Here is a 72,089-nt window from a genome sequence, read left to right as displayed (position 1 = left end):
CACAATATACAAGTATACAATATACTTTTATAAAGTCCTGTATCATCATCATGAGAAGTGATTTTATATATGAATCTTGCTTTTCCGGTGTAATGGTGTGTCCAGGACTTGCTATGGTGGGAGAATTGGGTTCTGATGATGGCAAGTGACCTTGGTTTGTGTTGTTTATTTTCTTACGCTTGCCCCCTGGCAACTGGTAACTCTAGTGCTACCTGCCCTTGCTAATTCTGACTGGAGCCTGTCCTTCCTGTGATCCTGGTTGTGTCAGAACTCCTCAGAATCAAGCTGACCCTGTGATCCTGTGATTCTGGGATCCTGGGATCCTGGGCTTGTTATATCACCTGGGAGTGTGGCTTTCTCTGTGAGTTGTGAGACTGGCTACAGAGCTTGTGCCCAAGGTCTGCTCAGAACACTAACCCAGACAAACCGGAAGGAACTGGAGTCACTGGGCTGGTGGAGTTCCTGTGTGCCTGGTCCCCCTGGTCCCAGTTACTCCCAGTGTTGGAGCAGATGTTGGTTCCTGCACACCTCTGATCCTGGGTGTGTCAGAGCGCCTGGGAGTGGAGCTTCCTCTGGGTGTTGTCTCTTTCTATTCTTTTAAGGCAGCAAATTTGCTGTCCTTCCCTTTCCACTCCTTACCTTGCCTAAGCCCCACTAGATTACCTGATTGTGGTCATCAAGCCACTCTAGCTTCTGCAGTTTATTGTGCCCTTGGGACATACACAGCTAACATTGTAGCTGCCTAATCCCAAGTATCCTTGGACTTATGAACAAATGTTCGCTGCTGAATAACCAGAGATGGTTTTGGGTGTATCATTCACTTTGAAGTATAGGTGACTGACAACTATTGGGCTTTCTCTTCATAGGCTGCCTGACCAGATACCTGGTACCTCTCCTCAGATCTTTGCTATCTATCAGCCACAGTGAAATGAAGAACATAGGACACAGTTCTATTTATTACATTAATCAAGGTGTCTGAAGTAGCATGGTTGGTATCTTTGAATTCATATGAAATAGCAAATCATGAGTTTGGGACTTACACTCATTTGCTATGTCATGATTGTGTGAGGATATTAAAGACAAACTATGATCCTTCAGGTTGTCTGTACAATGGGCACAGTATTAGCCACCCAGTCAACTTCCAGTATGTTTTATATATTTTTAAATTTAATTTTGGAGAATGGTTTCATGATCCAGCTGTTAAAAGCACTACCTATTTTTCTGTAGGACCCAGATTTGATTCCCAGCACCCACATAGTAGCCCACGACATTCTGAATCTCCAGTTCTAAGGGATTTGATGCACTCTTCTGGTTTCACAGGCACCATATATGCAAGTGGTACACAGACCTGCATTCAGGCAAAGTCTTATACACTGATGATGGTGATGGTGATGGTGATGGTGATGATGATGATGATAACTGATTGAATGATTGATAAGGTTTATGCACCTGTGCCTTTGGGGTGGAGTATGTGAACATGATTGCAAGTGCCCATGAAAGCCAAGTCATTGGATCCCTTGGAGCTGGTGTTATAGGCAGGTGTGAGCTGCCTGACATGGGTTCTGGAAACCAAACTCAGGTTCTTTGTAAGAGCAATACATGTTCTCAGCCCCTGATCCATCTCTCTAGTACCCAGAAGAATATTTTAAGGTTTAATTAAAAGAAAAAGACAAAGGAAGAAGGAGAAGGAGATACAGGGAGGTTGTCAAATTATGAAATACTAGTAGAGTTTTATCTTTTGGGGCTTATATATTGTTAATGTCTCAGTGAATGTGCATGAAAGTCCTATTTTTATACAGCAATCCAAGTCTGTATGAGCCCCATAGTCATGAGGTGTTATGGTAGCCAATAGGATGCTCTGTTACCAGGGAAATTATGACTCTGCATGTTTGAGAGTTTATCATTCAATGAGGGTTATCCAGGATTTGGCTAAGACTGTCTTGGGTAGGTTCTGGTCTGGTTGATCCAGCTTCTCCTGGAGCCAGTTGGGACCCTGACTTAGTGCCTATTATCCTCACTGTTGGCCATGTTCAACACCAGGGACCTCATGATGCTGGCTGTGACAACATCTGAAACCTTTCCAAATTTAGAATAATGGGAAAGTTGTCTTCTGCATTTCTCATAGGCTATTTTGATATAGCCTCTGTCTTTTTGCCCTTGTTTTGTTCCCCATTTGAACAAGTATTGTGCTCTTTTCATGGGGAGCTGTTTGGTCCCTTTGACTCCACGGCCCCTTGTTTATGAAAAACAGCAAGTTAACCATGACAAATGGCCAGCAGCAATCTTGCCTCTGAAGTACAGAGACTTGTTTCTTCCCCTGATTTTGCTTGGAAAATATGAAATCTGGCTTTCCTTTGGTGGGGAGAATCTTACCATTTGAAGGTACAAAGTGTAGAGAAAAGCTTTGGAGGCAGGGGACCCAGGTTCAACTCGCAGGTTGGATGAGTTATATAATCTCTATGGCTCCTCAGTGACAAATGGCCTAATTCTGTCTCTCTGAAGAGAGACCCCAGCAGGAAGAATACACAGGCTTTTTCCCTCTGAGGTTCTAATTTAATAATTTTTTTTAAAAAAAATTAAATATAAATGTGTCTGATCTGAAATAAGAAAACACAACAAAACATGTTGTAGACCTCCCTGTTTGCTTCAGAAGGATGTAGTCCTTTTACAGTCTAGCCTGTTCCTGATCAGGGCCCTCTCAGAGCCAAGGAGCCTCTGAGGAAGTAGAAGCTAGTCTCTGGGCCATGCCCTTGGGAGTAAAGTCTAACTGTGGGCTATGCCCCAAGCTTTTCTGTCTCCTGTTCTTTCCTCTACTCAGATCTCAGACTGGCTGTCAACTAAGAGAGTTATACATGATAACTCTCCTTTGCTTGACAGTGAAGCCTAATGCATCTACTTCAAGGCCAGATGTGGAAATCCTAACCTTGCTATGACTGGAATTCCTTGGGTCTTCCAAGATTTGGGTCATTCTAAACTATCAACAACAGTAAGCATTATTATTTTAATTTATGTGAAATCATCTTTCAATTTTCTCCTTTATAGAGTGCTATAAAAGTGTAAACAAAACAGCAAAACACACCCAAAAGAACAGATGATCTTTTATCACCGAGATGTTTGACGGGCATCTTCGCCTCAGTACACCCGGGCATTGTATCATAACATGTGCTGTGGCAGAGCAGACACTTGTCAAGCAGATTGTATTTACTTCTAAGAACAATGTTATAACTGAGAAGCTTAGGCAATAAGGACTGAGTATCCCACAAGTCATGGTTAAGACCCCCATGTCTCATGACACCCAGCAAAGGCAGAAGAAGGCCTCCAGAATGCTGTGTATAAGCAAATCCATGTTAGAAAGATGAGTAGCCCTGGAGGGAACATTAGAGAACTCTGCTCCAAGCCCTTGTGTTCTAAAGACCAGAAACACGAGGCCCAGGGGAAGGGGGCAGAGTGCTCTCAGCTCACTGGTGCTGAGGTTATACTGTAGTAGCTATGCAGTGCTCCGTTAGCTTTGCTGTCCTTGGGTTCATGTTCTATAATCACACATTGGAATGCTATTGGCCCATGCTAGAATCCCAGCTCTGTCAGGTACTGTGTGAGCTGAGTCAGGTTATCTCATGTCTGTGAGCCTCAGTGTCCCTATCATGGGCTGAATTGTATCATCTATACATTTATAGGAATCCCTAATCCCAGTACCTAAGACTGAAACTATTTAGAAGTGTTGCCTTGCTAGGGCTTTGATCTTGAGAGTCCTACAAAGTCGTACATGTTGAAAATTTGGTTCCCAGGGTGACACTATTAGGGAAGTCTCGCTAAGGGAGGTCTCCAGGTAATTGGGAAGATGCCTGTGAAAGAAGCTGTGGGTCAGATCCCAGCTTACTCTTCAGTCTTTTTGGCATCTATGAGGTAAGCAGTTTTATTCTACCATAGCACTCTTGTCACAATGTTCTGTCTTAATATGGGTCCCAAGTAATGAGAACAGTCCATGTAGCATAAACCTCTAGCACTGTGAGCCAATATAAATGTTTTCTTCTTCATACATGATACACACGAACACACACACACACTCACACACTCACACACATACTCACACACACACACACAGAGCTGAGTGGTAGAGCACTCGGAACGGTATGACTAAAGCCCTGGAGTCAATCCTCAGAATTACTGCCTTCCCAGGCAAAAATTAAATTTGGACACAAGAAAGGACAATAGAGATGGGCATGCGTTCATGCATGGCGAGATCACATGGGAACACACTGATGGGGAAGGATACCTCAGAAGACACCAGACCTGCCACCAGCTTAATTTTTGACTTCTAGCACACCTCTACAACCATGAGACAAAAATATTCATTTCTGGGGGTGAAGCCACTTCATTTATGGCAGTTTCCTACAGTAGTCTTAAAAGGTGGATATAACCCCTTCCCATGGAGGTTGTTGTCAAAATCAAATGAGATATTCAACCTAAGAAAAAGACTTAACCATAGGCCAGGACAGCAAGTAGCAGTGATTTGGTTATGTAAAGGGCCAGTAGAATAGACATAAATCTCTCCACTGTAATGTCAACTTGGCCTAACTAAAATGAACTTGCCTGTAATTGTGGACTAAACTCCTCGTTTTCTCATGCTTTAGTTTGCCTTCTATTGGTCCTTGAAAGAACTGTAGAGACAGTCCTTTGTCTTTTAAATGCAGACCAGAGAAACTGAAATCCAACTCCTCATTTTATCCTGATAACTTTCTCAGCCGTAATTAGTCATATCGGAGTCTCTTCACAAGACTGAGAAGTCTACTTAACATTCAGATTGTTCTTTTAAAAATAGACGTAGGTGAATGCACATTGTTCTGAGCCCTCTCTGACAAGGTTTCAGACTCTGCAGGATTCTGAGCAAAGGTCACTCTCCCAAGCTATTGCTTTTGCTGGCTTTTTAAGCCATCCCCCTCCCCACTTGAAGCTACTGTGAACCCACTGAGATAAAATAAAGAAACACCGCACCCCAAGAGTCTAGAAATAAGGAAGGGCGCACTACCTGGAAGCATCAGGGAATGAAAAAATCCAGAATGTCTCAGTGGTGATTATGAAGTCATCACCTCCATGTACTGTCCCCTCAAGTGTCCCTTGCACTTCCTCCAGGATTGTTCAGGGTTGGAAACCATCCTAGGCTGACAGCTCCAGATGGGTGGGCACGTGGGCTCTTGAATTAAGTATATGGATGGATCCGAACAGTCCAAGGCCAAGCTCGGAAATGCTTGTGTAGGGTGAGAAGGAGCAGCTGGATCCTCTTCAATTCTCTTCCCTGAGTGTGTATTGGCAAGAGCCATGGCAGGCGGTATAACCTGCCCATTTTGAATTTCACCCAAATCCCAGAGAGAATAATTCACACAAGGGCATCTGAATGTAGGCAGAGGTTTCTCCTCTGTGCCACCCAGCTTTTTGCAAATCCTGTCTCTTGATCCTGGCCACTCTGCTCAGAGGCGGGGCAGCACAGAGTTTCTGTTTTGCTTCTAAAGAAACCAAGGCATAGGGACTTACCAGGAGACTTAAGCGAGCAGGTGTGGGTAAGCTGACTCTGTGCTTAAGAGCTTCTATGCCCCGAGGTAGCATTTTGTGGGCATTGTTCATAAATATCTCAAATATAGGGAATGTCAGCTGATCTCATAGGAATGCAGACCAGAGACCCCGCAAAAGTCAAAGTCGTGACTGGGGTGTAAGTCATCCTCATGGGCAGCGTCTGGGTGGCACATAGCTGTGGTCATGGCTGCATTGCTAACTTCACAGTCAGCCATTTGTTGTAGCAGTCATCCTTCAAGAAATAGGAGTTGGACCATCCCCCTTTTTAAACCCAAAATGCCATCAGTGATGTTCTTTATCCAGTCCATTCTCATGGCTTGTGGGAATCTTACAAGCTGCTGAAAAAAAAAATGTTGCCTGGAAGGAGGCTCTTAGAGAACAAGCTATGCACTCAGTCAGTCCCTCAGAGGAGTGTCTCAGCCAATGAGAGCAGAGCTGTGTTCTGAAGCTTTTGGCTGCCCACTAGTCATTTGGAGGTAATGATTGGAAATGCGCGACCCTGGGTCCCATCCCCAGCGATTTAACTTCAACCTAAGCCCTGGATGATGCTGACTGGATGTCACAGGCACTTCCTCAAGAATCACAATCAAGGCAACATGCAGTACTCATGTTCTTCCTGATTCTGAGATTCAATATGAGACGTATTTACACAGGTCCTTTCAAGAACTTGGCAGGGATGTGGCTGAACTGAGAGAGGAGGCCCAAGCGATGCTTCAGCCTTGGTCCATTGCAACCTCTTGATCTTGGCTTTATGAATGAAGCAGTTCTTTCTCTGGATTCCTGAGGGTGCTGTATGGTAGTGGTAATATTGAGTAAAATATGTGCTTTCTTAAAAATAAGACACCATTTGACACTGGCTTTGACTTTATCTTTGGATGGCCACTTTACCTCCTCAAGAATGTCACAACGAATTATTTCATTCATGAAGAAATGGAAGTTCAGAGATGTGTTCTAGAGCCAGCAGTGGCATCCAGCACTATCCTGCGGTCTGGAAAAATGTCCTGGGGACCTGATCTGAAAATGGCTATTGGAGAATCTATTATGTGATGATCTCACTGAAGATTTTATGGTGTTTGACTATGATGACGGCTGGATGTGGGGATGGGGGTGGAGTGGTCCTCTGCAATCTTGTGCTGACGTTCTCCATGTTTCTCCATCCCTGATGAGTCAGTTGGCAAAAACTTAGAGAGGAGCAAATGATTTTCCTTCATTCAACTTCCCAAGGCTGGGCAGTGGAATTCCAGCACCAAGGGTGTAGGCCCCCTCTCAAGGCCTCATTCCTTGCTGTCAGTGCTAAAGAAGTCGGCTTCCTCCTCTGAAGAAGGGTGGCTGAGGACCACTTTTGTTTTCTTAGAAGTGCATGTGTTCCACCTTTTTGTTGTGATAAAAACACACCATAAAATGTACAGTCTTAACCACTTTATAAACTTTAGTAATGTTAAATATAATCACATCATTGTGGCACAAAGACCTTGTCCTTTTTTGTCATGCTGGGATTGGACAGAGAGTCCACACATGCTGGGCTTCAACCCCAGGTTAAACATGTTTGTTTGTTTTTTGTAAGTGTGTGCATGCATGTGTGTGTGTGTGTGTGTGTGTGTGTGTGTGTGAATGTGTATGTGTATGTATGTGTGCGTGAGCATGGGTGTGTGTGCATGCATGGGCATAGATGTGTGCATACCCATGTATGTGTGTATTTGAGTGTGTATGTGCATGTGTGTGCATGTGTAGGTTTGTGTGTGTGCATGTGTTATATATATGGAGGTCAGTGACCTCACATGTAATACTTCAGGCGTGATCTTCTCTCCCTCTCTTCCCCCTACCCACACGTTTTCTCTCTGTGAGGTTCTCTCACTAGCCTGAAACTTGACTAGGCTGTCTGACCAACAAGTCTCCGGGATCCCCTTTCTCCATTTCCCCAGTGCGGCCATTACAAGCTGCTTCTTTCCTATAGTTTCTTGGTATCCTATTGAGATCCTCAGGCTCACGAAGCTTTACTGGCTGGGTGGCTTCCTGACCATTTTTGTTCAAGACAATTCCTGATAGTGAGTTTTGTAAAAACAAGACAAAACAAAAAGCTTACTAATTGGAACTATTTTCTTATGCTTAACAAAATATTCAACATTTCTAGTGGAAAAAAAGAAGTCATTATGAAGGCCGTGTCTACCAGAGATGCACTGGTTACAATTTTCCATTTGGGACTCTTATGGCATGAAATGTTTACACAATATATTCATATTTATGCAAGTTATGTTCAGAGTCAAATAAAGCTGGGTTGTAGGACCACATAATGCCATTAGATGCTGCTGTTTGATATGATAGTAAGGACCTGACAGTAAGAGAAGAATACTTCCCTTCGTTCTCTGTTTGTGTCCCCTGAATGTCAAGCTCTGCTCAGACCCTGCAGATGCATCAGCAAATAATAAAATGACACCTCTGCATGACGAAAGTCACTGATGTAGGAGGTGGCCATGCTCTCAGAAGAGCATCGCCTGTTTACAGTCTTGTGATCAAATAGGTGAGCCATGAGGTAACCCATCCTAGGGCAAAGGCTGTGGTAAGGAGAGAAAAGGAGGGCTTTGTGAACGAACTGATGGGCTTATGTTTCCATGTCGGGTTTGGTCCAGGTGGTCTCAACTCCTTGGAGTTAGTAAAATGTTCTGTGGCAAGCTCGTTTGATGTGACTCACATGACATTTTTTGAGCATAGGGTACTTGATAAATTGAAATACAGACTTTTAAGCTTCTTGTGGGAGAACAAGTCCTCATCAGCTATAGACAGGAGCTGAGTCATGGCTATCCCCTCATTTCTGTTCTTGTCTGGTCCCTTTGGGCAGGAATGATATTAGTGGGCATGTCCTGGCACCAGTGTGCAAGCTGTGAGGTCAGTGAAATATTTCTGCTCTGGTTGGCAAATAGCTTTCTGAACTCCCAGGGTGTTCTACCACTCCAGGTCATTCATCAAAGGCACCTCTCCACCAACTTCTCCACAATCTGGCTATAATAAGAATCCATCTGGAAAGACAGGGGCCCCAGGTCCCCACTGCAGTGCTAATTCCAACGTTCAATTTATGCTTCCCTCACTCTGCCCCCTAAGCACCCTCACTGTTTTAGCCAGGGCCTTACTATGTAGTCCTGGCCACTCTGGTATTCACTATGCCATTCAATCTGACCTCAAACTTGTGAGAAACCTCCCAAGCATTGGGGTGACAGGTATACACCTCGGTACCCTGGTTAGTCCTCACCCGGCTTCATAATGGTTGTTAAGTATTTGGAAGCAAATCACCTTTGCTTTTAGGGAATAGATCCGTGTGTGACCCCAGGGATTGGACCATTCATGGCTGATGGAGCAGTGATGTGGAGCAGCCCATAAGCAAGAGTTGGCTTCAACCTCAAATAACTCTGGGATTCAGGTTGATTTTCACCCCAACACTTTACTTACAAAAACTTTTATTTTTTAAAAAACGTTTTGACTTTTCTATAGCATGGTTCTGAATATGGCCAATCTACAGAGGCTTATGTAAAAGGGTATAGTCTAAGGGAGACAGGAAATTATTTTTTATTTTTGCAGCTGTAACCCATTAAAATAATGTGATTTCCACCCCCCCCCCCCATGGAATGCCACAAAGGACATATTCAAATTCTTTGTAGTCAGAGTCAGGTAATAACCATACAGCTAAAATAATAACAGTAGTAATTAATAATAATTCAATGAAGTCTACTTGGCCTTTCAAATCCCCAGACCTTTTGCCTTCTTTGCTAAGACAGTTCATCACTCTATGTGACCCAAGGGCTAACCTTGGGGGCACCTGCTGTTTCTCCTCCAAGAAATTCTGAGTCCGGGGAAAGGCTTGTTCCACTCTTGTGTGAGGCTAGTGGGCACTGGGCTGGCGGCAGGCCGGAGACTGAGCGGAGGCCAGGGAGACTGAGCATGTCTTCAGGGTGAGATATTTGATTGCACAAGACAGGGTACTGATTGCCAGTCCTCCCATCTGAAGAAAATTTTCTAGGTGGCAGGAGCTAAGGATAGGGTGAAAGAAAGTGATCCACCGAGGAGAGTCAGGTGAGGTGAGGAGAAGAGGCCGGGCCTGGCCAGACTCCACAGATGGGAGGAAGCCAGCTCTGCCTCTCTCTTGTTTATCTAAAGTGGAACCAAATGTGACTAAGTCACAGCGGGGTTTGGGGGGCTCTTTTTGAGGCTACACGGTGTTCTCCTCCCACTCAGCAGGGTGAGCTCATATCTTACCACTGGAGAGAGGGTTAACTTTGCATCTTTCTCATGGAACTGAGGAGAAGGCAGATTCTTTGGGAATATCCTTGGCTCCTTGAAGCAGAGGCAAAGGTCCTTCATTTTTTTCTCCCACCGGTGAGGCTTTTTGGGGGGAATAGCTCTTGTAACAAAGAATCCTAAGTGGAACTTGTAGGGTTCCAGCAATAATGTGAACTATAATACATGATAGCAGTGACTAAGATATCTTCCATTCTTATGGTGCCAGTCTCAAACCTTATCTGTATAAATACATGGGCAGTTAGTACTCATCAACTAAGGGAGGTAAGAAGGTCCAAAATAGTCGGCAACAACACTGATAATATTGGCACATTATACAAATGGCACAGATTTTAAGCATAACAAGACCTTGGAGGGCCTGAAGAATCACAAGGAAAGCATCCTACAGGGAAATAAGGGGGAAGCAGACCTAGCCAGTACAATTCCACTCATTGAAGAGCTTGTTGTGTGTTGTTCATGTTAAACAGTAACTCAGACACACGTGTAACCCCCACAACATCAGTTTTTTCCATTCTGAAAATATTAGAATGTAGGACTTATCCCAGACTGTTGAATTGCAGCTGGATTCTCATGCAGTCTGTTGCATTGACCATTGCCTCAATTCAAACCCTGTGTGGGATGCCCTGGTGCTCTGAGGGACAGTGCCCAGGGGCTGGTGAAGAACCCCATGACTTGCTGGCTGTGAAGTAGCATAGATCCATGGAAACGCCTGGTTCTGTGCTGGGAGAGACTGAGTTTCAAAACCTGGCATCAGATTTGGGGGTAGGAGGGAGCTAAATCATCATTTCAGTCACTGAAATCAAACTGTTTGGAAAGAAATGGATAGCGATCCTATTTAGTGATCCAGAGGAGCCGCGGGCATGTGGATATCTTGTTGCATATGAGATATACACATATTTACGTGAACTCTGACCTCTTGGCTCTCTTTCACCAAGACGCAGGGAGAGAAATCCGTAGGTCAGCTGTACTTTTGATCATACTTGTTTGTCCGGTCTCAGCAAAGGACTGTTTGGTGAATGAGCTCGATGGGCCTTTTTTTATTCAGAGATGAAAGATTGATGAGCTATTCAACAAGCACCTCATTGAACTTGTTACCCATTATCTTCCAAATATCAACTTGGATGAAAAGGACTTCCTGGCCCCCTGACAAGTATTCACTGGCCTCTGTACAGCATGTTATTGTACGGCACTTCCTTAGGAGCTATAATTAGGTGATCATGTAAGGAGCTCACAGTGCACGTTTGAATAGCGACTCAATTTGGCTCATGACGTCGTTCGCTCTCTCTGGTGCCTTCTCATTATATGGCTTTTGCCACGGTGTGCCAGCATTCAAAACATGTGAGGTCAGACCATGGGTTTTCTGTGAGGCAATGACAGCCTTAGGATGAGTCACTTGATACGCACCTGAAATAATGACAACTTAAGTGTCGGGAGGGCTGGGAAACCCACACTTTAACTACTTGGTCACCTAGTCTTGCAAAGGTTTGTTTGTCTGGAAATTGGGGGATTTGGGTCCCAACAGTCTCAGCTGGACGAGTGTGTTTTCAAGTTGCCATAACAGAATCTCATAAACTTGGTAATTTATAAAGAAAAGAAATCCATTTCCTACCGTTCTGGAAGCCTAAAAGTCCCATCTTAAGATGCCAGGATCTGGCAAGGACTTTTCTGCTGCATCTTCCCATGGCAGAGTGAGTATGTGAGAGAGGTCAGAGTCAGGGGTGGGGTTGATCCTTCTGTCAGAAGCCCACCCTGTGGTCTTTAACCCACTTCTGTAATAGCACTCTCACCCCACACATTTTGTGAGGGAAGAACTCATGACAACCAACTACCTCCAGCACCACTATACAAAGAATTAAGCTTCCAACATGTAATTCTGGGGGGCACAACTAAATCCTTTTAGTGAAGACCTGGTATATTGATTTTCTTCCTTTTTTCTTTCCCCTCACATCCAGTCATTATCACATTGAACATTCCAACCCTTAAGCATCACTAAGCTCTTCACTGTCACTGCTCTGGGCTGAGCCTTCGATTACCACCAGTGACTTAGTCCTTGGACCAGTCTCAGAAAACCCACACTCCCTCTCTCTGACAAACCTGTTGCTCCCACGGAGAACTTAGGGCAGGGATGGGGGGTAGATTAAAGCCTTCCATTAGCATCTGTGTGCCTTTACAGGTCAGATTTTTGGTGATCCATAAAATCTGAGTTGGTCTGCAGTAAGTTCTGTCCCAACCTTGTCAAGGGGCTCCTCTCCTCACTGCCTGCTCTTCAGCCAGACAGGCATCTCTTCAATAACTCAAAAGCATCAAGGGCATTAAGAGCTCTCCTCCAGCCAAACCCTGCTAATCAGATTATTCCTTGATGACTTCCGTGGGAAATCCTCATTTCCTAACCACCTCACCACCCATCCTCTTCATCAGGGCATTGTGACTCTGTGGAGAAAATTACCTGAACAATTCTTTAGAACCACTCTCCTCTCTGGGATTATTTCCTTTGTTTTGTTTGTTTGTTTCTTTTGTTTTTCTCCCCTGAAACAAAGTTTGACTTAAAATTTGGAATAATTTCCTGCCTTAGCTTCCTGAATGCTGGGATTTCAGGGCTGAGTTACTATACTGCTTGGGACTCTTTGATTTTTAGAAGCATTGCTATGGTGACAACTCTGTTTATCTCCTTAAGACTTACCTGCCTTCCTCTCATCTTCGACACCATGTCTAGTGGGCATTTAATGCCATACATCTGATAGAGAATGCAAGAAAAAGCAACATGACCTGCTGTGCTCACAGGAGGCTGGCCCTTCCGCCCATACCTTCACCCCAGGCTGATCACAGGTTGAGGCTATCCCAAACATTAGTGCCTTTGCATGTTAACTCAACTCTACTGCTTTCCTGAGACTGTAGACTTCCTCCACAGCTACTGACAGATACTCACATAATGTTCAAGACTTAGTTTAGGATCTTCTCTGTAATAAAGATGCCCTATACATCTTGGGCCTTTCTTTTCTACTCTTCTATCTGCACACAGATTACACACACACCTCCTGCCTAGAGGCCAGTTACTGTGATGTTAGGTCTTCATCTTCAAAGCGAGGACAAGGATGATGTCAACCTCATAGTGTTGATTTAAAACATAGTGCTTGAGCCTGCTGTAATCGTAATGCTGATGGCAATACTGGAGAGTTAAGTGATGAAATTGCTATGGAAAATCATCAGTGAGACCTGAGAAAGTCAGGAGGTTCCATACAACCTGGAAATTTCACTTCAAGGAATAGACACAAGAGAAAAGAAAACATATGTCCAAACAGAGGCTTGCATGCAAATGTTTTCACCACAACTGTTCATTATAGAAGAGTAGAGACAGTCTAACTGTCCATAAGTGGATGTGGGGTTAAGCAAAGAGTGGTAAATCTTTATACAAAGACGTGTCACTCAGCCATAAGACTGATGCATATTGCAACACTGATGAACTTCCAAAACATGCCCTATGGAAGAAACACTCCTTTTCTATTGAAATATCCAAGATGGGCAAATCACCAGGATGAGAAAACAGATAGTGGTCAACTAGGGATGGATAAAAGAGGGACTGGGGGTAAATTGTTAATGGATAAGACTGTTTTTCTGAGGTGATAAAACCATTTTGAAACTAGAGACAAGTGGTGATTATACAACTAAATGATAGAGAATTGCACACTTTAATGGTTATTTTTATACTAGGTTGTGTTTTGCATCAACTAAAAAGAAAAAGATGATAAGCAATAAAAATTTCAGGGCACTGAGAAGAGCTCAAGTTTCATCTACTTACAATTTGGATATATTTTTCCCAAGAATGAGATTGAATTGACTAACAAGATGATGATTCCTTCATTTACCCTAAAAAATATGAATGCAACAAGTCTATGGTGGACACCAGAAGCCCAGGTTTCTGCTTCCAAGGAGTCGTCTAGGACCTGCTCCCACTGATGAGAAAGAATTACAACGCCAGGACCATAGGGATCTGTCTGTCTCCTTTGGGCTCCTGCACCTTTGTGTCTAGCCTCTGGTTTTATACTATATTGTGAACAGGCAACCCTTGGCCTTTCCCTGGAGAATCAGTGACCTCAAGAACAGAGGCCATGTCTTGGTTACCACATATTACAGAAAGCAGAACTTCATTGCTTTAGATCTTTGAGGGATATCTTCTGATCTGGCACAGGGAAGTCTCTGGTCTTCCAGATACCAAAATGAAATACAAATACTTCTCAATGGATAGGAGAAATAAGGGAGACTGGGAGTAGAGCTCACCAATCCCTTAGAGGAGTGACTAGCTGTTGGGGAGGTCCCTTCCTTCCAGCTCCTGATGATTTGCATAAATTTTGTTGTTGTGACATGAGGCTTTCAAATTCTTTTCCTAGATAATGGGAAAGTTCAGGTCATTAGTGATGAAGAGCTGATGTAAGCTGACATATTTGTGTAAGAAATTCAAGCTCCCACATCTCACAGTATAAATAAGCCGGGCCAAAGCATCAGCATGGTGTGACCATGGTCAAGAAGCTTCACCTTGGTTGAACCTCTCTGCTGCTCTTGGGAGAATTCTGAGCTGTTAGACAACTGAGTTTCAGAGAGCGGAGCTCAATGGTTCAAAGATCTACCTTGCTGTTGCCACTATTTAAGGACACATTGAGGAGACACCATTTTGTTCTATAAGCCAGCAAACAGGCCCTCACTGGACACCAGCTCTGACAGTGCCTTAATCTTAGACTTCCAAGCTTATACAACTGGAGGATGAATTCTGTTGTTTATCAGCTGCCTCAGTTTGTGGTATATTGATAGGCAGAGCAAGAATTAAGATGTATCTTACAGAATCCACTCTAAAACACCACACTGCCATATCCCCTCCAACTTAGAACATATGTTCAAAACTGGCTAGTTATACTGCAGACTGCTTCCCAATTTCAGTTTTTCTGATGTGTTTTCAAAAATCAAATGAGGTTTTGTATTGTTTGGAAAAACAATCCAGAACTGATATATCCATCTCAGTACAGCACTATATCAAGAAGCATGATGTCAATGGACTGTACTACTGGCAACCTTAGCCATGATCACTGGAATAAACGATGCTTGCTGTGACATTTCTTCCTATGTAATTAATGAATATCTTCTGGGAGATACTTTGAGATTTGAGATTATACAGATAGCCATTCTTCTATAACATCTGACCACTTATTTTAACAACCAATGATAGACCTGCCTGTGAAATTAGTACTGTGGCATATACCATGTGTATGTTTATAAATATAAATGAGATGGGTTAATAAAGTTTTCTATTAGTTGAAAGTACTCTAAATTGTCTTTATACCTGGATTTGTTAGGACAGAATTTTAGTATGATGAATGCCATAACCAAATAAGTAATTTCTTCTTCATTTATCTCTCCCATCCATCCATCCATCCATACATACATACATACATACATACATACACCCATCCATCCATCCATCCATCCATCCATCCATCCATCCATCCATCCATCCACCCATCCAGCCAGCCAGCCAGCCATCATTCATGGATTTCTTCTCCTTCTCCTCTTCCTCCCCCTCTTCTTCCTCCATCTCCTTTTCCAATTCCTTCTCTTCTTCCACCTTCCTACCCTTCTTGTCTGTTTCTCTCTCTTTTCTTGTAATAGAAAATAATTAAGGGGCCCAATGTTCATATTTATCTCAAATGTGCCCTACCCATTTGCCCTATTTCCTGCTGGTCTGATTAAATTGTTATGTAAACTCAATCTTATGGCCAAATCAGCCAGCCAAGATGAGAACATTAATTTCTTTGAGCAGATGGTTGTCAAAAGTGGTATGGAAAAAAGGAACTGCTAATTCCTTTTGCTGGAATATGTCATCATCAAAACATGACTCTGTTATGGACATCTGCTGTTGGATATTTGATATCTTTCACTCCTTCAGGTCATAGTGTCAAATCTCCTTCACAGAATCTCACCCCCTTTGGTGGGTGAGTGTGTGTGTGTGTGTGTGTGTGTGTGTGTGTGTGTGTGTGTGTGAGAGAGAGAGAGAGAGAGAGAGAGAGAGAGAGAGATATGTTAGGTGGTTTCTGAGACCAGGTGCCCACTACAACACCTGACTTTTTACATGGGTGCTGTGGATTCAAACTCAGGTCCACATGCTTCTGCAGTGAACACTTTACCAATTCTAGAAGGATAAAATTCACCATGGCAGGAAGATGTGGCAAGCAGGTAGACATGGCAGCATGAACAGGAGGTTGTTTCATCCTTTGTAATGTATTTCATCCATAAGTACTGTGCTGGTTAGTTTTTTGTTAACTTGATGCTAGCCAGGCTCATCTGGGAAAGAGGAAGTTTAGTTGAAAATAATGTCTCCAACAGATTGGCCAATAGACAAGTCTTTGGGAGCAATTTCTTTATTAATGGTTGATATGGGATGGCAGCTACTTCAGTTCCTGCCTTGGAGTTTTTGCCTTGAGTTCCTGCCTTGACTTTCCTCAATGATGGTCATGGTCTTTATCGTAGCAATAGAAAGCAGACCAAGATGCAGAGGAAGAGAGAGACAAATCAGGAGATGGGACCAGGCCACAAAACTCAAAGATCTTCCCCTGAGTGACATGAGTGACACATTTTTTTCAGCAAAAAGTGAGACTTTCTAAAAAAAGTGAGACCTTCTAAAAAGTGAGACAGGCTGACTCCATGACAGGCTTCAAATTGGCAGTTCAGGAAACTAGACCTGAATCTCTGTTTCCAAGAACTGGGCAAGTCCAGTTAAGTCTAGGCCTCAGAAGCTGCCCCAACACCTAGCCTGAGGCAAGGACAATGGGTCAGCATCAGTTTCCAGACTTCCTTAGCAACAGTTTCCAGACTTTCCCAGCAAGTTTCCACCCCAAACCCCCATGCCCCAGCAATGGTTCTGGAATGTCCCTAGAAATAGGATAGAGTGAAGAGATTAAGACAGAGGTTACCTACCCCTCCCTGGAATTCCCCTAATGTGCTTTAAATCGGGCCTGTGAGCTCACTTCTGCATCTCTATTTTTGTAGATGGTAGACCCCAGCATGCTAGACTTTTGTGGGATAAAACACTCTTTGCATTTGCATACTATCTGAGTCTGGGTTATCATTCTTTGGCAAATTATGGACCCTTACAAAAGTTTCATAACTTTCCCAAACAGCACCAACTTGGGACCCAGTATTTAAACACATGAGCCTACAGGGAACATTTCTCATCCAGACCACCACCTAGCCCATTACATGTTCTCAGTCCATGTGATTTAGGTAGAGTAAATCCACCTTTATACATCAGAAACATGCCCTAGACCAGAAGAGAAAAATCAACCCTCCCCCAACTGATCAAGAAATTAGTGCTTGTTTTTAATTAGCCAATCAACATCTCCCCAAAGATTCTTTTAGGAATTATCAGTTGGAGAGTTTACTCTTTCTACTGAAGTATAGAGTTTGATATAAGCCTGTAGCTTCCACCACACGTCTCTGCTCCCATGGGGGTGGGGAAGGGAGGGAAGGTAGTTTGAGAATGAAGCTAACACAGAGAAAACTAGTGAGCTGGGAGAGCTTGAGAGGGGCCATGCCTCATAGCATCATGGGATCACATTTTCTGAAGCTGTCTGAACTCATCCATTCTCTTTTAGTGTATAAACATGTTATGCTATGTTTCTGTCACTTTAACCAAAGTCCTGACAAATACAGATGATTTTTGAGCATGTACAACACATGACATATGTGCTCAGGACTCTACAGACCTGGCCCATCTCCTAGGGATACTTGGGTCAGAGAACACAAGATTAGTGTGTATCTTATCTATATATGCCAAGAAATAATTTAAGAGTCCAGTCGTCGGATTGACCAGTTCACATGAAGAGCAATGACCATAAGAGCCCTGTGAAGAGGTTGGAACATTTATAAAACATTTTTTCTAGAAGAAGGCATGACTTGGAAAATGATGCCACAGAGACAAAGGGTCAAAAGCTCAACGTGTGTTCTGAGATTCTGTGGAACATTCATAAATAAACATACGGAGTTCAAGTTCAAGGGAAGAATTGGGGCCGAAAACAACTTCCAGCCCGAAAATGCTTCTTTGACTATGCTGTGGGGCTCTGATGGACTGGATGATCTGACTGGCAGGAGAATCTGACTGCTAGGAGTCAATCAGTTGTCCTGTTGAACATAGTGCAGGGTTTGGAACAACCAGACAGAAAAATAAGTCTAGTAGTGATTGGGATCCAGCCACTGGGAATACTCTGCAGACAGGCTTTGGCCATATTTGCTCAAGACTCTTTCATGTGGCAATGTTTGAAAGCCATACTTTTTATTTCATGCTAAACATTGTCAGAGGGAGCAGTGGTAGATTCATCCCAGAACCCTAGTCAACCTGCCTGGCATGCATGATTTTAATGGCATTCCAGAGCTCTGGCCTGGCAGGCTCCCTCGGATCCTTGCCTTGCACTGGCCCCTGCTTTATCTGGGGTTAGAATGCTAGGAGAGACATCAGTCTTCTGACCTTCTCAACACAAGAGGTCCAAGGTGAGACACCAGCTCTCACCCATAAGGAAAGCATCACTGCACTGGCATCAGACTCACACACTTTAGGTCCCATCTCCACTCCTGGCACCCTGGCTCTCCTCACACCCAGTCCTTGAGCAAGCCTGTCCAGGCTCCAGTCCAAGTCATTATCACCACTAGCATGGACTGTCTCAACTAGCCTCCCTGACTCTTCTTTTGTCATCTCTACCATCTAACCTCAACAAAGCAGTTGGAACAATTCTTTAGATGTGTCCCACTTAATTTCTTAAAACTGTTTGCTGATTCTTTGTGAATTTCCCATCATGCACCCTAATCCCACTCATCTCCAAGTCCCTCCAGATTTGCCCTCCACCCTTGCAACCTACCCCCCTCAAAAGAAAACAAAACAAAAAAATCTCTCCAAGGAAGCCACAATGCATCACATAGCATACCCTTTTGTCCAAACAGCGTTACTTGCAAATGTCCCTTGCAAAGAATCATTGGTCTGGTTCGAGCCGCTTGCTTCTGCTACACTATTAATATTAGATACCAGGACTCCTCTCAGATAGCCTGTTGTTGCCCCATGTCATTGATATCTTGCAGCTTTGGTTTTGGAGGACCAGCCCCTTCATGAGCTCCAGTAGCTGTAGACTATAGGGACTTTTGGAATGTCTCACTTTCTCAGAGCCATCTTCCTAACAGACTTGATACCAAATCTTAAATCCATACTACGGCCCATTTATTATGGGTGGCTTTGCTTCTCTTCATGGTCCTGTGATGTTTCATCATCATAAATGTGTGTAGCCATGTGGATAAGCCAAGGTACCCCAAAGTAACAAACATCGGATTGACCGAGCTTCTGACTTCCTCCCAGTCATTTAAAATAGACAGAGTGGCTTCCTATTGAGTGTTGTCAGCTTAGAGGGAAAGGTCTTGGGGTGGGAGGGCTCAGAATGGCAATAAAATGTGCAACTCCAAAGAGACACTTCTGCCAGGACTTTTTTCTCTCTTTCAACTCTGTCAACTCTGGTTGGCTTTTGGGAAGAGTCTTCTACACAGAGATAACACGCTGTCTCTCTGCAGTTCTTCCCTGAGAGAGGCATCCTTTTGATTCTAGGGTAGTAGTTCCTATGTTGCAATCATCAGAACACTTCTATTAGAAGACAGAGGCACTCCTTGGTCAAGGAGCATTGTGAAAAGCTGGTGTTAAATGAGATTAAATGACTCTTCCCCGGCATGGCCTCCTTAGAACCCTGGTTAATACTCTAATGGAGATGTCTCTTCTTCAAACTGACATGACAGGATTACTCTACTGTTAGAATCAAAGAAGCCCAGATTCTCTGGAGACCTTCTATAGCTCAAGGGCACAGTTTAGACAAGGCTCGTCTGGTAACCCTAGTAGTCTCCTAACTGAAGAGACCACATGTATGAATGAATGTTTAGACCTTAGGAGAGTAAGGGCAGGTGTCTTAGATACTGTTCTATTGCTGTGAAGAGACACTACGACTAAGGCAACTCTCATAAAAGAAAGCATTTAATGGGGCTAGCTCACAGTTTCATAGCCGTAGTCCACTTTCATCATGGCAGGGAGCATGGCAGCATACATGGCACTGGAACAGTAGCTGAGAGCTACATCCGGATCTCCAGGCAAAGAGAGACACAGGGCCTGGTGTGGGCTTTTGAAACCTCAAAGCTCCCCCAACCCCAGTGACTCATTTCCTCCAGCAAGACCATACCTCCCAGTCCTTTTCAAATAGTGCCACTCCTCGATGAGGAAGTATTCAAATATTTATATATTTTGAATGGCCTATGGGAGCCATTCTTCTTTAAACCCTCACAGCTGGGGAGGTAGTGAGCCTGAAAGAGAGAGGCAGGTGGGAAGATCAAACTTGATCTTCTCCCAAGGATGGCCAATGACCTGGAGCCCTGCAGAGTAAAGCCCTATGCTCCACCTCGTCACCCTGACTGTAGGATGCTGCTTAATCCCTTCCTGCTCCATATAGTCCACAGTCTGATGCCCATATCCAGCCAAAAGTGTTTCTAGAGTTCATGGCTCTACTCTTCAGTTGTTCTGGCCTGCTCTGGTCTGGAACATTTCTATATATCTTTTTAGTAGTTGTCTAGGCAATCACCTCTAGGATGCCATCCCTGACTGTTTTCTCCACCCCACCAGGATCACCTGGCTCATAACCTCATACTTCTGTGTGCCTTCTAGTGTTTTCATTATACTTCTTCCTTTAATCTGGCAGGCCCTGGAGGGTTTTGTCTTCACGTGACTGTATCTTCCCCTTGCAGGTGATAGATGCCCAACAGTGAATTGAGTAAAGGAGAGTCAGGAATGGAGCAAGGACTGGGTTAAAATTTCTTACACACTTAAGAAATTTCCCAAGTTTAGGGAACTTATTCTGCGCATTCAGAAACTTGCCCCCTTTCTAGCATTATACAACTCTATGATGATCCAATGTCCTAGGGTGGGGGCATATCTCCTCTCTCAACCTCCCTCACTGTCCATGTACATGGTTCATTTTCCCTCTGATCTGCCTCCTACTTTCTGTTCCTTTAGTGGCTAGTATGTTTTAGAACATTTATTCTGTTTTTTTCTCAAAACAAACAAACAAACAAACAAACAAACAAACTCATTAATGAACTCTGGATATTAATAACCTGTCCTTAGCTCTGCATTTCTCTAGGTAGGGAACACATGCAAATATCTTGAGAAGACAGTCCATACGGTAGGATGGGAGGAAGCTGTGCCACAGATGAGATTGGTTTTGCAGATAACAAGGAGGGGAAACCCAAAGGAATGGAAGCTGGGATAGGAATGAATGTTGCTTGTGCTCCACTCAGGTTTCAGCAGGACTTTCGTGGGCTCCAGGCACTTGCACCTTCATGAGCTTCTTTTCCATGTTAAAGAAAACTTATTTTCCTGTCTTGTTATAGTTATTAATTCAATACAGGTTGGATTCATGATCATACATATTTATTACTATGTCAAAAATAAAATAGATCTTGCAATATGTCCTTGAATCAAAATATTTCCTGGGTTTCCAAAAAGAGTTGTGTTCCCTGGTCAGTGCGTCAGCTCTACCAGTGGCAGTCTATCCTGAGTCCACCTCCTCCCTACTGTCACGTGAATGTGCACACTGCTTTTCTGTCATTTTGGATGACACTATCCTTTCTGCCTGAAATGTCTGTCTTCCAGCCCAGCCCAGCCTCTGCCTCCCTCTTCGCCCAGCCCTACTTACACCCTAGTTCCAGCTACAATGCTACTTTCTCTTGCCAGGTTCAGCAAATTAAACTATAGGACACCTAATTAAATTTGAACTTCAGGTAAATAACCCATGTTTTTTAATATGAGTATGTTTTACGTATCACACATCTCAGAGATTGTAGGAGACATGCTTATACTAAGAAATTATGTGTGTTTATCTGAATTTAACTTTAGCAGGACAGTCTGCCTGTATTTTATATGATGACCTTATTCTGTAGTGTTTTTCACTCTGCTCTTAGGCTAACCTGTTGCTCCTGTCAAGGCACTGTCTACATACTTATGTCTCTATGTACCTCCCCCTCGGGAGTGTCACTGGCTGGCCCCCACCCCCTGTCCACAGTCCCATCTCCATTACAATCACCTGTCATGGCCTAGGGATGTGGCAAGGGATGAGCAGTTATGTGTGACTAAGTGTGTGTTTTCCCTTGATTCCCCAACTCTTACTTATTTGCAGGGATGACTTGGCAGCATTTGGTTTTAATTTCATTCAGGATGTCGTGTGGCTCAGGCTGAAGATGAGTTAACTATTGCATGGGAGGACAGTGGCAATCCTGCTAACGTGTCGCAACAAGACACTCAGGATTCAATGTGTCATCACCCAGTGGAAAAAAGTCAGAGGCCCATAGCTGAGACCTGAATCCCTCTCTGCTATTTGCAAGGGTGGGCTATGTGGTGGTGGTGGTGGCAGCAATGTCTCAGGTTCCCTGTCCTTGCAGGATTCAGTTTCCAAAGTGACTCAGTTGTAACTCACACAGAACTCTTTTTGATTTTGAGTCTCAGGTTCAGAAAGTGATGAGATTAAAGGTACATGCCACCACAGTCTGCAGAGAGTGGACTTATTCTTTTAAAAGTGATTTTAAGCCTACTTCACTTGGCACCCACCCCAGATTTCTTGCTTAACCCAGGAAAAACCCTCCTAAGATGGTCACACGAGAGTGAAGAGCCTGGTGTCATTGAGCAGCTTCTGTCCGAGGGCACACACCTGGAAGAGAACCAGCTGTTAGGCTGAGGCAGCCCAAGCCTGGGGGTAGGTATTGTGAGAGTTTCCTTTTTTGTTTTTAAGGATTTCCCAGTTTTCAACACACCCACTCTTCTTGGTTGAATGACATTTCCAAAGTTGGCCACTGGTTGTTTTGTTTTTCTTGGTGAGCCAGAAACCACTATGCCCAAATAGTGTGTGTGTATGTGTGTGTCTGTGTGTCTGTGTGTGTTGTCTGCTCCTCTCACTCAATCCAGGATGGTCACATGACCTCTCTAGTCTATTCCTACCAGAACACAGTAAACTACAGCTGCTTGCACAGTTCTAGAAAATCTGCTACATTGCAATGTAGAGGCATCTGGAAAGATGTCATCCAGGTGGTGCCAATCAGGGACTCTATCTAGGCTCTTGGCTACCTCAGGGTCTTGCATAAGGTGCTGTGCCTCTAATTGTTTGACACTGTTTTTTATATTCAGTTCCAAGGTCACCTGTAAAGTAGGCTCTACTGTTATTTTTGATCACAGTACCCTGCTTGCAGTCTTGATAATAGCCACCACAAGGGTCATTGCCATATCAAATACCATGTCTTTTTCCAAACAAAATCTTAGTTCCCCAAGGCCAAAGACTTTTATTTGTTTGTTTATTTATTTATTTATTGCCACTTTGGGATCTACAGTGCTCTGAATGGTGCCTGGCACAGTGTAGGTACATCATAAATGTTTGTTGAATACATAAGTAAAGAACAACCTTCCGAGCCTTTTCCCATCCAAGTAGTGATTGGTCATGAGAAGTTGGGGAATATGGTCGTTGACCAACCATGGCACTGTGTGGTGGTGAAGAGCACAGCTCTCAATCAATACTTGATGACTGCCCTGCCCAGGAAAACTCCACTGGCTCTTGAGAAAATAAATACAAAAGCACAGAAAGCAATAGAAATGAGCTTTTATTTGTAAAAAGTTACAAAATGATATTGTACAAAAATAAAGTCTGTAGAGAACTTTGGTTGTATAACACAAACGACCGAGACATCAGAGAGGTCAGAACTTCCAAAGAAGTGTGCTCCTTACTGTGGCAGATGCTGATCTCAACAGTAAAGAAGAACATTCGCAAACTTTACCCTTCTGTGGACTGGGCAGAGCAGCTTGCTCTCATTAGAACCTGCTTGGGATGTGTGGGTGATGCTGAGCTCTCGAGGGCTTCCCCCGAGGGCTGGAGGCTCTGTCTGGACCTGGGGATATCAGCTACCACATCTGTCAGGAATCTCTGAAGTGAACAGAGGGTCTGGAACTACATCTGAATTGTGCTGCGCAGCTGAGGTTGTCACCATTTTGAGCAGGAGAAGGTGAAAGAGCAGCGCATACAGATCCCACTTCCCAGTCTCGCAGAGGGTGTGGAACCATGCTTAACTTGGGTCTTTAGGGCCGTGGAGGGGGAGGGGATGTCTAGTAACTTTTACCTCTTGGTTACTTTGGAAATTTGATGTGATTATTTGAGAGAGGCCAATTAATTGGTCATTTATTATTGTAGATCTATCTGTCCTACTCTGGGGAGATAGCAGCCACAAAGGTAGTGATACATTAACTTCTACATAAAAAATCCCATTTATGAAATGTATAACAAGCTCTAACATAGGACTCAAGGCATGACCTGTTTGTCAGCTGCCAGACAGGTACACTATGGAGTGCAGTGAGAGGTGCCATTCCCACCCTCTGCTTCTTCCCTCCAAACAAAGAGGAGGGCCTCTTGTATGTCCTATGGCCAATTAGATGTCTCTTCCTGTCCATCTTTCTCCTTAGAATCCATGGGGTTTGAGGGGGTAGCAAATGTTGAGCCCAGGTGACAACTGAGCTTTGACAAAGGGCAAAGGCAGACGGCTTCTCCCTGCATGATTCCCCACGTTCTCCTGCCAATGTGACCTTAGGGAGGAGGCACATGGGCAAGAATGGAGGAAGAGGTACCACCCGGCAGGGCTAAACCTTGGCTACCTGGCAGGGGCGTTCATTTCACTTTAAGTGACAATAAGTTCAGGGCTTCCAAGAGGAGTTCAGCCTTCTGAATGTGTGGTTCTGATATCGCCCAGGATGGAAGGGGAAGAAGACCTCACTCAATGGACGGAGCTGGGACTTTGCTGCTCGGGTGGATAGAAGAGGAGATGCAAGCAGGTAGCAGTCCCACTGGTACTCCGGGTGAGGGAGGGGGTGGGACTGAGATGCCCCTCCTGACCTCTCCCTTTAACAGATAGAAAGCTGGGGCTGGGGTGTAACCCAGTTGGTACCTACAGTTGCCTGGCATGGATGAAGCCCTGAATTCCATTCTTAGTGTGATGATACCGTGTGATTGATGTCTGCCATGCCAAGACCACAGGAAGCCAGAGGATCAGAAGGCCAAGGTCATCCTTGACCAGGCAGTAAGTTCAAGGTCAGCCTAGGCTACAGGAGATCCTGTCCACAGAAAGAGGGGGAAAAATGCTGAAATCTGTGGCAGTTAGTGAAGGACTGTCTTATAAAGGTAAAGTGAGCTTTGCCTAGCAAAAACCCTCTTAATACTCTGAAGAGAATGGACCCTTGTTCTCAATGTTAATATTTCCTTCTGTCACCTTTGTATTTTGTGAGCACATATACTTTGGCACCTTTGAAAAGAGACTTTAATAAATAAGGGAAGAAAAGAGAAATTCATTAGTGAATGGTAATAAATAACAATAACTTAAATCTCAATAAATATCTTCTCTATATCTCTGTATTTGAAACAGATGCATTGCATCGAGTAGCTTCTCTGGTCACTGGTGACCATGCATAAACGGAGCTGTGTATGTAACATCCGTCTCTGTAAACCAAGCCCCGGGGTCTCCCTGGCCAGGGCAGCTGGGGGCCTTCACTACTAGATCTCCTAAGAGAATGCTGCCGAAAACCACAACTTGCTTTCTGTTTCTGAGGGTATGAAGGAAATGCCTCCAGGTTTGTTTCTAAGTACGAGGACAGCCTTTTGGATTCCTAGCCAACTTCTCCATCCCCCACACTCTGTATCTAAAATCAACCACCAAACATCCCCCAAAATGCTGGATGTAGTAAACCTCAGGCCCCGGTTTTCAGATTCAAAGGTTGTCATCTTTTTTTTCCGTCTCCGCTTTTGTTCCCCACTTTTTCTTTCCAGGGTGTAATCCATCAAGTGACAGGAAAATACATCTTTCTTACTTTCAGTGGTAAAATGTAGTGACAAGAGGTGACCCTGGAATCGCCACATTTCCCTGGCGTCTTCAGACACGTGAAAGTGAACCACAGGAGATATACTGGCTTGGTTCTTTGCGTGCATCTGCGACTCGGACCGCCATCGGTGACCGTGGACTGTATCAGATAAACGCTGGCAACAGCAAGGACACCAGCCCTGAGCTTCTGGTGACATCAGCTGCCATGCTGGAGTGCTCAGACGGGCTGTTCTCACTCCTATCCAGTTTTCTGTAGCTGGGCCTTCTCCTACCAGGCTCCCACGATGGCTGCCTTCCCCCTTCTTTTCCTCTTCTTCCGCCTCTGCCTCTGCCATCTTGGTCCTTATCTTCCGCTCTGGGCAAACATTTCCTGGGAACCTTGGTCCCTTTCTTCGCACTGTAGCAGGAATGCAATACACAGCAGTCTCTGGAGCCGGGGTCAGATACATCCACACCGTTTAGCGGAATGCTTTCTTAGAATATGGTAAACCAGGTTGTCATCTAAAAATGACAGGTCGTCGTCGAAGGCGACGGGCCTGCAACATGCCTGGCCTACTTTGTCACTTGTTAGCCTTCTACTTCGAGACAGGTTTTTAAGTATTTTGTCATACATTGTCTCTGCCGCTTCACAGGAACCGCTGCAATATCGAAAGATCAGTTCCTCCTTGGTTTCATAGCCTAAACCCAAGTCAGTGACATTTAAGTGTATCGAAGTTAAGACACACCCCCGATTTTTGCCCCTCTGGCCTCTGCGACCTTTCCCTCTGGAATTCTCTGGGCTGGCAGCTGCAGACTGCCGATTCCTCTCTCTTCGAGGAAGCGCCGCCACTTGTTTATCTGGTGACCTTTTCAGTCTTTTAATGGTGGCTTGAATAAAATCCATGACATCATCAAACTGGTCAGGATAATCTTCAGACATATTGGCTGTCCAACAAAACAGAAATGTCAAGTGAGACAACAATGATCATTTTGGGCAGTCTTCTAAGTCATGGGAACCCACTAGAATCTGACCCATGGCAAAATGATCATCCATTGATGCTAAGTGTTCACAGTGGGCCCCTAGAAGCAAAGGCTACAATGTACCCTCTAACACTTTGCAAAATATGGTGTCAAAAGAAAGGAGACATGTGGTAATGAAGACACAGTTCCCTGTGGGAAACCAGTCTCTAAGAGTGCGTTGTTCATGTGAACAACATCTGCCACATGACTAACCAGGCTGACTTCTAAGGTCTTGTTCTATAGCCTTGAATACAAGTTTTACTTGGAAATACTCTCAAATGCTTCCTGAAATGCAGTGACATTTAAGTGGACTGCAGTAAAGTCACACCTCCCTGTCTAGACACCTTGGTGCCCTGGTTTGGGGAGCAATGAAGGTACTTCCATTTTATTGAGTTTGCTGCAGGATTCTCGTGTATGTGGGTATCATTAGCAAACTGAGAAGCCAGCTCTTGGAGGCTGAGGAGATGTGATATCTCCTGGCTTTGCTACCATGCTGTAAGTTTACCCTGACTCTACCTGGCTAAGCAGGACCAGATTCAAACAGCACATACAAAGATCTCTAAAATTAAATTCTATTTTAAAACCCATCCCCCAAACAGAAAAGTAGAGTATTTTTATATTTCACTGACATGAATGGCAAATAGCGTGGTTCTAATAAAAGGATAGAATGATTTAAATATAAAAGAGAGGTTGGTGGGGAAAGATGCAGTCCTGGGTCCAGGGGTGAAGCCAGTCTATGCTGGGGCTCCCACTGTGTGGTTACAAACAGTTCCAGAGATGAGAGCTCCAGGAAGACCCCACAGAGGAAAGATGAACCAGGATGTTTGAGACCTCTGGGGAAGACAGATTTACAATCACCTGAAATTGTGAGTATTCCAGCATTTGCCTTGTATGACTAAGGGGAAAACAGCCATTGAGATGATTTAATACACACCTAGAGGAAGGGAAACCTAACCTCCTTCTACTCCTTTTTGAAATCAGGTATTAAGCTTTTATGGTCATCCTGTGCAATTCAGTAGTTTTGGGTTACATGTACCTTAGAAAAATAAACTTCAAAAGGATTGTTAGAAAGTGTTAGTGGTTGGTTGGTTGGTTGGTTGGTTGGTTGGTTGGTTTTTGGCAAGCTCAGGAAAATTACAATGTATCTACTCTACCTTAAATTATACTATCATAAACTATTTAGTTGTTGAAATGCAGCAAGAATCTGAGCCCCCCCCTCTCTGTGTGTGTGTGTGTGTGTGTGTTGCTAGCTTACCTGCCTAGCTCAGCTACTAGATTTTACATAAACATACACCTTCAGTGTGATACTCGATAAAGACTGGGAATTGGAATCAAGGGCTCACTGTTTCTTGGGGTGTGAAAATTAGCATTGGATGTTTAGTTGCTCTAAGTGATAAACTCCTTCAGAATTAATGTAAGTCCTTCTTTATCTCTTGCCTAAAAACCTAACCTGGTCCCCAAACCATCTCCCTTACCTACCTCCACCTTTGCTTGTGAGATGTGTGTACATGTTTGTGTACACATGTGAGCAAGTATAGGGTATACATGAGGTCCAGAAGTCAATACATATGTCTTCCTTAGCTGCTCTTCATCTTATTTTTGGGACACACCGGAACTCACTAACTGGGCTATGCTGTCTGGCCAGAAAGACACAGGATCCTCCCATCTCCCACTTCCTAGCACCAGGATTGCAAGTGTGTAGCTTGTCCTGGGGTTTATATGGGTACTGGGGATTGAAGTCAAATACTCATGCTTCCACGGCACACACTACCAGCTGAGTATCTTCTCACTCCCCTCGCCTCTCTTGATTCAATTTTCTGCTCAATGGTAAACTCATAAACTCAGATCACTTCCTCTATGGGCCCAGAATGCTCTGTAGCTTGTCAGCCCCCTTACATAAGAGCCAAAGCCTAGACTGGCAGAAAGATTGTACCTGTCCTAGCTTCTGCCACGTCCCAACCTTGGTTATCTCTGACCTCATCCATTTCTCTGCTTTCTCCCTTATTGATGTGTCACTGCCATGTGGGGTGACTCATTCCTTGCTTTAGGAAGCTGTCTTGTACAAAGGACACCAAACTGAGTTTCTTGCCTCTGTCCAGGCTATGCCAGTAGTACCACATGTGATGGCTAATCTTAATGGCCAATGTGACACACTTGGAGAAAAGGGACCTCAATTAGAAGAATTGTCTCCACCAGACTGGCCTGTGGACTTATTTGTGGGTCTCTTTTCTCTTTCTTCCTTCCTTTCTCTTCTCTTCTTTTCTTTTTTCCTTTCTTTTCTTTTCTCCTCTTCTCTTCTTTCTTTTCCCTTCTCTTCTTTCTCTTCCTTCCTTCCTGCTCCCTCCCTCTGTCCACCCCTTCTTTCTTCCTTTCTTTTTGCTGACTGATATAGGAAGGCCCACTCTGTGGGTAGAATTATTCCTAGACATAGGTGGGCCTGAGCTATATAAGAAAAGAGGCTGAAGATGATCCTGAAAGCAAACCAGAAAGTAGGGTTTCTGAATGGTCTCTGCTTCAGTGTCTACCTCTCATTCCTGCTTTGTCTTCCCTGGGTGATGGAACATAACGTACAAGATGAAGTAAGCACTTTCACCCCAGGATGCTTTCAGTCTCAGCATTTATCACAGCAATGGAAAAGCCAACTACAATGACACCCCTCCATGCTAATAACAAAACAACACAAGCACCTCTAGATATAGCCAAATATCCTCAGGGCCTAAATCACCCAGATTAAGAAGTATAGCTCAAACACAGGCCTCTGTGGGGCTGCTTCTGCCTGGACCACTGGGCTTTACAGCACTCTCTGCCTCTCCCACATCTCCTGTAAGTATATGCTTGTTAGGACTGGCTCTGTCCCTTGCTGACCCCTTTGTTGAAAACGCAACTCCTCTCAAGTCTCTATCCCCTCCCCTATACCCTACTCCTCCACCCCTATTTTGGTCCCCTACAAGCTAACACACACTGTCTAACTTGGTTTGCCATTTCTTCCTTATGGTCTCTAGGAGGATGGCAATGAAAACATACAGGAACTGTGTGTGTTTCCTGAGACAGGTTCTTGATTTGTAGTCTAGGCTCACGTACATTTGCTTTGTGCCCAGGCAGACCTTGAACTTGAGATCCACTGAGATGAGAACTGACTGAACAATCCTGGGGCAGGATTCTGAATCTGAGGCCTTGACAATGGGATGGGGTCATGTTTAGAGGGGGAAAGAAAATTAACTTTTCAAGATGATAGTATGGCCTCTGTGGAAAATTGAGTCTTCATGAAATGAAAGGCTCTAAATTTTAAGTGTTTAAAATGCTTAGAGTCTAAAACATTTTAAAGTCTAAAATAACCCAAATCTTGGGGGATGGGGAGAACCAGTGGAGGCCTGAGAGGTGAAGAAACATTTTCACTCTCTCCCGTTCCCCCCAGCTTCAAAGCCTAGGCAATGGCCTCTCAGCCATGGCTTCCTCAAGAGGCAGAAGGGACGTGTTTCCAGAGGCTGGACCAGAAGCATGAGGCTGGCTCCTATGTCCTCAGAACCACTTTTTCCGCAGCATGTCCCTTAGGGAGTTTTCTTAAAAAGACAATAGATCCTTAAATTATTCTGCTTTAATGTGGAAAATGACTTATTTTAAAAATGACCTGATTGGAGGGAAACTACATCCTAGAAAAAGCAAAAAAGTAATCTTCCAATAAAACTAAAAGAAGATAGTCACATGAACAGAATTCCAACTCTAGCAACAAAAAATGACCTGATTGTGCTTTAATTTTTTTCACAAATAAATTGGTGAGGAGAAAATAAATGAATGTGTGTTTAATTATAAAAACTATATTTTTTCTTATATTTGTAAAAAATGCTTATACAGAAATCACAAACTTCTAAAATAGATACAATTGAAGGGATTAAATAAAATATAACATTGCTTTATTTTTTTTAAGGTGTTGTTTAACAAAGGGCTCACACTATGAGGTCTCATTCTCAATTTAAAAATTCCTAAGTAGATCATTAACTTAGAAACCTGGGAAGGTGGAAAGTTAGGATTGATTACTAATCAACTGAAGATTAATCAAAAATGAGGACAAACCACAAAATGTTCAACAGAAGTTAAAAATAAAACATTGAAGTTACAAAAAATTAAGTTTTCTGGCTTTAGAAACTCATGAATTTACATGTGACACAATCTGAACCAATCCCAGTGACATAATTTGGCTCTAACACCTTCAATCTTCTTAAAAATTTCCCTGTACTGCACAGCTTTGTCACAGTTTGGGTTCAGCAGATATAGCATGGGATGCTGAATTAAGTTAGCATCTGGAATAAACACTGAATGATAGTAGTAGTAGTAGTAGTAGTAGTTGCAGTAGTAAATCAAGAGTACCAGGTCTAGCATGTGGGAAATATTGTGATATTTAGGACATAGCTATATGTCATTATGAGACAGTTTAGTTTTAAATTCCCCTTGGCCTTTCCACAGAACCAGGGTAGAACCTTGGCTAAAAGCTTTCTTGTTCATCCCGAATCTATCCCATAATAACCTGTTTTAAAGCCACATCATGTCCAACAATGAGGATAAACTCCAGTGTAATCTATGGTCTTTGGGGTATTTGTTGGCAAATACCATTCACATGAGAGATATTGATGTTGATAAAAGAGGAGACTTCTGAATATGGAAGCAGAAGGCATGTGGAGAATCTCTGTGCCTTCCTTTGAATTTTGGTGTATCTTTCTTAAAAGTACACACAGAGAGAGAAGAAAGAGAGAGAGAGAAGAAAGAGAGAGAGAGAGAAGAAAGAGAGAGAGAAGAGAGACAGAGAGACAGAGAGACAGAGAGAAGTGAGACAGGTATGGAGGCACATGCCTTTAATCCCAGCCCACTCTGTAGGCAGATGCAGGTTGAGTTCTGTGAGTTGAGGCCAGCCTGGTCTACATAGTGAGTTCTGGACCAACCATAGTGAAACCCTGTCTCAAAACACTACCACCACCACCACCAAAACAAAAAAAAAGGCTTTGCTGGCTTTGGGACACACTGGTTCAATGTGCTGAACTGAAGAGTAGAAGTTAGGACCCCTCTTGTTGATAAGAAACCTTTTCTCTACATGGCTACTGAGATAGAATATTATTTAATCACCACGTTCAGGCTTTATTTGACTATTTGAGCTGAAGGGTATTTTTTCTTTCATAGTCTTAAAAAAATGAACAAACAGCATATATTTACATGGAAAACATTGTGGGCTTAAGAATTAGTAGTCAGAATCAGGGACAAAACATCATATTTTCAAACCATGAAAGAACTCAATTCCTAATTTCAGTTTTTTTGGTGTCACTGACTTTCACTGTCAGAGACAAGTTCACTTTACAATGCTTAGCAGGTAGGGGACTTTAGTGGCCAAGTGATTCTGTCGATGGATGCTGCGCAAACCTCACAGCCTGTTCTTAAGAACTCTACAGGAATTTCTAGCCTTATCTAGGCAAATAACATAACATCTTGAATTCAGGGGCCCACAGTTGTTTTAATCTTCTAGGGCTTCACTGACCTGAAGGGAGGGAAAAGGGGCTTGGGTTCATATTACGTCCTATCCTACAGCCTAATGGCATAGCACACTTTTACCCTATGGAGAGTTTACAGAATAACATCAGGTGTACAAGGAGCCCTACTAATATTAACGTTACAGTAAAATACTTGCAAACCACAAAAGAAGGCCACGATGTAAATAAATAAAACAGTAAAAGCAGGCAGGTCAAAAAACTTGCTTATTTCCCGGATACACTTAGGGGCCATATTTTGAAAAATATGTCTGATTGAAAGCTGAACTTGTTTTAAGTCATCCTTCAGAGTGTAACCAAATATTTTGGCATTATTCTGCTTCAAATATTTTAACTCTGATGTGTCCTTTGTATAAACAGTGTTATTTAAACAAATGAAACCTTGTACTGGGGCATGACTCTGGAAACAAACTGCTCACTGCAAAGCCTTTGCCTCCCTTGATTATTGGGAAAAATAGTAATGTCACCTTAAGAACCGAGGACTGGGAGAGTCACCATTTTGTAAAGCCAACTGAGTTTTTATCAGAACAATAGTGACAGCTCTGGACACTCCTTGTAACTGCTAAGCTAAAAAAAAAAAAAATGACAAAATTCAAAGTGTTATCTTGGTTAAGATGGCTAAAATGTCAATTTTTCTTTAAAACTGTAGGTCAGCTGTATGTTAACCAAAAGTTCATGTTTTTTTTATTGGGAATTGTGTGTCCTCTTCATGCTGACAAGGCTGGCAATCTCAGCCAGACTTTTAGCTCTCTCCTGCCTGTGTCTAAGAGGGAGGTAACAGAAGGTTGTCTGCAAAATATGGGCATGTGACTCCTTCCCACTTGGTGATGGGACTCAGAGACTGACGGAGGGTTTCTGCAGCTATGGATGTTCCAGGAAAGGGGGAGGGGCTGACTCTAGCACTGTAGTGTCTCTATGAAAGAAGAGGTTTTCCAGGCCAATCTGAGACCTGTCAAGTCTGCTATGGAAGGCCCAGGGCACACTGTGTGGGAGGACCTGCCTACCTACAGCACTGCAAAGCCTCCAGCTCGTGTTCTGGGGCAGTAAGGACAAATGTTATGAGCTCGCAAGGCCTAGCTAGCCATACAGTTAAGAAATATGCCAGAAATCAGTGCCTAGAGGTCCTTGCCTGGGGCAATGCCCACTCAGTCTGATGGAGCTTGACTTGAGGAGTCAGAAGCTGGACAATGTGTGCAGATACCCACGAGAGGCCTCCATAGACAGGGGGACACAGAAAACCCTCAGGGAAGTAGGATTCCACCTGAAGTTCCTAACCTACCTCTACTGCAGGCAAAGAACACATCTCTGTGTCCGCTAATGATCTGAGAAACAGAAATGCACTCTTGCACACATGCAGATGCATAGACTTACTGTGTGTTCACACACACAATGCTTGTTTCTATGCAGACATCAGCCTGGGCTCAGTATAACTTCTCAAGTAAGACTAATGTTATTTTGTATCTTTCAGAAAGGTACAAAGGCAATTTTCTTTCACTTATTTGGAAAGACTATTACAAGAAGTGCACAGCTGTTATTACACTAAAAACTCTTCATGTTACAATATTGTCTTAAGGGATGTCTTAAATAATAGCTTTCTTAAAGCACATAACATTGTATCAAGGTGCAGAGGTGGCTTCAAGTCTCACAATGAATGAGGGTGAAACCTGACAATATTGCTGCCAGCAATAGCCTATCCTAATATCCCTCTTTAAGATTGCTTCTATCCCATTGTTGTTCATTTCCACATTCAGAGTTTGCATGACTTTGAAAAGCATTTTGTCATCTTTCTTATCTCCTGAAGCAGCCCCTTTAAGGAGAGCTGCTTCTGCTACAATGAAGATCTCTTCCTATGGCTGAAGAGTGGTCACTCTGTAGCCACTGTTGGTGTGGATACGATTGGTAGTTTGGGATTAAATATCTCTGCACATTTCCTTACAGACCGAGAGGCCAAGGCTAAGAGGAGACATATTAGGACCCAGTGGTTAGTGAGCATAAACATGGCTGGTTTTGTTTCTAAGATAAGTGTAGGTCTTGTCCTGAAGGCTGCCTTTTTGTTTCTAAGTAAAAATTTTACTGCCATGCAGCTTTTTAAGTCTGGTGGCAGACGTCAATTAATACAGAAACAAGGGCAAGACATGCCAGTTTTAAGACTTGGAAAAGGATTAGGGAGATACACCTGCCGTGGGAAAAATTCAGTCCGAACTCAAGTACATTAAGTAGATCTCAAAGTTAGGTCACCATGGGCCACAGAACAGAGAAATGAGTCTCTGAGAAGGAAAAAGCCGTGCCTTTGGGGGGCACCTCTCTCCCATCTTCTTCTTGTATATCACTCTGAGGCAGATCTGCCAATTCCCAAGTCACAACCGGAACACCAGCAGCCAGCAGTGGGGGCAGATTCAGACAGAGAGGCCCCATGTCCGGAAGCTTCTCATACGCAGTCTGGCACCAGTGACCAGGCTCTTGCTGCAGAGCTGGAGAAGACGGAGCCTGAGATTCCAGGCCTGGGTCAGTCCCTGACCAGCGTGTGACCTTGGACAAGTGGCTTAGCCATCCTGAGGTCAACTTGCTGTCCTATGGGGCTATCTAGCTCTGAAGCCCTAAGATGTGGACAGTCTAAGCTTTGGCCAGAAAGTGCAAGCAGGCATTGGCTTCCTGCCACCTATGCAGGGAGCAGCATTCAGTTCAGCTACCACAATTAGCCCCCATCGTCCTACACTGCGAAGCCCCACAGGAGGCGTTCTGGGATCTAGAAGGCCTTTTCACTTTACCTTCTGGCTCAGCTGAACCTGTCTGTGAAATTAAAAATAATCATTGCTAATCTTCTCTTAAACCAAGTCACATCCCACCCCTTACTGAAAAGACCCAGAGAGACATGGAGGATCCTGTATTTGTACCAGCAAGTTCCCTGGGTCTAGGCATTGTCAAATACTTTCTATCTGTAGAGGTAGAGTTGACCCCATGGGCTTCTTAAAGGATGTACCAACCTGTTCTAATATGTCAGTCTCTGACCAACATGGCACATACTTATTAGTGATACAAATTTTGAACTGTTAGCCTACAACTTAAGAAAATGTAATAATAATTGCACATGAGTACAAGTAGCCAAAAAAAAAAAAAAAAAAAAAAGCACTTAGGGAACAGTATATTCATTTCATTATTTATATTCCATTTGCTCTGATTTCTAAGTATGTGGCTCATACTTTTATTATAGTTGTAATAATGGTTTTCCAAGAATATAGCATGGTTCCCTGTGGAGTGATGACCACTCTCTGCTTTTAAGTCAGGAAAATACCCACCAGGGTGCCCATTTGTTAGCTAATCCACGAACACCTGGTGTGAGCTAAAAGCACTCCACAGCTATCAATAAATACCTCACACTAATGAGCACACACCATGACCTCTGTTTTTTTTTGTTTTTTGTTTTTTGTTTTTTTTTTGTTTTTTAACCCCAACAACTTAACAAGGGATGGGGAGAAATTACCCAGTAAAATTAATTTGGCAAAAAAGCCACTAGGGAAACCAATCCTTTGTAGAGTTATCCGTGGCAGGTGGCACTGGGGCCTGAGGGAAGGGCTTCAGAGGAATTTGGTGGGAAAAAGTCTCTACTTTCTCCTTTTTGCAAAGTACTTTCCTGATCCCAAGGGATTAGGCCACAGGACCCTAAAGAGCATTTTTGTTTGTTTGTTTGTTTGTTTGTTTGTTTTTGGTTTTTCAAGACAAGGTTTCTCTGTGTAGCCCTGGCTGTCTTGGAACTTACTCTGTAGACCAGGCTGGCTTGGAACTGAGAAATCCATCTTCCTCTGCCTCCCAAGTGCTGGGATTAAAGGCGTGCACCACCACTGCCCGGCTCCTAAAGAGCATTTTGAACCACTGGATCTTCTTGGCGGTGGGGTGGGCAAGAAGTGAGTAAGAGTAACTTTGAGGACCTTAGGCACTTGGATGAGAACAAGTAGAGACTAAGAGAAGATGGCAGAAAAGTAAAGACGGTGAAAAAAATTAGTTCTTGATCATCTGCATTTATTTGCTGGAATCCTCTAGTTCAGTTCTCAACTTGTGGGTCTCGATCCCTTTGGGGGTGAAACAACCCTTTCACAGGGGTCCCCTGAGACCACTGGAAAATACAGCTATTTACATTAACATTCATAACAGTAGCAAAATAAATGATTTTATGGTTGGGGTCAACATAACATGAAGAACTGTATTAAAGGGTCACAGAGTTAGGAAGTTGACAGCCACTGCTCGAGTTGGATATGAGGAAGGAGTTTCTAGCCTGTGAATGAGCTCACAGAAACCTTTAAGACTTCAGAGAGCCAGGCACAAACATCATTCAGAGATAAATACATTTGCAAAACCTCAGTGCTGGATTTCTCTTCCCTCTTTCCTTCCTTTCTCCTTCCTCCCTCCTTTCATCCCTCCCTCCCTCCCTTCCTTCCTTCCTTCTGCCATTAGATGTGAGTGTCCAGGATGTAGTCTTGTGTAGGGACAAGAGTGAATATGATGTTAGGATGCCCTGACTCAGACCCTGATTCTGTGGTTCCCCTAGAAGCTCTTCTCTCCATAATGTCCTAAGACAGGAACAGTCAACTCCACCTTCAGGTCAAGATTAACAGAAGCAAAGGTTTGATCTTGGAGAATGAGAACAATGGTTCTGTGAAGCTAACACACTGTGTCTTCATTCTTCATTGATATTTATATTGGAGGAAGGGTGACAAAGACCAATGGGCATCTTTAAACAAAGCCCAGGGGAATCCAGGCATGGCTTTTTATCATAGTTTAGACACTAGAGCATTTTCTATAAAAGAGAAACCTCTGTCCAGGCCCTGGCTCAGTGATTTCTAGGCAGAGGGAACCAACCATTTTGGGGTGTGTGTGGTGTGTGTGTGTGTGTGTGCTGCCTCTTCCATGTTCCTAGAGATGCCTGACAATGAACATTCTGCACAACAACAGACTCAACAGATTGCCACGAATGGGATTTCTCCTGTTTCCATCTGGGTGCACATGTTCTCTGGGAGTATTAGGAGAAAGCTTTCTGCTGCTCTGGGGAAAGGGAGTTTGTCTATTCCTCAACTTCCACAACTGCTGTGCCTCCCAATTAGGCCTACAATGGTCCTGTTGATGATCCCCCTGCCTTCTTTAGCCTTTCTGGTCCCTTACGGTGTAAGGTGTACTTCATTTGAATGTATTACTTAAATCTAATCATATAGAAATAAATAAGTTCAAATTGAGAGGTGGTCAGGGAAAGGATAGACAAAGAAGCCACCCCATGACCACTCCAGGGTCATGATTTGCAAGAGGAGGCATTAAAGAATAAAGGAAGCAGACAATCAAATGGACCTTGTGATTCTGGGCTTAAAAAAAAAAAAGTATAGAGGAGATTACTATCAGGACTAATGAAGCTGGAGTATCTGTTGAGTGAGTGTATTACACTGATGTCAAATTTCCTGATTTTGTAGCTGAATTGTGCTTGTGTAAGACATCATGTTACTCTTGGAGGGCATATGTGAAAGTTCTTAATGTTGTGATTGTCTTAGCGCATTCTTAAATGGCTTGAAGGGAGTAAAAGGAGGCAAAGTGGTCCAAAGAGACAAAGCTTACTGAGAGGTGGATGGATGACCTCCTTTCTATGGATGCTTCTTAGGAAGGGTCTGCATGAAGAAGTCCGGGAATACAGAGGCAGGAAGGTCTATACATCTTCCTGGCCAGGCTGGCAAGGCTGGGCTAGAATTATATCTATCTGCCTATTCACTGAGTCCTCTTATAGTTCAGATCCAGAAGTGACATTTCTACTGTGGAGTGTGTATTAGCACATACATTTGAATTATGAAGCCAGACTGTTTTTTGATCAAAAAGCTAGCTTATCTGGCTTCATTAGTTTGAAAGGATTTTTTTTTTTAAACAAAAATATGCTAAAAATTTGCTCTCAGCTAGGTTACCCACTGGATAGTCAAAAGGGACACTAATTTTGGTTCAGAGTTTGTATTCCCATGCCCTTGAGAGTGAGTGGGTTGATTTGATTGTGCTCATGCCTTGACACTTTTTAAAATTAAGAGCACAAAGCTACGAGTAAGACAATTGCCTGTGGTAAAAATCTCATTCTCTAGTAGCCGGCTAATATTTGGCACAAGTTGGCTGGGTAGCAGGGGACATTTGCTGTCTGTCACATGCCTGCCGTAGGAAACTGGCAAACTCAATTTTCTAGATCTAGAGAGAACACTCCACAGTCATTTCCCAAGTCCCCTCAGGTCAGCCCCTCATCACCCACATGCCCATGGTTCTGTCTCCCTTTATGTCCACCTCTCGGATTGTATGGCTACACATTCTGCATGCTGCTCTCTAGTCTGTCCCCTCCCTTTCCTCCAAACACCTCTCAGATCCTGCTTCCTTGGACTTTCCCCCTCGCCTGCTCTCCATGCCCCAGTGAGTTCCTTGTGGTACATCTTCAAGGATGTGTCTGTCTGTCCTGCTGACAATCTGTCTACTCACCTGTCCACCAGCCTGCCTGTCTACTTATAATTTACAGCTAGATTGATTTTTGCCTCTTGGATGCTGTTCATGCCCGGCATATGGGAGGTGTATGAAATGTTTTCTGTTGGAGCTCAAGTGATTAATTATATAGTAATTCTTCATTAAGCGAAGAGCATGAGTACTGGATAAACAAGGTCACACATGCAGTAGGAAAGGAAAGTACTACGAACTTTTCACTTTTGTGTCAGCCAATATTGACCCCTTTAAGCATGCTGCTTAAGGGTCAGTGCAATGTCCTCTGGATGGCCGATTATAAGTGAGCCTTGAAAGCAATTTCCCTGGACAATGATGTTTTTAGGCCTAAGGAAGAAGATGCTGGTCTCTGATCTCAAATAAGGGATCAGTGTCTCCTAAAGAGTCATCCTCACAGATTTTAGTTTCCAGAGCCCCTTTCCAAGTGCCAGATCCTCTTTCCCAATTACATAGTGACTTGACTTTCTTGCGTGCTAGGCAAGCACTCTACCAACTGACCATAGTCCTACCATCACATTTAATAAGTCATTTCCCAGTTGGTGTCTAATCAAGTTCAGCCCATGCTACTTGCCCAGGTTTCCTTCATACTTAATTTTTGTGAACCAAATATGTACATTCACAGAAGGATGTTCTATAAGGTCAGAGACATCTGTGTGTTACATGTACCAGATATTTGTGGCATGCTGGTCAGTCTCTGGAATGAACAGGCACATGTTCTTTGACAAATGAATATATGCACTCCAAATGTAATCATTTAAAATTGCACGTATTTTATGCTTTTAGTTGTTAGACAGAGTAATAGTCAAGATGTGGCATAAGACCACAATTAATGAATCTTCAAAAGTTCTGAGAATCTTGAATAATCAGTTTTAGTCATTGGTTGAAGAGCATCCACCTCTATAGAATTCTTCTATTCCATACAAAATATATTTTAGTGGTTTGGGCAAACACTGGCCTCAGAGTCTAAAGACCTATCTGCTGCCATGTTGGGTACCTGGCACTTTGGATTTCATGTTTTCAGCTCTCAGAAACAGAATCCTTTCATTTCAGCTTTAAAATGCGATGGTACCTGAATATTCTGAATGACAGACCCTCATACTATCTCCAATCCTCCTTTGGAGAAGATAAGGCAGGAAGAAAAACAAATGAACAAGAGTGCTAGAGACAAAGTCTTGGACGCTTCCACAGGCAAACTATAAGCGAGTTTCTGAGTAAGTTAGAAATGGTCACAGGGCATTTATTTTATAGCCAACCTCAAGACGAGCAAGTCAGTTCTTAATTCTATTTGCTTAGCTTGCACTATGTTGGAATAGAACTTGGGATGCTTAACTTGTTCTGGACCCAGACGAACAGATGCTGTTTCAAGGAGTGAGTGTGTACAGTGGATGACACAGTTCCAGTGCCTCTATGGGAAGTATACAACGACTGTCACTGTGACAGAAGTTCTTTTGCTTAATTACAAAATCCCAAGCACCCAAAGGAAACTAAAGGGACCAAAATTTATAGCACCTTTTATTTTCAAATGAAAGGCAATGATTTAATGGTTTTTGACACCAGACTTAGCCAGTTGCACCGTGTACAGTGAGGATATAAATGTCAGCGCTGTGGTAGGGGTGTGCTGACACTAGTTGAATATTTAAAGTCTGCACACTGTCATTATTTTGCCTTCCCTGCACTGACAGCTTGCTGCCTAATTGAACATACCTGGAAAGAAGTCAATTGGCTTAGAACACAGCTCAGTTTCTCTTTGGGTAATTTCTCTGTCTGGGTTCTACTGGGTCTTTTCATAGACAAAGCAGAATTGGATGTATTCTGCTGTCTTGAACACAATTGTAGCCAGAATCTTGTCCATAGATCCTTTAGTATCATTTGAGAAAGGGGAATGCAATCCCAATCCCCCCCCCCCCAAGAGGGGTCCATGCAGTCAATGGGATTCAATGATATTTTGCTTGCTTAGTGGCTGACTGATCCACAGAAGCCTTAGGCTAGGGTGTTATCAAGCTTTGGTAACCTTGGGAGCAACACTAGACGTACCTGGGAAACATCTAAAAGTCTGCACACCCAGGCTATACCTCAAACCAATTAAATTAGACTCCTGGCATGCAAGCCAGTATCAATAGCCTTTAGCATTCTTAGAGGACTCCACTCTCTTTTTATGAGACTCTTCTCCAAGGATGGTTACGACAGGAGCATGGATGCCAAGGAGCAAATGTGGTAGCTACAGGCATGTGGGAGAAGAAAGGCTTCCCTTTTTGTGGAGTTGTAAACTGTTCACACTGAGTTCTAAAGCCATTAACTTGTAAGAACTAATGGGAAGCCCAGATAGACAGGATACTAATACAGCAATTAAACCCCCATGAATTAATCAGAATGCAATCAAACAGTCAGCGTTCTCTCCACTGATATCAGAATTAGAGAACTATTATTAGCTGCCACTCTGTCCCTGTCCCTTTGGCCTGTCCTTTTGGAATGGATAAATGAAGACAAAGGCAGAGAGGGCATTTAGAATTTCAATCAGAGAAATATTTGTAAGCCCTAAACTTGTGACTGAAGTGAAGCTCTTTGAAGATGAGTTTAATTGATGGAAAGTCTGGGGACACATGCTTAAATTTCAAGGGATCAACTATGTTCCTTTTTAAACCACAAATCACTCCCAAATTCCTTAAAAAATTCTATTTTCCCCTCTTTTTTTTTAACACTTACACAAGAAGCCGATTTTGTTGTTGAAATGAAACACAAAACACATTCTGCCTGTTTTCTAGTCCAGGGCCAAGGACTTTGGATGTCCTGGGTCTGACTCAAGCTAGGTTGCTTTCCCTGATGGTCATGACCACAGAACACTTCAAAAGCAAACCACTCTAAGGGGTTGGGGGGGGGGTTGTGCATTTTGAGATTGTATCAGCTCTTCCATTGCTACCTTTAACCTAGATACTTTCATTTTCTCCGTAACTCCTTATCTGTCCATCTGACTTTACCCAGGTGGACTTCTGAGGACTGGAAGATAGGTTGTATCAAATCAAACTGGAGTTGCTTGCTTCTAGAAGGCATTAGCATTTGTGCAATAAATCACAGACTTGTCTTAAGAGTACCCTATTCTTTGTTGTTGTTGTTATTTTTGAGTTAGTATCTTGAGGTGGGGTGCGTTAAGAACACATCTCCCTTTCAGCTCAATTTGTACTAGTCACTCTGAATTCTTTCTACAACAGAACTCTTCTGAACAGATTTGACACTAGGCAGATGCTAGCTCTGGAAATGGAGATCCTTCTGTGTTTTCCTCTCTAGTTGGGTTTTCACAAAACCCCTTGCAAGTGCAGTTCAGGATGAAAGTGCAAGAGGTTTTAGGATTAAGCACAGAAAAATAGCCTTAGAAGAAAGATCCTGTTGTATATTCATAGAGGGGCAGTGAAGTAAGAGGACAATGTGTGTGTGCTCTGGTGGTAGTGATAGTGGGATATTTGTTGATGGGAATGATAAAGAGACACTATTCCACATCCTCTGCACTGGATAGAGGGTCCCATGTACTTGCAAGGCGCCTGGGACCCTTGGGCAGCGGCATGCAGCTGAGTACCCTTAGGGGCCTTAGAGCCCTTCCCACTTAGCCAGAGAGTGAAGAGGCACACAGCCTTCGCGGCTGGCCTCGGGTGACTGCGTGGGTGCATGCTGCGGTGGGGTGCTCTGGGGTCCGCTGATGATGCCCCCGGGGGAGGGAACGGTTCTTACAGTCACTGGTCAGCGCGAAAGGCACGCGGCGGTGGCCGAGGGAGTGGTCTTCGGCGGGCGCTTCGAGAAGCCTCTTACCGGCGGGCAGCGGGAAGGCAGACGCGGTGTGGAGCAACACCAGGCAGACAGCCACGACATCCCATAACTTCATCTTAGAGTCCCGTCCGGCTGCGGCACCTGCGCGGGCGGGCAGCCGAGAAGAGAACCAAGGCAAGTTAGGCTCGGATGCCCAAGACCCTGGTGTTGACTGCAGGGCAGCCTCTCCGCCACTTCCCTGCCCCGCTCCCAACTCACCGCCACTCCTCCCCCACTGATGTTGACCCGCGCTTTCTCAAGCACCCCGCCCTTGCCCTTGGTCTACTGCTTGCCCATCTTCCTTCATCCCCGGTACGCTTCAGGTGCAGCTCGCATTCCCAACGGGTCCACTGCTGACCACTCCTCAGTCCTCCAGCCTCCAGCCCCCAGAGGTCAGATTATGAACATAAACTTATACTACAACTCTCGGGCCCGCTGCTTCTACTGGCGCTCGGACACCCACATTCTCTCGCGGGGAGGGGGGCGCAAGAGGTAGCCCCCATCAGGCTACCTTTGCCGGGCCCTGGACAGACCCCCCCACCCCCCGCCAGCAGCTTTTTACCTTTGGGACTAAAATCAAGCTCACCCCTCTGTCCCAGGCTGGACCTTTCTTCCAGCTAGGCAGGGTGTAGGCTCAGGCTTGGTGACACTTGCCTTCCCTCTGCCTACCTTTTAAACAACCCAGCTAAATGAAAAAACATTGTCACCAGAACAAGTTCATGTGAATTTGCAGACTTTGGCTTGTGTAAAAGTGCCAGGTTTAAGTCACTTAACTTCGGAAGCATCGGCTTGGCTTAAAATACCAGTTCCACTTCTTAGGATCATTAACTCAGGAACAAGTCCAGAAAGTGCCCAATAAATGTTTTATCATTGCTAGTAGGCAGGGACTGGATTTATCTTGACATTTAAAAACCCTCCATGGTATACTCGAAAATGCTCTCCATTTTAGTTTTTCAGCTTTGTGAGGGTTTGGTCCTAAATTCCTTTCCTCTCACAGAGATGCTGTCTTCTGTTCCCCTAGCTTCGGTTCCCCTAGCTACTCCAGGACCATAGCAAGAGTCCGGAACAAGGAGTCCTTCGGACTCTTAAGTCCTCACATCTCTAGAAAGGAAGGCCTTGCAGTCTGGGGTGAGCGAGCTAATAAAGAAGGCTATGTTCACTTGGCGAAAAGTCCCATCCAAAGAGATGGGGGAAGAGGGATTGAATCACTTCGGGGTATGGTGTTACTGTCACTCACGAGCCCCAGTGTTCCTACATGGAGAACATTCTCAAATCAGGAAATTTATGCATTTTGATAAAACGGCCTTGACATTTTTAATGGGGGGGGGGTGTAGCAAATCAGTTTTCAGGTATACACACATACACACACACACACACACACACACACACACATCACTCCCTGCACCTTTTCTATTAGTCTCCAGGCATTTGCTTCTCTCTCCTTTCCAGGGTACATCCCCCCTCACAATCTCCACCCAGAATTCCAGTCTAGGCCCCTAGATAAGGCCACCAGGAAAGCGTTTAATTCGGCTGCCACCTCCCACCACTGCAGAGACGAATTCATTTTCCATCCCTTGGGCGTCTGTTGTCTCCGCAGCAGCTGTTGGGTTCAGAGACTGGGAAGCGACAGAACCACACAGCTCCGGGGTTCTGGCTGCGCGGGCTGGCTCGAACACCCAGAGGAGGGGAAAAAAGGTGCCTCTGGCTCCCGCCCGGGTGCGCAGCAATGCAGAGGCTGTTCGCGAACGGGGAGCAGAGGGAAGACAAGGCCTCCGGCCTCCGGGGTGCTAGCTTTGCCAGCTCTCGGGTGCGTGCGCAATGGCAGGAGGTCCGGAGCAGCAGGGAGGCGCGGGGTTAAGGCGCGGTCTCGGAAGGAAGCGGCGGAGGCACCAGATTTCCCTTCTGCATTAAGAGGGTTTTCCTATTTATTTATTTATTTATTTATTCCAGTTTGGCTCACGGAAGGCTTTTAAAATTGGACGTGGCGAGCCTCGATCAGAAGCGTGGCGACGCTGGCAAAGGAGGAAAACACTGGAACATTCGTTCACTCTCTGACTCGCCAAATGAGACTCTCTTATTCTAGGCGGGCAGCATCGGGCTTTCCGAAAGCACCCCCTATCCCCAATCCCGAAGAGGTGCAAGAACTCTCTTTGAGAGACACCAGACCCGCTCTCTCTGAGTTGGTGGCACCTGCTTCCCCCAATCCCTGGGTAAAAGATGGGGTGTGCGTTTCCCTGGATGCTCTTTCAAGGAGTCCATCTGGGCCCGATCCCGCATCCCTACTTATCTCTTTACGGCTTTCTACCCTAAAGCGTTGACCGGACCAGGACCCGCCACGCCTGGCCTTTGCTGCGTGTGCAAATAGCTTAAGGCACCGGCCCGTGCGGGGTATCAGGCTTTCACTCCGAGGTTGACTCTGCTAATTGAACCCCGTTCTCTCTCGGACTTGGAAAGCTGGCTCTAGTCTGCATCTGGGGTCAACTCATGCCAGCAGGGCAGAGGGATCGCTCTGCTCACTTAGGCACCTGGTGGGTCCCAGGATGCTCAGGAAAGCCGTGGTAGTGACTGCCAAATCGCCGCTCACTGATTCTGAGTTCCGGGCACCAGGGGGCACTAGAAACCGCTCGGGCCTTGTTTTCCCGCGGCGGGCAGTCTGGGTTGTCATTTTAAAATACAAAACAGTAGGAGAACCAATGTTTCTACCGTCTATCGCCAAACGAGTCCAGGGACCTGTAGATACCTTATGTGAATCCTCACATTTCGGGTTTCTATTCTTCGATTCTCTTTCCCCATTTCCCCTCTCCTCATTTCACCTGAGGTGGTTTCTTGGCAACCTACTTTTAGACACTCTGATCCTCTATCACCGAGAAAGCATTGCAGCGGTGACTGTTCCCTGCCACTAGTGCCCCTGCACATTTTGGGGCTGGCAGGCTGGAACGTTTTTTTGGGATTTTCAAGATCTGGTGGCGTGGGATGAGAGTTTACTACAAACTCCGGTGTTTCCTGTAGGGTCTGGGCAGAAATTACTAAAAGATCTGTTGCTAGTATTCACTGTGCTCAGTGTCCTTGACTGAGGACGCATTCTCTTACCACTGCCCTACAGTTGGCCAGCCCAAGATGGAGAAAGGGGCAAAATATGGGATGCTTCCATGAAAAAAAAAAAGCCAGGGGTGGATCTGTTTATTAGAGGACCCAAGGCAGAGTTCTAGGCCTGGAAGCTCTTGCGGCCGTGGGCTAGAGACGCCGCGGGCTAACTGGACACTACACACTTGTCACTTGTTTAAAAGACACCTCCCCCACCAAAGTTCAGAGAGACAGAGGGCATGGTCAGGACAAGAAAGAAACAGCGAATCCTTCTTTGAAGGCTTGGAGGGAGTAGGGGCACGATTACGGGTTAGCTGCTTCTCCCGAATCGCTTAAACACATATTCAAAATACCGAGGAAGCTTGAGTCGAGCGCTCTCTAACATATTCCCTGAAGGAACTGGCAGAGTAGCGTTTATCCCGGTCAAAGAACACAAACTTGGCGAACTCCGGGCTGAGTTAGACAAGCTTCCCGTGGCGTGCTCATCCGCCCTGCAGGCAGATTCTGCTACAGGCAAGATTGCAAGTGGGGAGGAACCCGTTAAAGTGCCTTCCTACTCCCGATTCATGAGTTCCTTTTCCCTGCATGGGGCTGGAAACCAATTCCATTCAGGAGTCTGCCTCGAAGTGGTACAAAGTAGTGTGTGGGTGGGGGCGTGGGGGGAGTCTTTGGGGGGGGGAAGAGACACAGAGTGCGGGAGAGAAGGGGAAGAGGTAATTGAAACAATCACCTCGAAGGCCTGGCGGAGACCTGGAGGGTTCCTAAGAGTCCTTCGAGACAGAATCCTAAGGCCTGTCTCAGGCGCTGTAAGGAGCTACTTTCCTAATCTCGACCGCGTTAGGGCATTAACAATGTTGAAGCAAAAGGCCGGAGCGGGGGAGGAATGCCGCTTTGCAAAATCTCCCTAGAGGAGGTGAGTCCTCTATTTTTAGGTTCACAGCACCTTTGCAGCCCTTCTTCCTAGGGCTTAGCTTTCTTTCTCTCAGAACAGACCCAAACAAGCTCCAGAGTAAGTGACACTCCGAGCTATGATAACGCTGCAGTTGCACTCTGGAAAAGCCGCTGGCGGCGGTGGGTTAGTAGATGGCCAAGTCTCGCACGCTTGGTTCCAGGACTGTACAGAGCAGCGCCCTACCGAGCAGGACAGGGGGATTACCCTCTCTGGCTTTTCAGGGTTCCAGGGCACCAGGGGCTCTGCCTGTACTTTTTTGATCACGCGGAAAAGGCAACCTACCCTCCTCCGCAAGGTTAGCCTCCCTCCGGTTCAACTTGTCTCCTGAGCTCCCACTAGTCTTCCCACTTTACAGTCGGTCTCCCGCTTGGGGTCCAGCCGCGCCCTTCTGCCTTCAGACGACACAGCCGCTGCCCGCCCTGTCCCCTCCAGCACGTTTTCTCCTCTTACCTCGGATCCGGTCTCCGTAGACCCCCAGTTGGACATTAACTCCAAGTGGCCCGAATCCCATCCAGGAGACCCATCCGGACCTCGGGCAGGAGCGCGGGGCCCCGCCCAGAAGGTCGGGAGCAAGAGCACGCAATCCAGGGGTCGCGCCCGGCAGCGAGGACACGCAGGAGGCGGCGGCCACCGTGCCAGCCGCCGCCGCCGCCGCGAGGAGGGCGAAGGCTGCCGACACCTCGCACACCGGCCTCCTGGACCCCAAGAAGACTTAAGTCTGAGCAGCCGCCCCTGCCTTGGCTGAGGGGTGGCACGGCGGCGCGCGCGGCGCTCTGGGCTGGAGCAGCACCGGGCCCGGGCGCTGCGGGTGGCTGCGAGGCGGTCGCCTCACTCTGCACCTCCTCGGGGCGCGGTGGCTGCGAGTGTGAGGCGGGCCTGTCTGATGATGCCGAGGTCTTGCCTGGAGATCCGAACGACACACCACGTCAAAGCGCGCTGGCAGTCCCTTGAAGACATGAGGGCGCCAGGAGCGCAGGCTGGTCGTGGAGAGCCCGGGCCAGAGGGCCGGGATTGGGGAGTAGGGGGGCGCCGAACCCGGAGGGGGAGGGGAGGGGTCCGGCGGCCACGGCGGCCTGAGTGTGGGGGAGGGACGGAGATCCCGGGAAGAGGCACTGGAGCTGCGGGGGCGCGGTGCGGGGTGCGAGTGGGTGACTCCGAGAGTCTCTCCCGGTGGGTTGCGGGAACCGCCGCGGGGCTCGCGCTTTCTAGCGGGGTAGATCCACAGGAACGCGCGCGGAGCTCGGCTCACAGCAGCCCCAGGGGGCAATCGCAACTTGGTGACGGCGTCCCGCGCTCCGAGGGAGGGCGCTCTGCCTGCTGGAGACTGCCTTCGGGCTTTCCTCGTCCCCTTAGAAGGCTGTTCTCCCTCCTCAGAGTGTCCTGCCCTCCTGGTTTTCTGCAGGGCAGAAGGCAGTGGCGAGGAGACGAGCAGCCAGCCAAAGTTTTCCCAGCACCGAGAAGAAGCCCGGAACAGCCAGATAGAGGAGAGAACAGAGTGTTTGCCAGGGCACGCTGCAAGTGGGGACGCATTTATAGAGCTCTCACTGCGTGACGTGCCCTCCAGTGGCTTTTCTGATTCGCTTTCTGACCTAAACACACATTAGTTTAGTCCCCAGGCAAGGGCCAACACGGTCTCCAAATATCTGCTGGCTGAAGTCAGAGGCTTTGCATATCATGTATTACATGGCAGGCAATGAAGAAGGCTTCTGAGGCTGGCCGGCTTCTCAGACCTAGGCTTCATTTCCATGCCGTTGTAATATAATACCAAACGTGGGGTAGGCACATACATTCAAAATCACAATTCCAGAGGCGTAAGATCACTTGATCAGGGAGAGGTCAGGGGAGGTAGGGCATAAACCTGCCTTTGTTCAGAGTTTTGGAAAAAAGTATTTGGGGGAACCTAACCGAGGACAGGACTGGGTGCAGTTTCCAGTGAGAGGGACTCAGCCATCCTTCTAGAGCTTTGAAAAGAGGAGAGGCCAAGAGCTTTTCTGCATTTCTCCTGTTGGTTAGCTGAACACCAGAAGCCAGGAACCTTCTTTGTAGAGGACAAGAGGAGGACAAGCTCTTGCACTCCCTGCATATGGCTGAACTGTAAATATGTCCCATCCACATAGGCATGGAATCCAGTCTATCTATCTTTGCTATATGCTAAATAAGGTACGTCTTTACCGACAGCCACTGGACCTGAATTTAGTAGGATCTCCTTAATTTTATTGGTCGGAGACAGTGAAAGTATAAACAGGCTCAATTTACATCTACACCCCTCTTCTTTTATGACTCATCCGGTTGTTGGGGAGTATGTGTTCTGGAAGAAGCTGAGACAATAGATACGGGTAATGTGTGTGGCAATGTGGGGGGGAAGATCACATATTATTACAAGTACCCAGAGTCAAAGATCAGCCACTTTGGAGGCTTGTCAGCAAAGTTAGTGTGGGAGGGAAAATTGTTCTTTCTAACATTATTACTGTGATTGAGAGATTAAACGGAGTGCAAACCAACTCTTCCAAACAACACCTCACCCAAAGGCGGGATGCTCCCTGCAGTCTGCAGAATGTGATGGCTGCTTCCTTCTTGATAGATGCATGGTAGCAATGTACATGGGCTTAGAAATGGGCTGAGGGAAAAGCTTAATGGATCCATTTTCAGTCCAGCATTATTTTGGAATCTGAAGCTGACTTGAATCAGTGTTGTTTTTTTAAATCATAAATGTTTTTTTGTTTTCTTCATTTCAAAGCTTTCACTAGGCAGGCCTGCAAAAAACCTCCTGAACTTATTTAGCTCTTGCTATGTGCTAGGGGATGTGCTAGGTCTTGAGTGCTGGGATGATCAGGTGAGGGGCTCTAAGGGACAGATGCCACTGGGTTAACTGTGGGAGGAAGGCTGACCGGAATCTCCACCACTCAGCCACGTGTCACCCAAAAGCCTTCCGGAAAGGCCACTCAGCCAGGCCTCACGAAAACTGGATTGAAGTCCAGGAACTGGAAGGTCATTCAGGATGCAGCTCTGGGCTGGGGTTATCTATCTGCCCCCTCAAAACCAGGCATCTGCCTGTCCCTACTAACGGGGCTTAGCCGCCTGGAGGATTCAGCTCCTTGCTCGCTGGCTCCCTGATTTCCTCCTGGTGTTCTTTGGCTTCTGCTCTTGCTACCAACTGCACAGCTCTCTGTTGATCGCCCATTTAAACTTCTTTAGTGAAAGTATCTGCTGCTAGGCACTCACAAAACATTTGAGCTGGACTGAACTTCTTAATCAGGCCTCCTTGGAGATGCCAGGTCACCCTGGAGATGCGTAGACCTCAGATCAGGTGCAATGCCTGGGCCAGCCATCTGAATCTAAGTTGTTCATGTCTCAGAGACAACAAGCTCAATCCTTTGCAGAGGACCCTGTCTGGGGTCGGTCCCTTTCCACTTTCTTTTCACAGTGGTTGGCCACACAGAAAGGTCTGTGTTAGTGGCAGGCACTTGGAGTCTTAACTGTTCTGTTCAGCAACTTCCTTCCTTCATAGGCTTACCCGTTGATATTAGTTTCTTATCACTGTGACCGAATGCCTCACAAGAAGCATCTTAAGGGAGGAAGGGTTTATTTTGGTATTATGTGAGGTAGGCACTGTGGCTAGGGCTCTAGCTATGGTCACAGGAGCTTGAGGCATAACATATCAGTGGATCAGGAAGCAGAGTTAGCCCACAAGCTTCATTCCTATGACACTACAGGAGTATTCCTGATCTGTTTAACTAGGCATAACGTCCAGTTGGTTCTACAAGCTCTCAAAATAGAGCCTCCAGTATTTAAACACAGGAGTTGGGGGGGGCAGCTTTTACACTCAAACCATAGCATCACCCGTAGACAGAGTCATGTACAATTGTGGCGGAAAATGAAGTGAGAACTAGTTTGATGGACGTGCACCTGATGGGCTCATGTGCTGGAGTCTGCTCTCCATGCTGCTGGTAGAAACCCCGGAGGAAGCACAAAACACACTCAGATCACCCTAGGCCCTGTAGTGGATGATTCAACTTCTCCCCTGTCCCTGCTCATCACCAGCTTTATTTCTTTCAATGGTGGCAATCACTTTACAAGTCTTTTTTTCTTTCCTTAGAGCAAATATAGGACACATATCTAGTCAAAGCTAGATGCTGCTTCTTGTCATACAAGTTATCTTCTGTTGCAGTATAAAGGAAAGTGAAAATATTTTAAGAATATTTATTTATGTTTTTATGTATATGGGCGTCTTGTCTGCTTGTACATCTGTCTACACACCAGGAGACAGTATTGGGTTCTGGAAGAATATTCAGTGTGCTTAAACACTGAGTTCCCAAACTAAAGCTTGCTCGCTTGTTTGCTTCCTTTCTTTCTTTTCTTTTCTTTTTTCTTTCTTTCTTTTTTTCTTTTCTTCTTTATTTTGAAACACTGTCTCTCTACATAGCCCTGGCTCTTCCAGAACTTACTATGAGACCGCACTGGCCTTGAATTCACAGAGATCTCTGTGCTTCTGCCTCCCAAGTGTTGGAACTAAAAGTGTGTTCTAATATGTCTGGCAAAACTGAAAACCTTTAACTTAAGAGTTAAAATAAATATTTTAAAAACACTATTAATGTCTAGGATTACCCCATGCACACAGAAGCAGTACACTTTCTTCTGAAATGAACACTTCAGACACAGGTAAGCCAGAAGGAGACATTTGATGTCTTGGGAATAAATATATGGCTTGATATTACAACTTCTGCACCCCCAAGAAATCGAAAGGGTAAGACACACAGCTCTGAGGTTCCATCTTGAGGACACAAGGATATGCTGGATTTGAACCTGGTCCTCCTCAGTGTCACCCAGGAAGGCAGCAATTTGAAGGACTGTCCTGGCTCCCTGAATGCCCTCTGACAAGACAGCAATAACAGCAGCTGTGAGATCTTCCTTTGTCCCTAAATCTCTGCTTTTCATCTAGAAAACCCTGCTTGAGGATCAGAAGGAACGAATGTTCACATCTCTTCTGGCAAATATTTGAAGCCCTGGCTAACTTACTATATCACTCTATCTTCCTGGGGATTTTTCAGGATCTCAAAGTGAACGATGTCTAAACAAATGTCTGTGTTCCAGGGTCTTAGGTCTCTGGGAAGAGAAACACAAAGGTAAAATGATGAAGATTATTTCAGGGTAGCATGTGAGTATGGGAAGGCCATGGCAAAGTAACCCTTTCATGGGGTAGGCACACAGAGGAAGGTGGGCAAGACTCATGCAAAGTGTGCCTGCATTCTTATTCAGAGCTGTAGAGCAGAAGGTTGGGTGAGCCTGCAGCCATTCACAGGCAGTCCCAGGAGAGTTCTTCTCAATGGGATTTTTCAGCTGCTCTGCCTAGGACCCGAGTACCTGAAAACTTGGGGTCATGATGGCTGAAATGGAAGCCATCATTAAGCAAGGCAATTTCCTTTTCAAAGTCATTACTTTATGAGGCAGGGATTTGTCCCATGCTTGCTTACTCCTGACCTACCATTTTCACGGAAGATATTATTACTCATGACAAAAAGATAAATTTGTCTTTAGACCACCTAAAACAGAAAAAAGGAAAAGGTGCTGTAATAGTCTTTTATTTTTATTTTTCCAAAACGCTGAAAAGAGACAATCTCTTTGGAGCAAATTTGTTTTCCTAATTAATTAGTTCCAGCTTTGGGAAAGAGTCACCAATGAGTCCCAGCAGTTTCTTCGACAAGGATCAGATTGACTAATTTTCCATTCATTTTCTTTTGGGTTCTTGAGATTACTTTAAGAGACCCCCTTTTCCAGAAATAAGACTTTGATCAGAGAGTGTGGTGTTCACACTGTTCCTGTGCTCATGGGAAGTGGGGTCATGGCGCGCTGAGGTGCCCAGCGTCTTCTTGTCCAGTCACCGTATTATACCCAGAGCATCGAGGCGAAGAATGACTAAGAGATAGATCCAAGGCCACACAGAGTAATGGGCCCAGTTCGCCCATGGTTGAATTGCTTCTGTGATGTATGTATATGGGAGGGGGCACTTAGACGGATGCTGCGTCCTCTGTTTTTGAACTTGTGACTAAGTGCAATTAGTTGAAGTCAGACTTCACAGAAATCAGTTGGTATCTTTACTGGTAGCAGTCCTTGATGACAAGCTGAATGGAGGGCAAAGTTTTGACAAGGAATTGATGGTTGTCTTAAAAAAAAAAAGAACTGAGTTTTTGTTTTTTAGCATCTCCTATATGAGTATGACATTTACATAATTTTTATTTCATTCTTCCCACTCCAACTTCTTTCATGCTCTCCACTCCCTCTCAGCTTCCTGACTTCACTAATTATTGTTTTTCACATACACACACACACACACATGCACGCATGCATGTACACACACATGCACACACATGTATATGCCTAAATATAGTCTGCCCAGCCCTATTTGGTGATGCTTCTCTCTATATTTTTAGAGCTGACTCCTTAGAATTGGATAACCTACCAGGGGTTCATCCTTAGAGAAAACTGAATTCTTTCTCTCTTAGCGGCCATTAATTTCCTATACTTCTTTATTTAGGAATAGGGCCTTGTGAGATTTTTCCCACTCATACTGCCTTGTCAACTGGTGTCATTGTGTAGGTCTTCTATAGGTGACTATAGTTTTGAGATTTCACGGGAGCAGCTTCCCTGTCATTTATGGAGGATGCCACCTGGAAGCAGCTGTACTGGTCTGAGTCTCACAATTTTTCCACTTCTTCCTAGGCATAGGGGTTGGGTTGTGAATGTATCTATTAAGGTGGGATATCTCAGGTCATATTAGGGTATCTCAGGGTCAATTGTTTGATTGCTCCGTTGGGAAAGTAGCAAAGCTCTCAAGTAGAGCACAGAGAGTACTGAACATTTTCCCAGTGTGTGTGTGTGTGTGTGTGTGTGTGTGTGTGTGTGTGTGTGTGTGTGTGCTGGGGGGCAAGCAGAGCTGAGCAGAGTAAGTAGAGATTGTGAGTAGAGAACCAAGACACCTGTTTTCCTTTTTGGTTTGTTTGCTATTGAGACAGCCTCACTATTTAGCTTAGGCTGGCCTGGAACTTGTGACAGTCTTCATGCTGCAGCCTCTTAGCCTGTTATTGTTTTGTAGAGTATCTAATGCCTGTTGCAAATCTGTTGGGACCTTCCTTAATAGCCAGAATTCTAGAGGTAGCAAGAGAGTACTGCCACTGTGGGAAACTGACTGTGAGAGAGGGAGTCGGTACTTAGATTTCCAAGCTAAACCTGCTGTGTGTTATCTGAATATCTTCAATCTAGACTGATCTCTCCTTCTATAAAATGGATGACTTACGGTCATTTCCAACATAGGCAAGAAACACTAGGGTGGACCCTCTCTCTGTCCTCACACCCCTTCCCCTAAGACCTTCTTTGCTTTTCTTCAAAGATGAAAATGTGAATTAACCACCTAATGAGTCTTTGTAAATATTGATGGGTTTAATAGAAACAAATGGAGTTTTGATCTCCCTTGAGTGATTGAAGTCAATCCCTTGCTGAATGAGCAACAAGTTTGGGAGTGGGGTTCCTTATTTTATACCCTGGGACTTTACTCACTTTACTGGAATGCTAGCCCCATTTAGCTGAAACTTTTACTCAAAAGCCCCAAATCCCAGTTGGGAAGAAGTCCTGGGGGATGCTCAGGTACACAGAGAGGCAGCTGTGCCCTTAGCCAGCTGTGAGGCGTCGTCGTCGCAGCCTCACCTACTTTCTCCACGTTTCTACTCTCCCTCTGATTGGGATACTGTGTGAACAGATGAGGTAGTAAACATGATTTTCAGAGTTTGCAAATTAATCCCCGGGAATAATTCACATCGTTCTTGTTCTTCCCAGTCACCGGGGTACGATTTAGTAAATTACTGTCCTGAAGCAGTGCTCTGGGTGGAAGCATAGTAATCCGAAAGAGCTAATGCCTCTCTCCATTAGTCCACTCTAGGGCATCATTTACACCGACACACCGTATGTGCAGTGCTGGGAGTTTCTTGAGAGACAGTCTGCTCTTGAAGTGTAAAAATTAATAGTACACAAAGCACCTTAGCAGGATATTGTTCAAAGAATCCATCCTTCTCTGAGTGATTCTGTGAGGTACAGCACCAACCCTGACACTGAGGTTATGGATGGTTTCTGGAAGTTTCTTTGACAAGGGCTAAATTGCCTCCTACCATTTTTTTTTTCTGGAGATTCTGATATTCTTTACCAGAGTCCTTCTTCCCAAGTCATAAAGCTTTGATTCAATCATTTCATCCTTTTAATAGTCATTCTCTTGTCATTATAATGATGTGGCTTAATGTGACAGTTTTTTGTGTGGGTGGTTGTGTTTTCTCCTGTGTGCATTTCCTCTTACTCAAAGTGATGGTGTTCATTTCTCCATATCCAGTGACATTCAGACCATCACATCTCCGGCATGAGGTTAGCACATAGTGTTTTTGCAGAGTGACTTTGTTATGTGAAACATAATGGCAGACCAATGGGAAGAGGGTTTTAGAAACTGGGGTAAAAACCAAGTGCTTAAGAAGTAAGGTGAATATGAGTAGGATTGTTCTGCAATGTTGGATGTTCTGCAATGTTGGATGGTCAGAGTAGGATTTGAATATAATCAGTTATTTAAAAAATATAGACTCAGGAATGGGCTGGGGAGATGATTTGGTTATTTAGAAGCTTGGTAAAGAAATTATAGCAGAAGATATCCAGTGTTAACCTTTGACCTACACACACACATACACACACACATGCACACACACATACACACACACACACTCCTTAGGGACACATATATTGGAATGATCCATGTCAAAATGGTTGCCTGAGGGGAGCAAATGAATCTTAATATGAGGCTGTCACTCAAAACGCTTTTATGATCTGTATTCATAGTTGTTCAGTCATCCAACAAATGCCCCTTAGGCATTTCTTTTCATAAGATTCTGTGTTGGCAGTTACCAGGACTCATAAAAACGTGTGAGATAGCATCTACACATCCATAGGGAACAACTACCTTGATGTTGAGGATGGGTTTAATTTCTGGCATAAACTAAATCATCCGAAATCAACTCTAGTGGAAGAAAGACGATGATTAAAACTAACAGATGGTACTTTAGGGGCCACTCTAGTGGCAGAGTTTAGTGGTAAATTGCAATGGTGCAGCTTGATCTCTCAAGCTTGATCTCTCTCTTTCTCTGTCTGTTTCTGTCTCTGTCTGTCTCTGTCTCTCTCTCTCCTTCCTTCCTTTCTTTTTTTTCCTTTTTTTTTTTTTTTTTTTTTTTTTTTTTTTTTTTTTTTTTTTTTTTTTTTTTTTTTTTTTTTTGCAGCTCTGTTTGTTCTTTGTCCTGTGACTATAGCTCCTTGTACTAAAACTAAAACTGGTGGTATTTGTTTCTCCATCCCATAATCTGAACTGGCACAGGGACTTGTTGTGGCCAGTGGAATGAAGTTGTATTGAGGGTGTGCCCATTTGAGTCAAGATCCATAAGGTTGACATGTTTCTGCTTGCTCTTTCAAACTTGAGAGCACTCCCAGACTAGCCTGTTGGAAGCTGTAAGATAACTCAAAACAGAGAGGTGGTGACCCATTTTTTTATAGCCAAGGTCAGTTTAGACAAACAGTTGTTTGATGTCCTCCCATTTCTTCAGACATGAGAGTCTTGTAAAGATCAGAAGAGAAGCCTCTCTGGCCTCTTTGAGTAGATGAGGAATAAACACTTATGCCACTGGGGATTTTGTGGTTGTTACCCAGCATTGCTATGACAGTAGCTAACTGATACAGCTTATATGCTGATTACAGGAGTAGAGCTCTCAGTATTGAACTGTCCTGATACGCCTTTCACAAGTGAATGATATCTCTAGGTGACCTTTTCCTAGATGCACATTTAGGGTGCTTATTGGGCATCCTTCTTGTGCCCTGTATTCTGTACTGCTGTGGTCACTTGATTGGATGCGTAAAATGTATGGTTCTGTTAATTAAACATGGTGTTTGGTGCGGGTAGAGATCACATCTTTCTCTTGTGCCTCTATAATGTCTATCACACAGACAAGTAGTTACTAGCACATGAAAGAATCAAGACGCAGATTAGAGGTCAGACCTCCAATTGTGTGTTTTACTAACTCTAGTTTAAGATCATATCTGGCCTATAACCTGTAGTATTAAAACATGAGTAGCTCTTAGTTAACTAGGGCAATTACTTGATGAGAATTCTCACAAACACATATCCCCTTTCCATTTTAGTTATAAAAGAATCAGTCTCACATTATCACCAAACCTTCATCTCTCCAGTAACACAATGACCAGCTTCCCGTCTTTTTAAAATTTTTTTTTTCAGAGAATATATTATCATTGAAATGAGTGTTTATGTAGGAGGCAAAGAACATTTTAAACCATCACTAAAAAACTGTGTATACATTTTACAATTTTACAATTCCTTTTCTGTTGGGTGGTAGAGATAGTTGGGTGCAGCCTGATTCTTTGCTTGTGTGTCTCAAGGGCCTCCCCGCCTCCCTCCCGAAGTTGTTCCCTTCCGATTTAACAACTCTTTCTCAGCCCGTGCAAGGTCAAAACTGCTAGAATTAATGCAGCTGTCTGTGCTGTGTACTGCTATCACAGGAGGTGGCAGGCCAGCTCCAGGGTCCTGGCAGTCACCACAGAGCTAGACAGCTGATAGGCCAGAAACATCAAATTCTCCAGGCAACAGGGAGCTGGGAGTTGGGAAACATTGAAAGGAACCTTCAACTTGGAGGATCTGGGGCCTCAGTCTGGTGGTGTCTAGTAATGAGTCAAGTATAGTTTTAATTTAAAAAGCTTAAGAACCTCCTTGGTGGTCAGTAAGTTGCTTCTGCCTTATAACATCAAAAGGACTTACAAGCCGGTAAAGCGGTTGACATGCTCTGAAGTTAAGTTGCTATCATTCAAGGGACCTGTAGGGGCTCTGTGAAATGGTTTAAGCCTGAGCCATAATAATATGAAACAAAATTCCAGTTAAATCTTAGAAGATTATAGACTCTGAACACTTATGTGCTAAAGATGTATATATTAATATATACACATATTAATAAGTAGTTTAAAATACTCTTTCTCAAGGTTCATGAACTTTCAGGTTCAATTCATTTGTGATTTCCTCTTACTGTTGTTTTTGTTTTTGTTTTTGTTTTGAGTAGCATCCCAGCCTTCAATTAATTTGAATGTGTGTGTGTTTATGCATACATGTGTACTCAGGGGTACATGCATGTATGAATGTATTTCTGCAGTTGTCAGAAAGTCAACACTGGGTGTCTTTTTTCATTCTCCACTTGATTCTTTTGAGATGGGTTGCTCACTAAATGTACAGCTCATCTACTAGCCAGACTGGCTGGCCAACAAGCCCCCAGGATCTACTGATTTCTGCCTCTCCAAGTCTAGGATTATAAACATGTGCCAGAATAGTGTGTGTGTGTGTGTGTGTGTGTGTGTGAGTGTGAGTGTGTGTGAGTGTGTGTGTGAGTGTGTGTGTGTGTGTGTGTATAATATGGGAGCCTATAATCTCCCAGGAAGTTGTGTGAGCATTTTACCAGATTTAGCCAATTAATTGACATTCACAGGATGGCAAATCTGAGAGAAGAAAAAAGCTGCTACACCCTGGCCGGCATGGGATGTTAGATTTTTCTTCTTGATTAAGGGAGTATTACATCTAAACACTATCTTAAACAGATGTGTATGAGTGTGTGTGTGTGTGTGAGTGTGTGTGTGTGTGTGAGTGTGTGTGTATGTGATGGGGATCTGAACTCAGGTCCTCCTGCTTCTGCAGCAAGTGCTTGCAGACAGCGCCATCTTTCCAGCTCCCTTCAACTAATTTTTAACGAATGTAACACTTGTATAGGAAAGGCAGCTGTGGTAGTGCAGACCTAAAATCCTAGCCTCTGAGGGGTGGAGTTAAGAAGGATCAGGAGTTCAAGTCTAGACTCAGCCACAGAAGGGCTTTGAGGTCAGCCTGGGCTATGGGAGAAGATGGCTCAAAAAAAGTAAACAAAAAAACCCAACCCTCCCCCAAGAAACCCCCCCCCAAACCAAAGCAAACAAAACCATACAAACAGCAAACAAACAAAAAGCTATCAGGTTCTGTGTTAAACGTTTAGATATAAATTTTCTCACCTAGTGAATATTTAAATGCTTTGCTCAGTAAATATCATGTTATGAAGATTGAAACTAGAAGTCAGTTAAAAAGTAAAATGATTTACTTGTTTTTCCTGCTATGTTTGGTTTGTATAATCTTGGTTTACATAATATGGAAGCCCATAATCTCCCAGGAAGTTGTGTGAGCATTTTACCAGATTTAGCCAATTAATTGACATTCACAGGATGGCAAATCTGAGAGAAGAAAAAAGCTGCTGCACCCTGGCCGGCATGGGATGTTAGAGTTTTCTTTCTGATTGAGGGAGTGTTACATCTAAACACTGTCTTAAACAGGTGTGTCCTGGTGTTTACTAAAGGGAGAATTCAAACCAAACTGATTATCAGTCAGTCAAGGCATTTGCTTGCTCCTGTCTGGGCAGTCTGGAGATTGTGGTCAATAAGTTATAGAGGATTACACAAACAAACAAACAAACAAACCCCAAATCAAACCAAAACCAAAACCAAAAAAAACCTCCAAGACAAACAGCAAACTGAAAGTTAGGTTACTACCTTAGGGTGCACAATACATTGTCCCAACCTCTTAATAAAGTTTTTACTGAAACAGGAGGCTTTTCTTTTGGTCTTTTTTTTCTTTTTCTTTTTCTTTTCTGAGTGAGTATGACAAGGGTAAAACAGGGTTCTGAAGAGGAGAGCTGGAGAAAAACTATTTCAGGCTATGGGGCCACGCAATTGGTCATAGTTACCTAGCTCTGTAATCATAGTGGAGTCGTAGACAACATGGGAATGAGCGAATGTGGCCGTGCCCCAATGCTAAAATGTCCATGCCAAGAAATCGTGTCTTCTACATTTTTAAGTTTTGCTATTCAGGAAATGCAAAAATTATCCATCTATTTGTTTGGCTCATTGATCATAGTTTGTGAACTCCAAGAGAGACAGAAGCAAAGAGTCTAGTTCTTTCTATATCTTGAATTTCTATATTTGTAAAAATGAAGGCTCACACTGGTTACAGTATCTCTTTCCAAGCTGTTGGCAGGATTGAATAGGGTAGTGGATATAAAAGTGTTTTGGAGTCTGTAAAGCACCATGCTGATGTAAGAAACGGACTATATTACAATTTGAATCAGGAGTGGGTTTCATTACAAGTAGCTGAGGGCTGGATTAATGGCGTCTGAAGCCAGAAAGATGTCTTGAGGTTCTCTTAGCTGGATGTACACATTTGCAGGGTTGGCACAGAGTCTTACTAAAGACATTTGCTGTTTTCATTCTGTTAATACATAGATATTGGTGATGGGACTTTTTACAGTGCAAGATGAATGTCATTATTTCAAGAACCATGTCTTCACATGATAGTGATCCAAATACACGGAGGGGTATGAAGAAAGTGTACTGGCTGGTTTTGTGTGTCAACTTGACACAAGCTAGAGTCATTAGAGAGGAAGTAGCCTCCATTGAGGAAATTTCTCCATGAGATTCAGCTGTAAGGCATTTTCTCAATTAGTGATCAATGCAGGAGGGCCCAGCCATGGTGGGTCGTGCCTTTCCTGGGCTGTTTGTTAGTCCTGGGTTCTCTAAAAGCAGGCTGAGCAAGCCATGGGAAGCAAGCCAGTAAGCAGCACCCTTTTATGGCCTCTGCATCAACTTCTGCCTTTAGGATCCTGCCCTGTTTGAGTTCCTGTCTGTACTTCTTTTGGTGATGAACAGCAACATGGAAGTGTGAGCTGAATAAACCCTTTCCTACCAAACTTGCTTTTGATCATAGTGTTTGGTTGCAGCAATAGGAACCTGACTAAGACAGAGTGGAAGAGGATCTCTTTAATTGATGGAGAAAGTATGTTCTGGTGGCTTCCTCCCCTCAGACTTCACCTCACATTCCCTTGATTAAAGGAGGCTCCACCTAGAGCAATAACTAGCCAATGGGAAGAACAGTGAACTCCTAGAGTCAGGCCCTGCCCTAGCTGGACAGTGCGGATCTCATGAGAGAGAAGATGGATGTAGCAATTGGTGATGCTGTGCATGATTTTTCTTCCCTACTACAAGACATGTTCCTGGCATGAGGTGAGAGGACTGACTATTGATGCTCGTGTTTCCTGAGATCATTCCAGGGGTGGTACAAGCTGTCTTCACAGATACGTGTAGATGAAGGGATTGTAGTCAGCAGGGAGGGCTAGGCTGGGAGTTGAGACATCCCGCATTTGTGGATAGGATCTCCATGTCAGATTGGACTAATCTGAGAAGGGAGCAAATGGAGACATCTGAAAGTGGTCTCCCTATGATTTCTGAAGCACACTAGACAGAGGCAATTAAATACTCAAATATATGTGATGATAAAATGATCCACAGTCATTGCCCCAAGGAATATCTTCATTGCAAAATCTGGTACTGGAAATGAATAGCTTTGTGGGTGAGTATCGTCTTCAGAAAAATTTGTTTAAGAGAGTAAAAATAGTATATGAGTGTTTGCCTGCACATGTCTGCACCGTGTATATGCCTGGTGCTCAGAGAGGCCAGAAGAGGGCATCAGATTCCCTGGAATTGGAACTATGATAATTAGGAACCAACATATGGGAGCTGAGATCTGAACCTGGGTCTACTGAAAGAGCAACAAGTGCTCTTAGCCATTGGGTTATCTCTACATCTCCCTGAAAGTTTAGAAAATATAGTGGTAGTGATGAGGATCATGAGGATGATGATGATGATGATGATGATGATGATGATGATAATTTAATACATGTGTATAGGAATGTACATGAGCCATGGAACACACTTGTGGAGGTCAGAGGACAACTTGGTGGGGTAGGTTCTCCCCTTCTACCTTTATGTGTGTTCTGGAGTTTGAACTTGGTTTGTCAGGCTTGTGTGGCAAACTGACTACCTCTTGAGCCATCTCACTGGCCCCCCTCCTTGTGTTTAGAAAATTTAGATTCAAAATATAAACTTACTCAACACAAGTTAGACATCAACTCATCTGAAATTTAAATTATTCCTCACTTTACAGAACTTTGATTTTATTCTTTAGTAGCAAAATATTTTGGAACATTTTCAAATGACTTTAATGACTTCAAGTTACTTAGTATATGTAATTTGTGAATGTATATACAGACACATCTCAGTTAGTACAATGAGCTAAGTAGGCCTATAAACTGAGTAATTAAAAATTATGAGTAAAGTTTCTTCAGAGTAAGGTATGCACTAATAATGGAGCAAACATCTTAGTGTTTTTGAGTACTATACAGCAAATGATATTTTCCAAGGAATCAAATTCTTGTCCCCAAAATAAAGTCTCACAAGGGTCAGGCAAGATGCTTAGAGAGGTCAAATATACTACACTGTAGGTGTTCCTCCATTGGATAAGAAGTTGAAGTCCCTTTAGTCCCTGAGACTCTTTTATTCCATAAATGTCTTTAACCTTTAGTCTCTCTTCTCATGTACTAACTTTCTACATTTATAGTAGAAGCATCTTTGTACCAAGGTTCCAAATTTAAAGTCCATTGTTCATACATTTGTCTAACCATTGGCTCATTTGTTTAAAGTCTCAGACATATTCTCTGCTATTAAGGAATTTATAGCTCAGAGGAGATAAACATTAAAAGTGATGTAATTCTTCTGATGAGTGCATGAGTATGTGATATTAATATTCTGAAGCAAGGACCACTGCCTTAGGGCAGGGAAAAAAATGGAAGAACTTGATTCTCAGTGGGGACCAGACGGTGCTTCTTTGAGGAAGTAATGCTTGAGTTGACAACCAGCATGTGACAGGAGTTAAGAAAGCGGGAGGGGCACAGTAGGATGCAAAGCACATTCCTATTCCTGGAAGGAATTGTTCACCTAATTGTTTATGCATTCATCTGTCTATCCATCCACCCCTCTGTCCATCATTGATCTGTATGTCCATCCATCATCTCATTTATCTGTCCATCCACCCACCCATTCATATGTTTATCTGCCCATCCATTCATCTATCCATCTGTCCACCTATCCATCCATCTATTCATCTGTCCATTGTCCATCTCCATTGTCCATCATCTATCCATCTATTTACCCACCCATCTATGTGGTTTTTTTTTTTTTTTTTGCACACACTAACAAGTAATCACAGAGAAACAAATAGGTAGAGATATTATAGCCTCTAAATCTGTAAGTTCATTTGAAGAGGTCAGAGTATGCTTGTTTGAAATTTTCCAGAAAACGTTAGGAAGATACTTTAAGCAACAGGATATGTGAGATCATTTCAGCACCTGCCTTAGCTCCTATGGAACTGGGTTTGCCTGTGTGAATACCTGGAGGCATCTCTCCCTGGAACTGACCTCCCTCTGTATTTTCTGCATGAGGAAGGTACAGAGTGCAGAAGGTGAGAGTCAGCCACGAACAGGCTTACAGAGCTTCTGTGGGAACTGAAATTTGTAGCTATGGATTGAAGAAAGTTCTTACATTATCAGAGGAATTCAATTTTACAGTGAATTACTATTTCTTAGTGCTTTTAGTATTGTTCCCCCAAGCAAACTTTAAAAAATGCTTAAATTGGAACTAAGTCAGTATCTGTTCTACGTAGAAGGATATCACAGTCTCATTGAGACCTCCAAGAATGTAGTTACCAGGACTGCAGTGAGAGGAAGCACGGTGTCCCTTTATAGCTGTTGTCAGGCTAAATGAAAAATGGTCCATTGAGTTCACAGGCTCTGGGCACTAAACATCTACCTGGAAATGAGACTAGAGATCAAGCTAATTTAACTCTCATTTCACACAAGAAGAAATAGAAAGCCAGGAAGATTAAGTGACTTAAATCATCTCAAAATGTAAGCCCCAGTTTACAACAGACTCTTGCAAGTCTATTGGGCTGGACCAATGCAGAGGGCCCCCAAATCTGAGTGCATTCAGTTTTTGGTATTTACTAGTTTTGAGAATTGTTTTCAGTAAAAGGATGAGCATTATGTCCATGGCACTTATGTTTGTGAAGATGAAACTGTATTCAAAAGTCAGGCTGGTGGCAGATGCTCAGTAAGTGCTTTGATGGATACAAAGGACAGAAGCAATTGTGTGTCAGTTCTGCATAATACTTCAGCAGGCGAAGCAAGCTTTCCCTGTCCCCACGTGTCCCTAGACCCCTCCATGTGATGGGAAGTCACTCACCACAGAAAAGGAGACATGGTATAGATCTGATCTAACATGGACATCCTTGCACAAGTCTTTTGGTGGACATATGTGTCAATTTGTTAGAAATATATATCTAGAAGTGGAATTATATTTAAAGAAGCAAAATGGTTTTCTGAAGTGTTTTGCCATTCTATGCTCTTACTAACAACTCATGACAACTGGGGTGGCTCTACATTCTTGCCAACACTTTATATTGTTAGTCTTCAAAAATATGTCTGTCTATCATCTATCTATCTATCTATCTATCTATCTATCTATCTATCTATCTATCTATCTATCTATCATCTATCTATCTATCTATCATCTATCTATCTATCACCTATCTATCTATCTATCTATCTATCTATCTATCTATCTATCTATCTATCTATCTACCTATCTATCCACCCACTCACCCATCTATCTTTCCATCTGTGCATGTACATGTATTGTGTGTATATTCACATGTGCCATGTTATATGCCATATGAAGGGTCAGAGGATAAGGTAGAGTTCATCTTCCAGTCATGTACTTATCAGGGATCAAACTCAGGCTACAAGGTTTAGCAGCAAGTGTCTTTACTTGCTGAGCCAACTCACTGGCCCTGTCAGGCTTGTAAATGTAACTTATCCTGGTATGGGTGAATGATGGTATTTAACTAAGCTGAAAACAATGATAATTCTAATATTAGAAAATAATTCTATATTACCTTCTGAGTTCTCTTTTTTTCACCTTCAAGGATGGATTCATAAATAGTTTTTACTAAGGCTGGGTCCAGATTTGTCATTCAATCTTGTTGCTCATAAATGTAGAAAAAAATTCTCTCAATGACATTCCAAGGCATAATTGCTTGCACGGGTCGGGAGTGGGGAAGGAGCCACATCCACCTAAGAATCCCTAGAGAATGATTTCACATGTTCAACCAGCAAGACACAGAAAAGCTGTTGCAGCTGTGGTAAGGAAGCCCAAGATGGCTCATGCTGGCATAAACCCTCTTGTTACTCACATGGCATTGGTTTGCCGGCATGCAGAATGTGAGAATTATGGGACCATGGAGGATTGCACTGAAAATTCAAAGGGGAGTCTGGGAAACCAGGCAGTGTGTTGCAGGGTGGCAGATCCTGAAAGTAGCCTCTGGCAGGTGTAAGGTGAAAGAGTGGGAATGAAGATGCAGTTAAAGCTGAGGCCTGAGTGAGGGACCCTAGGAAAGTAGAGGTTCTATAATGACATGGAAGAGTCCTAGAGGAAGCCGAAACAGCATGAAGAAGCTAAGCTGCCTGAGGGCTCCAGAGATGCCTTAGGGTTTAGTCATTTGTAGAGGATGGGGAATCTGGTTCCCAGTACCCAAGTCAGGTGGCTCACAAGACTCCAGCTCCAGAGAATCTGACACTTTTTTCTGGTCTCCACAAGTACCACATTCATATGTGCCCATCTCTGTCTGGGCACAATTCATTTAATTACAAATATATATATATATATATATATATATATATATATATATATATATATATATATATATATATATAATTACATATATATATATACATATATATATACAAAACCGTGGCTGAATGAGGTCATGTAGGCAATAACCAGGGAGTTGCACTGATTTCTTGGAAGACTACATCCTCCAGCAGTGATCTCTCTCTCTCTCTCTCTCTCTGTCTGTTTCTCTGTTTCTGTCTCTCTTTGTCTCTCTGTCTGTCTCTGTCTCTCTTTGTCTTTCTGTCTGTCTCTGCATATCTGTCTGTCTCTGTTTCTGTTTATCTGTCTGTCTCTGTTTCTGTCTCTCTTTGTGTCTGTCTGTCTGTCTGTCTCTGCCTCTCTTTGTCTTGCTGCCTGTCTCTGTCTGTCTGTCTGTCTTTGTCTCTCTCTGTCTTGCTTTGTCTGTCTGTCTATCTGTCTCTGTCTCAGTTTCTGTCTCTCTCTCTGCCTTCTCCCTCTTATTGTTCCCCTATTCCTGGCTGTGAGGTTTTGCTCTTTCATTCTTTTTATAATATGCGCTCTCTCCATAGACTCAGAGTAATGGATCCAGTTCATCATGGACTGGTATCTCCAAACTTCTGAATCTAAAAAAAAAACCTTTTTGTCCCTAAGTTGCCTCAGGGATTTCATGATGGTATTGAAACAAAACAAAACAAAACAGATTAACATAGGGGTGTCACCACAGCGCAGAACAGCTGTTCTGATCAGCCTCTGATCCTTCCTGCATCTCTGGGAACATGACCCAGTCTATAAGGTCTTTGCCTAAGAGTTGGGAGTCAATAGAAATAGATTTGAAGCTCATATGTTACATAATTGATGTAAAGTGATATGCATTTACCAGTCAGCTTCTAAAAACAGATTTGATGGAAAGCAAATGAAACATTAAGTACTTTTGTTTATCCAGAATGGTCCTAAAAACATGTAGGCCATTGGGAATGTGAGAGGGAGGCACAGAGAGAACGGATTTTGACAGCTAACACAGAGACTGGTCTCTAAATGGTGCTGGAGAAGCAGCTGGTCTGCCGTGTTAGGCTTTCCAATGGATACAAAAAGGAGCATGAATTTACTACTCAAGAACCTGCCAAAGAGCTTCCTGCCATTTACACACATAGGCAGAATGTGTATGTGTGTGTGTGTTTGTGTGTGTGTATCTGACACTGCTAAGAAACCATATGCCCAGTGGAAAATAGTGCCCCCTTTAAAACAAGCTGAAAGGCCTTGGTGTAAGACAGTGTGGTCTTGATTCTCTGTTTGCAGAGAAAGCCTTTCATGCGGGCATGATATATCGAGGATTTAAACCATCAAGTTCCTTTACCCTAACAGACCGTTTATCTTGATTTTTCCAGATTTCCAGGTTGTCTTCCAGGCATACACCACTGACTCTCAAAGTAGCTATGGTATGGATGAATACATTACAAGTCTTTAAATCGTGAAGTTGCAGGAACTTGTCATCCCAGTACTTGAGTGGGGTCTCCCTCAGCCTCAGCCCTAGCCCTCCTTGCATCAAGGATCCTCACATATCAGAGGCTCCATGGGTCTCCCTTGCTCCTTTAGCATCAACATTCCCAACCTCTGTTTATAATTTTCTTTCTCTCCATTTCTGTGATATGTGCATGTTGGTACGTCTGTCTGTCTGTCTGTCTGTCTGTCTGTCTGTCTGTCTGTCTCTGTCTCTTCCTCTGCACCTGTGTGTACCTCTGTGCATATGGAGGCCAGATGAGAACCTTGACTGGCATTCTTCAGGCACTGTTGACTTTTTAAGATCTTTCTCTGGCCTGGAATACACCAAAGAGGCTAGGCTGGCTTGCCAATTAGTGTTGGAATCCTTTTCCTCTGACTTCCACTGCTGAGGTTCACCAGTGTATGACATCACTCCTTAGGTTCTGGGGATTGCACTCAGGTCACTGTGCTTGTAAGGCAAGGACTGTACTGAGTGAGCCATCTCCCAGACTCCCTCCTCAGTGAGAGTTTTAAATTCCAGATTTTACACTAAGAGAGAAGTGTTCTGCATAAACTACACCCAAATGCCCTTTCTTCAAAGAGTTGCTAAAGCCCTTTGCTCCCCCCCCCCGCTTTCTCTGCTCCCAACTGTCACAGAGAAGAGAGAATATGTGTTCCACCCTCCCACTTGGATAATAGTAAGTTGAGGTCTATTCAGAGAAGACTTGAGAGGTTTCCTGGGCACCCTGGGATGGCATCAATACCCTAATGTTGGAATTGCTTCCCTGGCAGCATCCTGGAATGGAGCATTTTCTCCTTCCAGAATGCTTTTCTCTCCTCATGCCTCTAATAGTTCACTACTGAGGGCAGACTCATATGGTGGACTGTGTTTACTATACAGAATTCTGGGCTGTATCCTGGTCCTAAACTTACAGCTTTTTGAGGTTAGGACCCCAAAGTCTGCATTTTGTTTTTATTATTTTTTTTTGTGTAGATGTGTTTGATATGCATGTATGTATGTGTATTTGCATGTATGCATGAGTATGCCTGCATGCACTTGTATACAGAAGTTACAGGATAATATTAGATGCTTTCCTCAATTTCTCCCTTCTTTATAGTTTTTAAACATTATTATTATTATTATTATTATTATTATTATTATTATTGTGTGTGTGTGTGTTGGGAGTGATCATGCATGTGTGGATGTCAGAGGATAGTTTCCAGGGGTCGATTTCCCCTTCCCCCTTGGGTTCTGGGGATGGAACTTGGCTTGTCAAGCTTGTGCAGCAGGGGCTTTTGCCTGCTTGAGCCATTTCTCCTGACCTCTCCATTCTGAAGCTGAATCTCTTGCTCAACCCAGAGTTTCCCGATTTGGTTAGTGAAGCTAGTTAGCTTGCATCAGAGATTCTCTCTGTATTCTGGGATGACAGATGAGTCCGCTCAGTGTTTGTGTAGGTTCTTTATTCCCAAACTCTGAGGGTCCTAATGCTTGTACGGCAACCTCTTTGTCCACTGAGCCATCTTCCCAGCCTAGATTCTATGTTTTAGCACACAGCCTAGATCTAGCTCACTGTCTATCTAGAACACAGACCGTCTTCTAAATGAAAGTCTGTGTCACCCGTAACAACACAAAACACTGGACCTTCTGCTTCAGAGCTGAGGCCTGGAAGGGGAAAAGAGATCCTTGACTCTTCTGAAAGTCTATGGGGGCTGGTCCTACTGTGAGCAAGGACACATGGGAAGATGAGGAAATACACAGGTGCCACGGGTTTAGTCAGATGTGCAAGTGTCTCATCAGGGACTATGGAGCCAAAGCATTGTGCAGGGTTTAAATTTTTTTCTAATCACCAGTCTTTAAGCATTTAGGTTCTATTGGTCATATTCCAGGGACTCTGTCCTCGCATCCTGCAAAAGTACATTCTGCAAATCTTTTGTCAGAGATTCAAAATGAAGTTGTCCCCAGATCGGCACTTTAGTAAAGTCATCAGACAAATTAAGTCAGTTCTTTCCTTTCCTCTGCACCTTTGTGTCATTTACTCTTAGATGGGTTATGGAATTTGGCTTGTGTTTTTCCAAGCATGTGTCTGTAACTTATTCATTCCACTACTTTATGCATCTGCTGATTCATTCACTAAGTACCCCTTTATCCATTCACTCACTGCTTTATTCATTTAACAGTGTTCTGTTGGAGACATGCTAAGTCCCAGTCTAAGAACTAGGAAGCAGGGATACAATAATGAATCCCACAAGGTTCTTACCCACACATAGCTTTTATGTCATGGTAGGCAATGCTCTTCCATGCTTTCTTGACTCAGTAAACATTGCTTGATAACTTACTCTTGCATAGAAATCATTAGTTCAACAGAATGCAAGAGGGAGCAGCCTGTAGCATGTGTGCAGTCTCTCTGTATCTTTTTTTTTTTTCAGCAAAGACATCTTCTCAGACATTTGAAACATTTCCACAGAAATCTGGAGAAAATGACTTAACATTGTGAATGCTACATAACACTTACATCAAAATCAGGTGTTCAGATGTGGATTCAGATCAGTTGATGAACAGTGTAAGCAAACTTTTCCCAGTGTAGGGATGCTCTGCGAAGAGGCTCTAGTAATGCTGTGCTTATTAACTGCAAACAGCTACCCAGATGAGCAGCTGTCTGGCCTGCCTTCTGCCTTCTCTATACTTAGGACACAGTTTTTGTTACATTATGTTCATATAGGAGCTATTAACATTTGTCTCACCTTCTAGAAGACAAAACAAAGCAGGGAGACAATGGATTTGTCAGACTTGGAGGTGTTACCAATACAAAAGTGTTTGGAAGGAGATGCTATGTGTAGTTTATGGTACATAATTATGCCACCATGTTTGGGAAAATATCCCACAGCATCCACAAGAGTCTACTGTGCTTGTGGGCAAGTGGAAGCATTAAGTGGATGCTTATTGCCTGCCCTCTCTTACTTCACTGCTGAGTTTTGCTGCCACCCATTGTAGGGAGAAGGAGAAGAAATAGCAAACGTTAGCTTACAAGGTGGAATTGTTGCCGGACCTACCACTGTAGAATAGTCATGGTTCTGAAGAAGCATTCACTGGAGCAGGCTATGAGAAGAAGGGGGGTTTTCAGAATAGTCAGTAAGTGAACAAGGCAATAAAACAACAATTAGAAGGGGCACGGGGCATAGAAACTGACATTGCTGGACTCCTGTCTCCCAGCAACTCTATTGTTTGTTATCAAGTAGGTTATGGCCCCAAGTTACCCAGAAAAATGATCCTTCTGGGATTCAGTGTAGATGGTATTCATCAGAGTTCTGTTGTCCCAGGAGTGAGAGGGCTAGCGTCTCTCACCCTGCTCCTCCCCAGTCACATGGGTGTGACAGCGGGTTCTGGAGTGCCCAGGATGTCCTACAGAAGACATACTGGTGTTGAAAGTTAGCAACTGGGCTACTCAGTGCTGATGTGGCCAGTGCCCAGGTAGTGACATTATCAGCATTTACTGCGGAGGCAGAGAACATTTGGCAATGTTGAGGGGGCCAAAAGATGGATCATGAAGTGTTTTCCTCTGCATAGAGCAAAAGCCTTTCTGAGGATTCTGCTTGTTATTTTCTTATGCCAACTTGACACAATCTAGGGTCACTTGGGAGGAAGTGAACTTTTTTTGCTGGTATTGCATCTCATTATATATAGCTCTAGGGGTCTGGTGTTCACTATGTAGTCCTCAAACAAACCCACCTTTGCCTTCCAAGTGCTGAGATTAAAGGCCTGTGTCATCTCAACAATACCCTGCAAGAAGAAACATTTATTGAGAAAATGCCTGCATAGGTTGGCCTTTAGAAAAAGTCTATAGGACATTTTCTTGATTGATGGTTGATGTGGAAGGGTCCAGAACCACTGTTGGGTGGTTCTGCCTGTAAGCAGGTGGCCCTGGGTGGTCTAGTAAAACAGGCTGAGCAAGCCCTGGAAAGCAATACAGTAAGCAGCACCTCTCTGTGGCTCCTGTTTCAGCTCCCACCTCCAGATTCCTGCCCTGACTTCCCTCAGGGTTGGACTATAATGTGGAGCTGTGAAACAAGCATGTGAATGACCTTGATAAGCATCAATATTATCAATATTGATATCGATATTAAACTTATCAATATTTTCCCTTTTGAAATCTATTTTTTTTTCTGTGTCATTAGGGATGGAATGGAGGAATACTGTGTTTGTTTTTAGTATGGTTTATTAGTCACAAATAATACGAGGAAGGTAAGTAGGTAGATGCGGAGATGGTTATGAGAACTGGTTTATGGAAGTTGAGGTGTCGTTCCACATGTTATCTGTAAGCTAGAGAACATGGAGGTCAGTGGAACAGCTCAATTTGAATCCAAAGAATGGAGAACCAGGGTAGCCAGTTGTAAAACTCAGCCTAGACCAAAGTCCTGAACGTTTGGCGCTCTGATGCCTAAGGGCAGAAAAATAAGTGTCCCATCTTCAGAGGAAGGAGAATTCCCTTTCCTTTGTTCCTTTTCTTCTTTCCAGTTCCCTCATAGATGTATTAAAAATTGTTTTACTAGCTGTCTAGGAATCCCTTAGCTCATCCAAATTGGCACCTACAGTGAACAGTATCATGTATGGTAAATGGGAATCATCTTTCTTTTATAATTCAATATAATTGCATAGGAAGGCTGAGTCTAGATGTTTTAAAGTCCAGGCACTGGGTTCCAGCATTAGGGAGTGCATCCCGCCTCTTTTCTGGGTGATTCTTACCTAGTTCATGAGGTACCACCCTGGGCATTTCCCCAGGGACTTCTCCACTAGCCACAGTATTGGTCCAGGACAGTGCTTCATATTGTATATTGGCTTCTTGCCCCCTTCAGTCCTCTTATCTCTATCCAGGGATGCTTTCAAGCAGGTTCCTGTGGATTCACAGAGGCCTATGTCCAATTCTTAGTAGTTTTGCAAACCAATTATTCAGTAAGGATATTATAAAAATTAATTACATGAACACGTTTAAATGAGTTTCATCGTAAACAACTGTAGAATGCTAAGAATTTATCATCTGCCTCTCTTATGATGTTACTAATCTATAGGCCCCTGGGCTTGCTTAGATCTGTTGTGACTAGACAAGGAAGTGGAAAGCAGTCGTGTCCTGCTGCAACCTGTTTTCTCAGCTCTGCATTTCATGCCACCCTGTGTAAGTTTGAAATCAGCCACGGTTGAAGTATGAATACCATGTAAGTTGGTAAACATTGCAAATGGAGATTGCCTCCCTCCCCCAGAGATCCTGTTGTTAATG

At 44.0% G+C, this 72,089-nt stretch overlaps 2 protein-coding genes across 2 annotated transcripts; both read right to left on the bottom strand.

Annotated features, from left to right (window-relative positions):
- Positions 1–23,539: 23,539 nt before the first annotated feature.
- LOC116083532 lies at positions 23,540–26,157 on the bottom strand. The gene has a single exon (XM_031360318.1). It carries the CDS (start codon positions 26,148–26,150, stop codon positions 25,500–25,502), a length of 651 nt encoding a protein of 216 aa, XP_031216178.1. The 5' UTR covers positions 26,151–26,157; the 3' UTR covers positions 23,540–25,499.
- Positions 23,541–48,178, bottom strand: Gdnf (glial cell derived neurotrophic factor). The gene is made up of 3 exons (XM_031360317.1): positions 47,125–48,178; positions 42,564–42,740; positions 23,541–26,739 (listed from the first exon to the last, which is right to left on the bottom strand). Exons 1-3 carry the CDS (start codon positions 47,183–47,185, stop codon positions 26,255–26,257), a joined length of 723 nt encoding a protein of 240 aa, XP_031216177.1. The 5' UTR covers positions 47,186–48,178; the 3' UTR covers positions 23,541–26,254.
- Between the last annotated feature and the right edge of the window lie 23,911 nt (positions 48,179–72,089).

The sequence above is a fragment of the Mastomys coucha genome, unplaced genomic scaffold, assembly GCF_008632895.1.
Source record: "Mastomys coucha isolate ucsf_1 unplaced genomic scaffold, UCSF_Mcou_1 pScaffold8, whole genome shotgun sequence".
NCBI lineage: Eukaryota > Metazoa > Chordata > Mammalia > Rodentia > Muridae > Mastomys > Mastomys coucha.
The sequence above is the reverse complement of the archived record's forward strand: the minus strand, read 5'-3'. Positions and strand labels throughout refer to the sequence as shown.

Excerpts from the sequence above, each read along its gene's own strand:
- LOC116083532 (XM_031360318.1), bottom strand. The coding sequence starts at position 26,150 with ATGGCAGAGGCAGAGGCGGAAGAAGAGGAAAAGAAGGGGGAAGGCAGC.
- Gdnf (XM_031360317.1), bottom strand. The coding sequence starts at position 47,185 with ATGGGATTCGGGCCACTTGGAGTTAATGTCCAACTGGGGGTCTACGGA. Across the intron at positions 42,741-47,124 it reads CTACGGAGACCGGATCCGAG|GTGCCGCAGCCGGACGGGAC; the intron begins GTAAGAGGAGAA and ends CCGCCCGCGCAG. Across the intron at positions 26,740-42,563 it reads TTTCGCGCTGACCAGTGACT|CCAATATGTCTGAAGATTAT; the intron begins GTAAGAACCGTT and ends TTTGTTGGACAG.